The following is a 72,089-nucleotide window of genomic DNA, read 5'->3' on the forward strand; positions in this document are numbered from 1 at the left end:
CCTTACAAAATTCAGCAAACAGGTCAGAATACCAAATCAGGGTGCAATCGAGAGTTGCACCAAACAAAAGGAATCACGACAGTAATAGTGTCGAGTAAACAATGCATGGTTACAATAAAACATGTCAGATGAGCGAAGATCAAAACAAAAAAAAAAATCAGCGACTGTCATGTTCGCTGCTGCCTCGCCTAGCGAGGGCTTAGCGAACGCTCGCTGCAGGTTCGCTCGGTGATGTGCTAGCGAACGACTGCGGGTTTTGAGTTTAATGGCAGTACGATTTCAGCAGGCTCCAAACCCTATGGCATCCACTACAGAGATTACATGGTTAAACATTCAAGATATCCATGCATACATAAATCCACATGCAAAACCTCAAATATATTTATGAATTCAATTATAATATCACATGTAAGTTGGGAGCATAAAGCGGTAATGGTAGTGCAAACCTGTTTGCAATTGAATTGCAACGTTGAATTGGCAGATCACTCTTAGGGTTGGTGCCGGTTTCAGCTGGGCGGAGGTAACCTTTGTGCAGATGAGTTTCCTTCAGGGTTTCCTTTAGGGTTGCTCTGAATTCCCTGGGTTAGCCTCCAGGGTTTGCTGTCTATGCTAGGGTTTCTGTCTGTCTCCTCTCCGTCTTCCTCCTCTTTTTCTGAATGAGGTCTTGGTATTTATAATGATTTTTTGTGACCTAATGGGCTCAGAATGAAGCCCAGAATTTCTGGTGTTCACAAGCTTCGCTAGGCGAGTGGTGTAGCGAAGGGTTCGCTAGGCGAAGGATTTGCTCGCCTAGCGAGCATGCCAGTTTGAGCCATTTTATGGATTTGGCCACCTGTGAGTTGAGTCTTTGTTCTTTTAAGATCAGTACCTTGAACAATGAGTTGGAGTGCCTTGAAGAATATCTTGGAAGATTAACGGGCAAATTTTGGGGTATGACAGTTGCCCCTGTTCAATATTCTTGAACCGAGAGAGTTAAAATGGTATGTACGCCATTCGTGGTCTGGAGGTGGAAGATTATTGAACACTAGAATGCCCCAAAAATTTGCACTTGTTAATCAAAAGTTAGTCTTGATGGAGATGGGCTTAAAGATGCCATCCAGGAAGTTTGATGATGAGAGCTTCAGATTGCATCGTACGTCAGACCAATTTGAAGACATGGGTGCCACACCGGGTCGTACGCTAGACCGTATAGTGAGTCATCCATTAGGCTGTCGACTTCACTGGGGATAAAGGATCAGAATGGATCATACGCTAGATCATATCTGAGTTGCAGAATGAGCCGTACGTTAGGCTGTGTCTGACGAAATAAGACTCGGAATGGATCGTACGCTAGACCGTATCCGGGTTGCAGAATGAGCCGTACGTTAGGCTGTATCTGACGAAGTAAGGATCAGAATGGATCGTACGCTAGGTCGTATCTGAGTTGCAGAATGAGCCGTACGTTAGGCTGTATCTGAAGAAGAAAGTAGTCGTACGCTAGACTACACCTCGGAATGTACCGTACGCTAGGTAGTATCTGAGGAATTGAAGATCCAAATGGGTCGTACGCTAGACCGTATTGGAGTTGCAGAATGAGCCGTACGTTAGGCTGTATCTGAAGAAGAAAGTAGTCGTACGCTAGACTACACCCCGGAATATACCGTACGCTAGGTAGTATCTGAGGATTGAAGATCAGAATGGATCGTACGTTAGATCGTATCTGAGTTGCAGAATGAGTCGTACCTTAGGCTGTATCTGAAAAAGAAAGTAGTCGTACGCTAGACTACACCCCGGAATGTACCGTACGCTAGGTAGTATCTGAGGATTTGAAGATCCAAATGGGTCGTACGCTAGACCGTATTGGAGTTGCAGAATGAGCCGTACGTTAGGCTGTATCTGAAGAAAGTAGTCGTACGTTAGACTACACCTCGGAATGTACCGTACGCTAGGTAGTATCTGAGGAATGAAGATCCAAATGGGTCGTACGTTAGACCGTATTGGAGTAGTTGAAGAAATCATATGTTGGGCTGAATCAGAATAAACCGTACGTTAGGCTATATCTGATAGTATTTGTATACGCTGTATTTGCAGTAAATGTCTGGGATGGGCTTAAAGATGCCATCATTAGGAGAATGTCAGGATGCTTGCCAGAATGAATGTTTATATGGAATATATCTGAAAGATGTATCTGGATCTTGAATGTGATTGATAAAGGTGTCTTCCTGAATGGACCTTTTATTTTGACTATATCAGGAGGATAATTAACCTGAAAAGAAAAGTTAGCTTCATGCCATGTCATGATGCATGAGATGTTTTATACTTTTGAAAATAAATGCGAATGTTGTATGCATGCGTATGCCGTGAAATGATGTAATGAATGAATTATGCGTCCGAGAAGTTCTGCCAGGGGAAAATGAATCCCGAGATTCCGGTCGGAGACATTTGTGTTGATGACCCTTTCTCAGCTGGGGGTATTTGATTTCTGTCTGATGGTAGAAATATTCAACAGAAGCCTGGCTGGGGATGGAAGAGATGACCAGTCTGTCTAGTACTGCCAATTTCTTCTGGGGAATAACTGGCTTTGCTGGGGAATAGAATTAGCAACGGATTCATTGGAAAGCATGGTTAGACCTTCTCCTCGATCCCGAAGTCTTTTAGTAATCGTTATTTCTATTTTATGCATGTATTTTTGGTAAACATCGATCATATTCAAATGCATATATTAATTCAAATTAAATCAATGGACGTTTACGCAAACAAAACAGAGAAAGTAAAACAAAAGCATCTTTTTGGAAATAAAATTGTATTGATTCTGAAAGAGGGCCTATAAACAGGAAATTTGGATACAAGGAGACAGAAATCCTAGTAAGAGGAAATTGTCGAGAAAACAAAGAAAAAGCTATGAAGAAAAAAAGTCCTATTGATTTTAATTCTGCCACTGTCATTATGTCTTCAAGCATCTCATCTCCTGCTGTCGGATAGAAGTGATTGGCTTGTTCAGTCCCTTTGGCTTGGGTGAAGCTGACTGAGAACGGGACATAGTCATACGCTTTAATCCCTAATTTTTGCCTGGACCGCCTTTTCAGGTTTTCAGTCCACCAGGATACCCTTTTTTGCCCAAGCCGCCTTTTCAGGTTTTCGACTTGCCGGGTGTACATTTTTTTATATGTTTATCCCTAATTTTTGCCCGAACCCTTTTGGTTCGCCGGGATGCCCTTACTTTTTCCTAGATACGTTGACCTAGCGGGTCTCTTTTATGCGTAGTATTTTTTAACTATGTCCGCGTTCACGGGATGCGGGAAGTCTTCGCCATCCATTGTAGTGAGCATCATGGCTCCACCAGAGAATACCTTCTTAACTACAAATGGCCCTTCGTATGTGGGAGTCCATTTGCCTCTGGGATCACCTTGTGGTAGAATGATACGCTTTATCACCAAGTCGCCAACTTGATACACCTGTCTTTTGACCTTTTTGTTAAATGCCTGGGTCATGCGCTTCTGATATATCTGCCCATGACAAACAACCGCGAGTCTTTTCTCATCAATCAAATTTATCTGATCGAGTCGAGTCTGAATCCATTCATCCTCGTCTAAACCTGCCTCTTTCATGATTCTTAGAGAGGGAATCTGAACTTCCACTGGTAAGACGACTTCCATTCCGTAGACCAAAGAGAAAGGAGTTGCTCCTGTCGAAGTGCGCACTGAAGTGCGATAACCATGAAGAGCAAACGGTAACATCTCATGCCATTCTTTGTATGTTACTGTCATCTTTTGTATAATCTTCTTAATATTCTTATTAGCAGCTTCTACGGCGCCATTCATCTTTGGCCGGTACGGAGAAGAGTTATGGTGTTTTATCTTGAACTGCGTGCAGAGTTCAGTAATCATCTTGTTGTTCAAATTAGTGCCATTGTCAGTGATAACTCTTTCGGGGATGCCATATCGACAAATAAGATTATTCTTGATGAATCGTGCCACCACATTCTTGGTGACAGAAGCAAATGAGGCTGCCTCTACCCACTTTGTAAAGTAATCAATAGCAACAAGGATGAAACGATGTCCATTAGAAGCAATAGGTTTAATTTCTCCAATCATATCAATGCCCCACATGGCAAAGGGCCAAGGTGCTGTCAACACGTTCAATGGAGCAGGAGGCACATGTACTTTATCCGCATAGATCTGGCACTTGTGACAAGTTCTGGATGATGGTGGCAATCAGCTTCCATGGTAGACCAATAATACCCTGATCTCAGAATCTTCTTGGCCATCGTATGTCCACTAGAGTGAGTCCCAAAGATACCGTCGTGCATGTCTTCCATGATCTTTTCTGCTTCTTTTTTGTCCACACAGCGCAGCAAAGTCGAATCATGATTACGTTTGTATAGTACTCCATTACTCAAAAAGAATTTAGCGGAGAACCTCCTCAGAAATTTTCTGTCATTGATGGATGCCCCTTCAGGGTATTCCTGAGTTTCTAAATATCTCTTTACTTCGTGGGACCAAGGTTTCTCTTCTACTTCGTCAGCGTTAAGTTCATAACAGTATGCTGGTTCATCTAATCGTTCAATGGTGATCATGGGAGCTTCATTGTCCCATCTGACTCTGAACATAGATGACATGGTAGCCAATGCGTCTGCCAACTGATTCTCTTCTCGTGGAATATGTTCGAATGTAATCTTTTCAAAGTATGGGATTAACGTCAACACCCGTTCTCGATAAGGGATGAGATTCAGATGTTTAGTGTCCCATTCTCCTTTGATCTGACTGATTACTAAGGCTGAGTCTCCGTACACACTCAAAAACTTGATTCTCAGGTCCATGGCAGCCCTGAGTCCCAAAATACATGCTTCATACTCAGCCATATTGTTGGTACAATCAAAACATAGTCTAGCAGTGAAAGGCGTATGGCAACCCTCGGGGGAAATGATTACAACACCAACACCATTGCCCAATGCATTAGAAGATCCATCAAAAACCATAGTCCATCGGGATCCCAGTTCGGGTCCTTCGTCCGGTCCAGGTTCTTCATAATCAGTAACAAACATGACATCCTCATCTGGGAACTCAAAATTCATAGATCGGTAATCATCAACTGCTTGATGAGCCAGATGATCGGCTAACACGCTTCCTTTGATTGCTTTCTGAGTAATGTATTGGATATCATACTCTGTTAAAATCATCTGCCATCTTGCTATTCTTCCGGAGAGGGCAGGTTTCTCGAATACATATTTGATAGGATCCATCTTAGAAATCAATAAAGTGGTATGATTCAACATATACTGTCTTAGTCGGCGAGCAGCCCAAGGCATGCTCTTTGCACAACAAGTTTTCTCGAGCAATGAGTATCTTGTTTCACAGTCGGTAAACTTTTTGCTAAGGTAGTATATGGCATGCTCTTTTCGACCAGACTCGTCATGTTGCCCCAATACACACCCCATCGAATTTTCCAACACGGTCAAATACATGATTAGAGGTCTTCCTTCAACTGGTGGCATTAGAATTGGAGGTTCTTGGAGACACTTCTTGATTTTGTCGAAAGCTTCTTGACATTCATCATTCCATATCATCTCTTGATTTTTCCTCAGTAATTTGAAGATGGGCTTGCAAGTAGCAGTCAAATGGGAGATAAACCGGGCAATGTAATTCAAACGTCCCAAGAAACCTCTGACTTCTTTATCCGTACGGGGAACTGGCATTTCTCGAATAGCTCTCACCTTGGCCGGGTCCACCTCAATTTCTTTACTACTGACAACAAAGCCCAAGAGTTTACCGGATCTTACTCCTAAGGTGCATTTGTTCGGGTTCAATCTCAACTTGTATTTCTTCAACCTCTCAAACAGTTTGTATAAATGATCGAGATGTTCTTCTTCAGTATGAGATCTGGCTATCATGTCATCCACATATACCTCTATTTCATGATGGATCATGTCATGGAACAAAACCACCATAGCACGCTGGTATGTTGCCCCTGCATTCTTTAAACCGAATGGCATTACTTTGTAACAGAAAGTGCCCCATTGCGTCATAAACGTAGTTTTCTCCATGTCTTCAGGCGCCATCTTGATCTGGTTATAACCCGAGAATCCATCCATGAAGGAGAATACCTTATGTTGAGCGGTGTTATCTACCAGAACATCAATGTGCGGAAGTGGAAAGTCGTCTTTGGGACTCGCTTTATTCAAATCTCTGTAATCTACACACATTCGCACCTTACCATCCTTCTTCGGCACCGGCACCACATTAGCAACCCATTGAGGATAAGAAGTAACAGCTAGAAAACCGACATTGAACTGTTTCATAACTTCGGCTTTGATTTTCTCGGACATTTCAGGACGCATGCGACGAACCTTTTGCTTAACAGGGTGACAATCCTCCTTCATCGGCAAACGATGTACTACTATATCAGTATCCAGTCCTGGCATGTCTTCATAAGACCAAGCAAAAATCTCAATATAGTCATGTAACATCTGAATCAATCTTTCCTTGATACTGTCTCCCAAGCCTGCTCCTATTTTGACTTTTTTCTTGTCTACTTCAGTACCCAGATTTACAATTTCGATTGATTCCTCATGCGGCTGTATAGTCTTTTCTTCTTCCAGTACCAGTCTGGCAAGCTCTTCAGGTACTTCATAATCTTCCTCACTTCCATCCTCGGCTTGGTAGATCGGATTTTCAAAGTCATAATTGTCGCATCCGCGAAAAACAACCGGCGGGCTAAAACAAAACAACACAGAGCCGCCACCGTGCGTTATTTATCCCAAAAGAGGGAAAGGAAACGCTCGAAGTAAACCTGGAAAAGACATGGTCTCGCGACCAAAGAGAGATGGGATCGGGAGTCGGTTATGCGAAGGGAAGGTATTAGCACCCCTACGCATCCGTCGTACTCGACGGGATCCACGCTCAGAAAGATAGAAGAAAGGTTGCTAAACACTGCCCAAAAGAATGCACATACACACTAGAATAAAACACAGATGGAAGAAGAGGGGAAAGGGCTCGCTAGGATATCGCATCCTATGCCTACGTATCTCATCTGGAATGAGAATCAGAGCTTCCGTAGTTCGGCTCACGCACGCCAAACAAAACACACACAGGAAACCGACTGCCAATCGCTGGGCTTATGTCAGACTCCACACAAACAGGCAAACATGGAAACCGAACGCCAATCGCTGGACTTACATCAGATTCCGAACCAACAAACACACACTGGAAACCAACTGCCAATCGCTGGACTTATGTCGGACTCCAAACAACAAACACCACCAAAGGAAACCGACTGTCAATCGCTGGACTTACGTCGGACTCCAAACAAACAGGCAAACATGGAAACCGAACGCCAATCGCTGGACTTACATCAGATTCCGAACCAACAAACACACATTGGAAACCAACTGCCAATCGCTGGACTTATGTCGGACTCCAAACAACAAACACCACTAAAGGAAACCGACTGCCAATCGCTGGACTTACGTCGGACTCCAAACACACACAAAGGGGTAACAGGACGCTGAGTCGTCAAGAAGCAACAACAAAGGTTGAACAAACAAGCTAACAGGGAGTCTGGTACTCGAGCCTGCTAGTTGTCAAGCAAACACACACCAAAAAAAGAAAAAGGGTGCCCGGAGAGACCTCGCACGGTCTCCTGCCTACGTACCTCATCTGGTATGAGGATCAGGGCGACGTAGTTCCCCTTAACAGGGAAAGAAATTCTAACTTAACCAGAGACTAGGAAATGACCAACTAGAAGGGAGACTAACTCGAGCCTAATAGTTATCATGCAAATTCACCATGGTCCTAGGTTAAGGTTTCTAGCTAACTTGCACAGGGAGCAAGCTAAACCTAAACAGCATAAGCAAAGCACAAGAGCAAGCATACACACAAATAGCACACACTATATACAAACAAAGTGGGCTCACACAGGGTTAGGCTTTAGTCAAGGGGTCATGTCAACCTCGACAAACAAGCCACTGTATCAGGGTGAAGTTAGCTCTTAACCCTAACATTGAGAGTTAGGGTGAAGCAGATGAAATAGGAAGTGAGGGGTGTGCCTCACAGCTCTTATCCCTGGCCTGGGAGAGCTTTGAATAATAGAAGGTGTGGGAGTTCAGAAAGTTGGAACTCTTCTCCACAAAGATTAGACTCTATAGATCTTGGGTTAAGATCCACAAGGCATCAACATGTAATGTGAGCCAAGGGATGACACACTGAATAGCAGGAGATGGACTACACATCTCTTGTGTCTGCCAATTGCCTTATCAAAGGACTTGTCCTGCTTAGCACAAAAATAAACACACAAAGACATTGCCTCTTAAGGAGGACTTCAGACAGGTGCCTGGCCACATAACAGGCCAGGTCTTCCAGACTACATGGAGAAGAGAGGTTATACCTAATTGGTTAAGCAACCAAGCACAAGCAAGTTCAAATTGAACTTAAGCAACTAATGTACCTGAAAACAATCTAACTCAGTCAGTATACAACTCAAAAAGTCAAACAGACAATCCAATAGTCAACAGTTAACTGTACATAGTCAAACACACAAAACAACAAGGTGCAAGGCACAAGCTCAACTCAAATGAGCTAAAAGAAACCTACAAAACAAGTCAAGGTTAGTCAACATTCAACAATCAACCAACTTTAAGCAATGTGAATCAATCTCCTCAAGGCCATATGCTCTTTATCCTGAAAACAAAGCTCAAACATAAGCACCAACCACTAGGACAAGGCCTAGGTTCAAAGAGGGAGAAATAATTCAAAACAGAACATGAAAATTGTCAAGAATCAAGCTCAATCAATTAAGAACAATATCCAAGTGGTCCCATGTCAATAGCATCAACCAATTTCATTTCACAAAGCAATCATGGCAAATCATGCAATTTGAAAGCTCATTGAAGCAACAGAATGAACAAATGCATATTAATTCCAAAATGGCTCAATAAATCTCAAGAAAACTCATGGCTAAACAGCACACATCACATGATCATCCTACCAAAATTCAAGGCATTTGGACAAGTTTAAGCATGGAAATCAAATCCATCAATTCAAGGTAAGCAAAACAAGCTCAAATAAGGCATCAAATAGTGCATCAAGTTCACACAAGCCTAAAACAGAATTGACAAATGATAAATGTCCCAAACCAAAGCCACAATAAACTTCAAAGTGTCTAGAATCAATGTACAAAATTACAAGTTCATAGGATAAACATCCAGCATTTCACAAATCATTGAAGTTCATGACTATCAAAAAGTGCACAAATGATCAACCAGCAAAGAAAATCCCAAACAAATCAAAAATGCATCCAACAATTCTACAAAACTTCATGCTCAATCCTAACATCCAGAAGAAGCATCATGCAAAAAATCACATCAATTGGCATTTATTTGGCATGGCAAAGAAAATCAACAATTTGAGCAAGAAATGGTGTGACACACATTGTCACACCTTCATTAACCAGATCATATCTCAACAACCATAAATGAGAAAAATCCAAAATCAACACCAAAAGGTCCCTAAGGATGTCTAGTTTAAGCATGCAAAGTTTCAAGATCATTGGATTAAATCTCATCATTTCACAATCAAAATGGAAACCAAGGTACAAGATAGCACATGTATACACATTCCCTAAGCAAAATTAAAATCCATGCATGCACAATTTCTGGAAAAATCATCATAAAATAGTAGACATCATGAGGAACAACATGCAAAAAATCTCATCTCATTTGGACAATTATTCATGGACTTATGAATTTTTGAAATGGATGAAAAATAAAAAAACATGTGAACAAGCATATAGAACATGGATGAAATAAATGAATCAAAATGCAAAGGCCTGGTTTGGAAATGCTCTCGCCAAGTATCAAAGTGCGTAGGGATTCAAACTAGCGTGCGCTTAAGTGAAACTCTGCGTTTCACTTAAGTCTACATGCCAGCGCAAACCAATTGGGACCAATCAACACGCCACGCTGGCTCCATGCAACCAATACATGAGCGAAAACACTAAAATACATGCAGAAAGCGCGCTACAAGATCAAACCAAGTCCTGGAAATAGAAGTCCTAGGGTTCTTCATGCGTTCATCATAATTTCCAGGCTCAAGAACAAATTGTCACAGAAATCAAAAATGAATACATCATCATGTTCATCTTTCCAAGCACATCAACAATCCATGATCAATTAAGCCTAATTCTCACTAACATGCCTGGATCGAGCAAGATAAGTTTCACACATCAATCTTAAATTCAACCTAACTCACTCATTTCTTGATGAAATTCAATGAAACAAAGCTCAAACTACTCAGGGAGGAACGATCTACAACATGCACATCACAATTTTATGAATTAGAACATTCGAAAACTGACCTTCAATGATGTACAGAAGTGGAATCGGTTGTTTCAAGTCCTGAAATGCAGAAACAGTTGCTCCTCAGCTATTGAATGAATGAATGGATGAAGAATTGGATGCTAATCTCGCACGATTTGTCCAGAAGAGCAAACTGCCATGGATGAGCTTATGCTTCAACAGTCCTTCAACTTGCACGAAATCTCTGGAATCTTGCTTCCAAAATGCTCTTCACTGCTTGTGGATGATGATTTGATCAAGAGCAATGCAATGCCTTTGAGGAAAATTGGAGAAAAGTGAGAGAAAAAGTTTGAAGAGTTTTGAGAACTAGATCTAGATCTGAGCCAAATGAAATATTAATCCTGTTTTCTGTTATGATTATGTTTATATATGGTTTCCTAATGATGTTGCTAATCACAATTAAGCAAATGCAAGTGAACTAAGTAAAAACCAAGTGTTATGCCAAATTGTGCAATTCACCTCTATGCATGGAATGGAGTGCTACAGTGCACGAAATTCACTTGAAATCCACATGAAATGTTGCTTTGGAGCCAAATGCAAGTGGAAAAATGTATGGACAATGCAATATTTTTGAATTTGACTTTTCCCTCCAAAATTCAAATGGAAAGTCAAATATTTTTGTAATGGAAATGCATGATATGTGATGCATGAATTGGATAGTACATGTCAAAACAAGAATGTTGCAAAAAGAACCATCTCATTTGGACTTATGGTTCAAAAGTTATGCACTTGTGAAGTTCAAATTTACTTGGCAAAGATTGATCCATAACTTGCCAACCACACATGGGAAATTCATGTTCTTGGACTTTTTGGAAAGGTGAGAGCAAGATCTTCAACTTTCACGTTGGACAAAATTCCATTTGAAGCTTGCTTGATGATGTAAAATTGAGGAGAAGACCTTTCCATTTTTGGCAATTCCAAATTACAGGTCACTTACTACTTTTGGAAACTTTTCATCTGACCTCAAATTCTTCATTGTTGATGTTTGCCATGTCAAATGAGACTTATATGGACATGAATGAGGCCTTTCTAACCATCTCCCACCTTCAAATCCATGATTGAATTGACAGTTGACTTCTGTTGACTTTCTAGGGTTTTAGATGAATTGCATCTTGACTGATGAGTTTTGAACCTTCAATGCTTGATCAAACCGCTTCAAAATGATCCCCAGGTCACATGAACTCATCTCCTTGCAAAAAGCCCTGATAGACATAATTCAACTGATTAGGGTTGACCAGAGGTCAAAACCCTAATCCCAAGGAATCTGATCAGGCACCATGAACCTTGATGATGATGATGTATCACTTCAACCAAGATAATGATCAATCTCCTTGAGGAACCAAGAAACCCTAATTGAAGCACAAACCCTCAGATGATTAGTGATCAATTCATGAAACCCTCAGGCTTGAATCCTTTAACCTCTTTATCTTCTGAACAAGACTTAGGAGGATGACTTGCTTATTTCCACATGACATGCAAAGATGCAATGACTAATGTCCTAAAAGATGAAATGCAATATGCTAAGCTAGTCCCAAGAGAGGAGGGCAAATTTTGAGGTGTTACGGCTGCCCCTATTCAATCCACTGTGAACCTGTCGATATGAATAGCCTCGGCTTTCAGATGATCAGGGTGAAGAGTGATTGAATACCAAGAACAGACGAACAATTTGCACTCTGATGGGAAATAATTAACAATGCCTGTCAGAATCGGCAAGGAAGCAATCTTGAAAGAAGAATCCGTCTGGCACGGAGAAAATCGGCCTGAATACCGAAACAGAAATATTGGTTTGGATACCAAAATAAATGGTAACACAGGGATAACCATGGCCTGAACGCCGCTCATCAGTCTGAATACTGAACAACATGGTATGAGAGTATTGATATCGGTCTGAACACCGGGAGATTGGCCTGAATGCCCAACAACTGGCCTGAACACCACTTCGGTCTGGACACCACTTCGGTCCGGATACCGGAAAATTGGCCTGAATGCCACAAGCTGCATCGATCTGAACTTCGGAAGCTTCTTCGATCTGAACATCGGAACTTCTTCGATCTGAAAATCGGAACTTCTTCGATCTGAAAATCGGAAACTGGTCTGAATACCCACCTCGGTCTGAACACCGGAAAACTGGCCTGAATGCCACAAGTGCTTCAACCTGATTGTTGGAAACTTCTTCGATCTGAAAATCAGAAACCGGCCTGAGTGCCACAAGTTCTTCAACCTGATTGTTGGAAACTTCTTCGATCTGAAAATCGGAAACTGGTCTGAATACCCATCTCGGCCTGAACACCGGAAAACTGGCCTGAATGCTACAAGTGCTTCAACCTGATTGTCGGAAACTTCTTCGATCTGAAAATTGGAAACCGGCCTGAGTGCCACAAGTTCTTCAACCTGATTGTTGGAAACTTCTTCGATCTGAAAATCGGAAACTGGCCTGAGTGCCACAAGTTCTTCAACCTGATTGTTGGAAACTTCTTCGATCTGAAAATCGGAAACTGGTCTGAATACCCATCTCGGCCTGAATACCCGAAAACTGGCCTGACTGCCACACCTCGGTCTGATCACCGGAAAACTGGCCTGAGTGCCACACCTCGGTCTGAACACCGGAAAACTCTTCATGCCTATCAGTATCGGCACCAAAGGAATAGTGATACATGAGACGGCACGCGTGCCAACGACCCATGCTGGGGATAACAAGCCACGAATCGGCTATTCTCTATTCAACCCTAGCCAACGAACACTTTGCGTTTAGCTGGGGATTATTCTTTCTCTTTTCTTTACTTTTCGGACCCCGAAACTTCCTGGATTATCATTCCATCTCCGCCCGACAGAAGTCTTTCCTCCAATATCGCACTACTGGGGAATACTGTTGATTCAAAATCACGATGCCAAACTCCTCGGAGTAACATCTTCACCTTCTGGCGAAACCACCTCTCAAACAATAACCACGGCTTGAGACTAGCTTATGCTTGCAATGCTGATGCATGATGATTTTTAGCGTAATGCTCCATAATTATGGAAATGCTACGCGATTAGCTATGCAATATGCTATGATCTCCTAAATGATGCATGCATAAAAAGTATCCCCCTCAAGGGACTCTCCTGGGGAGCTCGAGACACTCTGCTGAGGAACTCGTCAACACCCCGATCTCCACCCTGCTGGGGAATAACACTGCTGCTGGGAAATAGGCCACCCTCACTAGGGATAACCTCCTCGGTACCCGATCCGCTTGGGGATCTCGCTGGGGAAAGAACCACCAACGCACTCTGTGGGGAAACCAACAATCTCTGACTTGCTGGAAAATAGGCCACCCTCATCGGGAATAACCTCCTCCGCGCCCGGTCCGCTTAGGGACTTCGCTGGGGAAAGAACCACCAACGCACTCTGTGGGGAAACCAACAATCTCTGACTTGCTGGAAAATAGGCCACCCTCATCGGGAATAACCTCCTCCGCGCCCGGTCCGCTTGGGGACTTCGCTGGGGAAAGAACCACCAACGCACTCTGTGGGGAAACCAACAATCTCTGACTTGCTGGGGATATAACAATCCCGACTCTGCTAGGGAAGACACAGACCTTGAATCTGCTGGGGAGTTAGTCATCCCGACTCTGCTTGGGGAAATCGGGAAATCCGGTACTGAACACCTGTCGACTCGTCGAACCATGGTATTCACCATCCCAATCCAATGTCAACTTTCCAATTTTGAGAACTCCCAGACTCGTCTGGACTTTTCTGATTCATCACCTTGTATTCCCGACTCCTCCGTACTCGACGGAGATCGAACTCCTTGGATTCATACAGACTTTCCAATCTCAGACTTTGAAGAGTCTTCTTGATTAATATCCAGGATCTTCGTACTTCCCTCGTCGTTTTTTCACCATTTCTCCATCCATTCGTCCCTGATCGGACTCCTCGGGGATCTTTCGTCAAAAGCTTCCACATCACAACCTGCAAGTGAGTGAAAGATATCTAACAGCGCCTGCAAAAGAAATCGTTAGATAAAAACGTGCCTCAGGCGTGTCAAGATTTCAACACTTGGGTCACTCAACCTTCCGAATAAGATTTCAAGCTTTTAATCTTATAAGCATGCATTGGAAGGGACCTGTATGTCTTAAAATGCAAAGATTCCTTATCAAAATAAACGGATGTTTTTGCAATCAAAGCGGTAATGAAAACAAAAACAAAATTATTTGACTGAATATGCATTTTATTGATTGAAAAAAATGTGGCTCATGAATGAGCAATACAAAGGAAGCAATTCCTGAAAAGAGGTAATTGCGCACAAAAGGAAAAATCTATCCTAATGGCAATGTGAAACCGTGATCTCATCGAGTTCCAACTCGGTTACACCCCATATGTCCTCAAACTCTCCGTGCTTTCCGCCTTCTGAACAAGACGCTTCCGACTGATCCCTACCGGGGATTATCCATGTCATATCCAAATTACAAACGATCATGCCAGACGCAGTTGTTCGTTTCAATCCCTCTTTTGCCTGGACCGCCCTTTCGGGTTTTCAGTCCACCGGGATACCCTTTTTTGCCCAAGCCGCCTTTTCAGGTTTTCGACTTGCCGGGTGTACAGTTTTTTCTTTTTTTATCCCTAATTTTTGCCTGAACCTTTTTTCATTTTTTTTCGGTTCGCCGGGATGCCCATTTTTGCCTGGACTATTTTATTCTTCTCGTCTAGCGGGTCTCTTATACGAAGTATTTTTTAACTGCGTCTGCATTCACAGGGGATGGAAAATCTTCGCCATCCATGGTCGTCAACAACAAGGCTCCACCAGAGAAAACCTTCTTGACCACGAATGGACCTTCATAATTGGGTGTCCATTTGCCCCTTCGATCGTTTTGAGGAGGAAGGATCCTTTTCAGCACCATATCACCCATGTGATACACACGAGGTCGTACCTTTCGGTCAAAAGCACGCTTCATCCGCTGCTGGTATAACTGCCCATGACAGATGGCCGCCAGCCTCTTTTCCTCAATCAGGCTCAACTCTTCGTACCGGGTCCTTACCCATTCAGCCTCTTGCAATTTTACGTCCATCAGGACTCTCAAAGAGGGAACTTGAACCTCAACCGGTAGCACCGCTTCCATTCCATATACGAGCGAGAAAGGCGTTGCCCCAGTAGATGTACGCACCGAAGTTCGATACCCATGCAATGCGAACGGCAACATCTCATGCCAATCTTTATAGGTCACAACCATTTTCTGCACAATCTTCTTTATATTCTTATTGGCTGCCTCAACCGCCCCATTCATCTTCGGACGATAAGGAGAAGAATTGTGATGCTCAATCTGGAATTCCCGGCACAGTTCTGCCATCATCTTGTTATTCAAATTAGAACCATTATCAGTAATGATTCTCTCGGGAACCCCATATCTGCAAATGATGTCTCTCTTCAGAAATCTGGCAACGACCTGCTTCGTTACGTTCGTATAAGAGGCTGCTTCCACCCACTTGGTGAAGTAATCAATAGCCACTAATATAAACCGGTGCCCATTAGAAGCTGTAGGCTCAATCTTCCCGATCATATCAATGCCCCACATAGCGAACGACCACGGAGATGACACCAAACTCAACGGATTTGGAGGCACGTGCACCTTGTCAGCATAAATCTGGCATTTATGACACTTCCGCACGAAATTGAAACATTGGGCCTCCATTGTCATCCAGTAATAACCTGCCCTTAGCAGCTTCTTCACCATTGCATTCCCACTGGCATGGGTACCAAACGACCCCTCATGAACCTCTTTCATCAATTGGCTTGCTTCTTTATCATCAACACATCTGAGCAAAACCCAATTGAAATTTCTCTTGTACAAAACCCCATCCTTATTCAAGTAGAACACCATAGCCAACCTCCGCAGAGTCTTTCGGTCCCTTTTGGATGCTCCCTCAGGATACTCTTGGGTTTCCAGATAGCGCTTGATATCGAAATACCACGGCTTCTCATCATCAGGCGCTGTGTCCACAGCAAACACATAAGCCGGTCTATCCAGACGTCCCACCTCAACACTGGGGAACTGATTCCACCACTGCACCTTAATCAAGGCAGCCAGAGTAGCCAAAGCATCTGCCAAATGATTCTCCTCTCTAGGCACATGATGCAATACCACCTTGGTGAAAAACGTCAACAATCTCCTCGTATAATCCCGGTATGGAACTAAATGAGACTGATGCGTATACCATTTTCCGTTAACCTGATTCACAACCAAAGCCGAATCTCCATATACAACAAGGTTCTTGATCCTCAAATCAATCGCCTCTTCAATCCCCAAGATACAAGCTTCGTATTCAGCCACGTTGTTGGTGCACTCAAATGTTAGCCGGGCAGCAAAAGGAATATGGTATCCTTTCGGCGTAACCAAAACAGCACCAACACCGCTACCATTCACGTTAACGGCCCCATCAAACATCAGAATCCATTCGGATTCAGGGTCAGGCCCCTCCTCCGGGATCGGTTCCTCACAATCTTTCGATTTGAGAAACATGATGTCCTCATCAGGGAATTCAAACTTCATCGATTGATAATCCTCAATAGGTTGCTGGGCGAGATAATCAGACAATACACTCCCCTTGGTTGCTTTCTGAGAGGTATACTGTATATCATATTCAGTCAAAATCATTTGCCATCTCGCAACCCGTCCGGTCAATGCTGGCTTCTCAAAAATGTACTTGATTGGATCCATCTTGGAAATCAATAAAGTGGTATGAACCAACATATACTGCCTCAGTCGGCGAGCAGCCCAGACCAAAGCACAACAAGTTTTCTCGAGCAGTGAATATCTTGTTTCACAGTCGGTAAACTTTTTGCTAAGGTAGTATATGGCATGCTCTTTTCGACCAGACTCGTCATGCTGCCCCAATACACACCCCATAGACCCCTCGAGGACCGTCAAGTACAGGATTAACGGTCGTCCCTCCATAGGAGGCATCAGAATCGGAGGCTCCTGCAAATACTCTTTTATTTTTTCAAATGCCGCTTGGCAATCATTATTCCACCTGACCGTTTGATCTTTTCTCAATAATTTGAATATAGGTTCACACGTGGCCGTTAGATGAGATATGAACCGTGAAATGTAGTTCAATCTACCTAAGAAACCACGAACCTCCTTCTCCGTTCTCGGTTCAGGAATTTCTCTTATTGCTTTTACTTTAGCAGGATCAACCTCGATTCCTTTTTCACTCACAATGAACCCCAGCAATTTACCGGACCGCACTCCGAAAGTGCATTTATTCGGATTCAACCTCAGTCTGAACTGTCTCAGCCGGTCGAACAACTTGGCCAGATCTACCAAATGCCCCTCTTCTGTCTGGGACTTTGCTATCATGTCATCAACATGGCATTCAATTTCATGATGAATCATATCATGAAACAAAGTCACCATGGCCCTCTGGTAAGTAGCACCGGCGTTCTTGAGACCAAATGGCATCACCTTATAGCAAAAAGTGCCCCACGGTGTGATGAACGTTGTTTTCTCCATATCATCTGGCGACATTTTGATTTGATTATAGCCAGAAAAGCCATCCATGAAGGAAAACACCGAGAACTGAGCCGTATTATCTACCAACACATCAATGTGGGGTAATGGGAAATCATCATTCGGGCTAGCTCTATTCAAATCCCGGTAGTCCACACACATTCTTACCTTTCCATCCTTCTTCGGTACGGGCACAATGTTTGCGACCCAAGGTGGATAATTAGTGACAGCAAGGAAACCAGCATCCCACTGCTTCTGCACTTCCTCTTTAATTTTCATGGCCATCTCGGGTCGAGTTCTGCGCAACTTCTGCTTCACTGGAGGAAAATCTGCTCGCAACGGTAGCTTGTGCACAACGATATCAGTATCCAACCCTGGCATATCTTGATAAGACCAGGCAAAGATATCAACATACTCCTTCAACAATGCTACCATTCTGCTCTTAACACTTTCCTCCAAAGCGGCCCCGATTTTCACTTCCTTTCTGACCTCTTCGGTACCCAGATTCACTATTTCAACTTGCTCCTCATGCGGCTGAATCACCTTCTCCTCTTGTTTCAACAACCTGGCTAATTCCTCCGGCAGTTCACAATCTTCTTCGCCTTCTTCTTCGGCATGATAGATCGGATTGTCGAAGCCATACCGAGGTGTAACCGAATTGTTATCAATGAGATCCGGAGAATTATCTTTTTTGAAGTCGGAACGAGACAAATCAAAAAGAGAAAAAAATGAAACAAACATTGCCATTTTTATTTGTTTTAAACTGCAAAAATGAATGAAAAACAGGGAACACCGCTTTTAATTGAAAAACATCCATTTATTAATGATGTAAAATGTTGCAAAATGAAACACATGAGGTGGCCCTTACAATGGACCATTACGTTTCGGGCAAAACGTATGGCTTTCATGCAAACAGATTTGAAAAACAGAAATATTACTCTTCAGGATGAGTGACAGTGATGATCTTTTCAGCCTTCCAGTTCCCTGGTACGCACTATTTTATCCACGACTCCAGCTCGTGGTCACTGTCAATCTCTTCACCCACTGTATAGGCGTGACCTGGATCCAGCACTCCGACACTGACAAATGTGAACGGTGGACGACGTCCTCTGCTTTGTCTAGACGACTCCTGATCCGGCTGATAGCCAACCCCGAACATATCCGCCTTCACCATAATGTCTATGATCTTTCCCCAGCCCTGGATCCCTCCATTTCTCACCACTTCCACGGCCTGTTTGTAAGAAGAAATGGACGGCTTTTTCTCTTTCCCAGCAATAATGGCTTTCTCCACCTTGACGGTTTCAACTGCCTGACATGGTGTTTCAAATTTTTCACCATCCATTTCCACCTCCATCATTCTCTGAGCCGTTTCCCTCATCATTACACACCCGTTTGTGGCGACAGCCGCACAACAATTATCACAACCAGGGAAATCTCCATTCTTCATCAGAGGTCTCTGAACCACAGACATTGGAGCTTTTAACTGATCCCCATTCATCAGCCCAATCGTCCTCCTATCCTCAGCAATTGCACTCATCCCCATCTGCCCATGCGCGGGCATGTGATTAGCATTAACATTTAGAGATTATGCAAAATTAATGGCCTTGGAATCCACCAGGTCCTGGACAATATGCTTAAAAGCTTTACAATTCTCCACATTGTGTCCAGGGGCACCAGAGTGAAATTCACATTTGGCATTCTCATCATAACCGGCAGGCCTCTGATCAGGTTTCAACGGAGTCAACATCCTTGGCCGCACCAATCCAAAATCCTTCAACCTCTTCAACAGAAGAGCATACGTCATGGGTGGCCTATCAAATTGACGGTCAACCCCCTTTCCTCTCACTTGGTACCCAGCTTTCTGTATTCTCTGTTGAGGTGGCTGATGTTGCTGTTGTACCGATTGATTACCAGCAGGCATTGTTACCGCAGCAGTGTACTCATGGCTAAACAGCACACATCACATGATCATCCTACCAAAATTCAAGGCATTTGGACAAGTTTAAGCATGACAATCAAATCCATCAACTCAAGGTAAGCAAAACAAGCTCAAATAAGGCATCAAATGGTGCATCAAGTTCACACAAGCCTAAAACAGAATTGACAAATGATAAATGTCCCAAACCAAAGCCACAATAAACTTCAAAGTGTCTAGAATCAATGTACAAAACTACAAGTTCATAGGATAAACATCCAGCATTTCACAAATCATTGAAGTTCATGACTATCAAAAAGTGCACAAATGATCAACCAGCAAAGAAAATCCCAAACAAATCAGAAATGCATCCAACAATTCTACAAAAATTCATGCTCAATCCTAACATCCAGAAGAAGCATCATGCAAAAAATCACATCAATTGGCATTTATTTAGCATGGCAAAGAAAATCAACAAGTTGAGCAAGAAATGGTGTGACACACATTGTCACACCTTCATTAACCAGATCATATCTCAACAAACAGAAATGAGAAAAATCCAAAATCAACACCAAAAGGTCCCTAAGGATGTCTAGTTTAAGCATGCAAAGTTTCAAGATCATTGGATTAAATCTCATCATTTCACAATCAAAATGGCAACCAAGGTACAAGATAGCACATGTATACACATTCCCTAAGCAAAATTAAAATCCATGCATGCACAATTTTTGGAAAAATCATCATAAAATAGTAGACATCATGAGGAACAACATGCAAAAACTCTCATCTCATTTGGACAATTATTCATGGACTTATGAATTTTTGAAATGGATGAAAAATAAAAAAACATGTGAACAAGCATATAGAACATGGATGAAATAAATGAATCAAAATGCAAAGGCCTGGTTTGGAAATGCTCTCGCCAAGGATCGAAGTGCGTAGGGATTCAAACTAGCGCGCGCTTAAGTGAAACTCTGCGTTTCACTTAAGTCTACATGGCAGCGCAAACCAATTGGGACCAATCAACATGCCACGCTGGCTCCATGCAACCAATACATGAGCGAAAACACTAAAATACATGCAGAAAGCGCGCTACAAGATCAAACCAAGTCCTGGAAATAGAAGTCCTAGGGTTCTTCATGCGTTCATCATAATTTCCAGGCTCAAGAGCAAATTGTCACAGAAATCAAAAATGAATACATCATCATGTTCATCTTTCCAAGCACATCAACAATCCATGATCAATTAAGCCTAATTCTCACTAACATGCCTGGATCGAGCAAGATAAGTTTCACACATCAATCTTAAATTCAACCTAACTCACTCATTTCTTGATGAAATTCAATGAAACAAAGCTCAAACTACTCAGGGAGGAACGATCTACAACATGCACATCACAATTTTATGAATTAGAACATTCGAAAACTGACCTTCAATGATGTACAGAAGTGGAATCGGTTGTTTCAAGTCCTGAAATGCAGAAACAGTTGCTCCTCAGCTATTGAATGAATGAATGGATGAAGAATTGGATGCTAATCTTGCACGATTTTTCCAGAAGAGCAAACTGCCATGGATGAGCTTATGCTTCAACAGTCCTTCAACTTGCACGAAATCTCTGGAATCTTGCTTCCAAAATGCTCTTCACTGCTTGTGGATGATGATTTGATCAAGAACAATGCAATGCCTTTGAGGAAAATTGGAGAAAAGTGAGAGAAAAAGTTTGAAGAGTTTTGAGAACTAGATCTAGATCTGAGCCAAATGAAATGTTAATCCTGTTTTCTGTTATGATTATGTTTATATATGGTTTCCTAATGATGTTGCTAATCACAATTAAGCAAATGCAAGTGAACTAAGTAAAAACCAAGTGTTATGCCAAATTGTGCAATTCACCTCTATGCATGGAATGGAGTGCTACAGTGCACGAAATTCACTTGAAATCCACATGAAATGTTGCTTTGGAGCCAAATACAAGTGGAAAAATGTATGGACAATGCAATATTTTTGAATTTGACTTTTCCCTCCAAAATTCAAATGGAAAGTCAAATATTTTTGTAATGGAAATGCATGATATGTGATGCATGAATTGGATAGTACATGTCAAAACAAGAATGTTGCAAAAAGAACCATCTCATTTGGACTTATGGTTCAAAAGTTATGCACTTGTGAAGTTCAAATTTGCTTGGCAAAGATTGATCCATAACTTGCCAACCACACATGGGAAATTCATGTTCTTGGACTTTTTGGAAAGGTGAGAGCAAGATATTCAACTTTCATGTTGGACAAAATTCCATTTGAAGCTTTCTTGATGATGTAAAATTGAGGAGAAGACCTTTTCATTTTTGGCAATTCCAAATTACAGGTCACTTACTACTTTTGGAAACTTTTCATCTGACCTCAAATTCTTCATTGTTGATGTTTGACATGTCAAATGAGACTTATATGGACATGAATGAGGCCTTTCTAACCATCTCCCACCTTCAAATCCATGATTGAATTGACAGTTGACTTCTGTTGACTTTCTAGGGTTTCAGATGAATTGCATCTTGACTGATGAGTTTTGAACCTTCAATGCTTGATCAAACCACTTCAAAATGATCCCCAGGTCACATGAATTCATCTCCTTGCAAAAAGCCCTGATAGACATAATTCAATTGATTAGGGTTGACCAGAGGTCAAAACCCTAATCCCAAGGAATCTGATCAGGCACCATGAACCTTGATGATGATGATGTATCACTTCAACCAAGATAATGATCAATCTCCTTGAGGAACCAAGAAACCCTAATTGAAGCACAAACCCTCAGATGATTAGTGATCAATTCATGAAACCCTCAGGCTTGTGGTGTAGCGAAGGGTTCGCTAGGCGAAGGATTTGCTCGCCTAGCGAGCATGCCAGTTTGAGCCATTTTCTGGATTTGGCCACCTGTGAGCCGGGTCTTTGTTCTTTTAAGATCAGTGCCTTGAACAATGAGTTGGAGTGCCTTGAAGAATATCTTGAAAGATTAACGGGCAAATTTTGGGGTATGACACTTACGATATTCTATAATTCACTTAAGGGCACCGTACCTTACGGTATTCCTTAGTTACTCTATCTCTCATCAATCCGTCCTTTGTGTGTGACCCTGTAGGTTTTCGTGACGTTGGCAATTATATTAAATCACGCATTTAACATAATAAACAGTGAGCGGTATCTAGCAACACATCACTGCTACCCAAGACACGAAAATGTCATGTGATCTGACAAAACCTTCTGTGATAATACTTATGTGTATAATTACCCTTTTGCCCTTATGTCTATATTGAACACAAGGCATAGACCGTGTCATCCTTGTCCAGTTCAATATTGGGCCCATAGACATTTATCCTGTTATAAAGGATGGGCAAATTCCATCTAGGTCACTCATGTCCCTCAGCATGCTTCGTGGAGTACCCATCAACTGTCTTTATGGTTATCCAGTTACAGACAACGTTTGATCAGCAAAAAAGCACTCGACTCTACATCTAGGGTCCATAGTGGTTTCAGGTCGAAGAGTGGCATACACCATTATCACCATGAGAATAACTTATGACACTTTGCATAACTTTCTATATAGTGTTCTCATAGCGGGTCAATCCGGTATAAATATTACTCCTAATATTCATACCTATGTTTAAGACTTGATAACTCTTTATCCATGATCCATGAGATGTGATAATCAGTCTACAAACATAATAGTCTTAATGCTTTAATGTTATCCCACTTCACACTAAAGCTCGACTACGGATACTTTAAGAATAATGTCCTTATGTTTAATGTGATCTCATGATTAAGTCATACTTGATACATTAAACAGACTAGCTATTCTAGGGATTTTATTAAACAAACGTAATAAAGAAAAAGCCTTTTATTATTAATAAATAATTCGATACAAGTACCAAAAGTATTGGCCTCTAGGGCTTACATCAACAGTAGGTTGGTGTTTGTGAAAATATGTGCAAAATATTGGGGGGATGAGAAGAGAATAGATTATATTTACAAATTTTGTTGTTTGAATGGATGAACCCATTGCATACGTACCATCACAAAGGTATGATCAAAACCTCGTAGTTCGGGGTAAAAATCTCAAAGATTGGTGAATTGATTTGACCAAAAGGCTTAAGATTTTTTGTTATCAAAGGGAGAAAACTTGTTTATGCTTTCCAAGCTTTAACACTCATCAAGACTAGTATCGGATAATGTAGGTTTCGCCTACGCGAGGTGCATGTTCTGTATTAGTAAGGTGCGATGGGATAATTGTAATATCCAACTGTTAAAACAATGGGTCAAACTTAACTAAACAAATTATAATAAGATTATATATGTTTAGAAGCAAGAGTTGGGAATGATCCATATGATGGATTGGAATAAGGAGTTATTCACCCAACTGAAATTTTCGAGAGTTGTATGAGATACAATTGGAAGGAGTTCCTACCTAAATAACCTAGTTTTGTGTAATCCGCCTACGCGGACTTAGAACGAAGTGAAATATGGATCTCGACCCACTAGAAAATCTTCCAACGGGATTTTCTGAATCAAATGATGAGGGTCATTTGTTTTGAGTAAAATAGTGGGAGCATATTTAATTAAAGGCCTAATTAAATATGTCAATGATACTTATATTTTCATTAATTCTTATGTAGATTACCATGACAACAAATACCTCTAACAACATCTTGCGATCGATCCTTGACAAAGAAAAATTGTCTGGGACAAATTTTCTGGATTGGCACCGAAACCTGAGGATTGTCCTCAAACATGATAAAAAGTTGTATGTCTTAGAGACACATGTTCCTGAAGAGGAACCTCCTAGTTATGCACCTAAGGCAGAAAGAGATGCTTATAAGAAGCATGTCGATGATGCCAATGAGACTGCTTGTCTCATGCTAGCTACCATGAACTCAGAATTGCAAAAGCAACATGAGAACATGTCAGCGTTCGATATGATCGAACACCTGCAGATGCTCTATCAAGAGCAAGCAAGGCATGAGAGGTTTGGGGTTTCAAAAGCCCTTTTTCAAAGCAAGTTAGCTGAGGGAGCCCCTGTAGGTCCCCATGTGCTCAAAATGATTGGGTATGTGGAAAACCTTGAGAGATTGGGTTTTCCCCTCGAAAAGGAACTTGCGACTGATTCGATCTTGCAATCGTTGCCAGATAGATTCAGTCAATTTGTCCTAAATTTCAATATGATTGATATGGACAAATCTCTTCCTGAACTGCTCGCCATGTTAAGAACTGCTGAGCAGAATCTGAAGTCAAAAGGGAAGTCCATTCTGATGATCGGAAATGGAAAGAGACAGAACAAAAGGCCCACTAAGCAAGGTGATAAAGGGAAAGGCAAGGAAGTTGCCAAACCCAAACCCACCGTTGCTACTTTAAATCCTAGTGGAGGCATAGCAAAAGCATGCACCTGCTTCCATTGCGGTAAGACCGGACACTGGAAGAGAAACTGCCCAAAGTACCTGGAAGATAAGAAGAATGGAGTAGAGACTTCAACTTCAGGTACTTTTGTTATTGAAATTAATTTATCCACTTCTGCATCATGGGTATTAGATACTGGATGCGGTTCTCACATTTGTACAAATGTGCACGGACTAAAAAGGAGTAGAAAATTGACAAAAGGTGAAGTCGACCTACGAGTTGGCAATAGAGCAAAGGTTGTTGCTTTAGCCGTAGGAACTTATGTATTGACTTTACCTAGTGGTTTAATAATTCAGTTAGAGAACTGTTATTATGTACCTGCAATTAGCAGGAATATTATTCCCGTTTCTTGTTTGGACAAGTTTGGTTTTTCATTCATAATAAAGAACAATTGTTGTTCAATTTATTTGAATGATATATTCTATGCTACTGCACAAATGAACAATGGACTATATGTCCTTGATCTTGAAATGCCTATTTATAACATTAATACTAAAAGGATGAAAACTAATGAGTTAAATCCAACTTACCTTTGGCATTGTCGATTAGGCCACATAAATGAGAAGCGCATTTCCAAACTCCATAAAGATGGACTCTTGGACTCTTTTGATTATGAATCATATGAGACATGCAAATCTTGTTTAATTGGAAAGATGACAAAGTCTCCATTCATAGGTAAAGGTGAACGAGCTAATGATCTTTTGGCCCTCATACATACTGATGTATGTGGACCACTGAACATACCAGCCAGAGGAGGTTTTCAGTACTTCATCACATTCACTGATGATTTCAGTAGATATGGTTATGTGTATTTAATGAAACACAAATCAGAGTCCTTTGAAAAGTTCAAGGAATTCAAGAATGAAGTACAAAACGAACTAGGTAAGAATATTAAAACTCTTCGATCAGATCGAGGTGGTGAGTATTTAAGCCTAGAGTTTGATGACCATCTGAAAGAGTGTGGGATCCTATCCCAACTTACTCCTCCTGGAACACCCCAATGGAATGGTGTATCTGAGAGAAGAAATCGAACCCTGTTGGACATGGTCCGATCCATGATGAGTCACGCCGATCTTCCAAACTCCTTTTGGGGACATGCACTGTTGACAGCAGCTTACACACTTAACCGTGTTCCATCCAAAAGGTTGAAAAGACACCATATGAGATATGGAGTGGTAAGAAACCACATATGTCTTACATGAAGATTTGGGGTTGCGAAGTTTATGTGAAACGACAAATTTCAACTAAGCTTGAGCCCAAATCTGACAAATGCTTATTTGTGGGGTATCCTAAAGAAACAAGAGGGTATTACTTCTACAATCCTTCAGAGGGCAAAGTGTTTGTCGCTCGAACTGGAAAGAGAAATAAAGTGTCAAATACAATTGGTCAAAAGTGAATCAAATCATCATCAACCAATGCTAAACAGAAGAGAAATGAATGTTACAAGTCAACAAGTCAAACATATTTTTTTGGTAATTTTTGAATTAAAAAATAAATGCAAAATAAAATAAACAAAACATGGTCAAACCTCAAATTTAATTCAAATCAACTTAAACAAGTCCAATTAAATTCTCATAGGTCTAACATGGTCAAAGAAACTTTGAAAAAAATTTCCAACAAATTTTGAAATCAGAAACTATTTAAAAACAATAAAAAGTAACACAATATGAATTAAAATCTCAAATCAATTAAGAAATTGATGAGACTATTTTTTATTGACTTATCATGATCCGTATGTGTTAAGAAAATATTTTTGGATTTTTCAGATATCAAAAAGTATTTTAAAATGAATTAAAACTATTAAAAACCAAATAATTCACAAAAAAAATTAAATGAAGTCACAAAAATAATTAAAAATCAAAATATGAAACTAGATTTTTCAAGAATTTTTTTGGCATTGGTCTCATATTTTTGTGACTTCAAATAAAATACTTATGAATTTTTGAAAATAAAAGGAATTAAATGAAATTAAAACAAAAATAAGAAAATCAGGAAAAACCAGCGCCCTCAGATGGTTTCATTAATTGACGTGGCAATAATCATGTGGCTCAGAGGCGCGAATACATGATGTGCCTTGGTCAAGCGCGCTACACTTTGATTTAAAATAAGTCAAAACAATGAAAGGCCAAGATTAGAACTTTTCATCATGATCCAAAGATTTTGAGGCTCCCACGTGGGGATGGTGGTGGAAACCACCATCTTCTCCGGTGATCTAACCAGATCCAGCGACCACGCGCAGGGAAATGAAGTTTAATAAAATGAAAACTGAGGATATCAAAATGAAGCCGAGGTCATGTACATCACCCCTGTAACCATGGATCCTCCTCAAAGTTCCTATTTAGAGAGAAACATGAGCTTGAAGATCATGGTACATGAGCTGAAATGGCACGATTTGTAAAATTAAGACCACCACTGACCGGCCTCAAGCACGAGGACTTCAGAAAACAGCACAAACCAAAGGAATTCACATCATATTGCAAGATCTAGATCAAGAAAGTTTGGTGTTATACCTCTGAAATGGAGCTTCAAATAGCACGCATTGTCCACGCTCTTGATCCAATCTTGCTCTGGAAGTGTGATGGTGATGCAAGGTTAAGGAATTAAGCTTTGAAGATCAACTAATGATGTTGAAATTCAAGCTTGAAATTGAAATAGAAAACTGAAAATTCCTTTAGTGAGGGTTTGGTTTTCAATTCAGCAGCAATTCAGATCTCCACTTGGTTACCATTTGAATGAGAATGCACTTCTATTTATAGCTGAAATGTGATGCAAGGCAATGCTTGGCTCGTGTGCATGAAGTTTGAATCTTCCTTGCATGGTCCTGTACAGGCGCATGTAAGGCCCAAGAATGAATGAAAATCCATGATGAGATCAAATGGAAGTGAATTGGACGTGCAATTGGCTTGGCATTTGCTTGCACATGAAGTTATAATGTGAATTGTAAAAATGAATATAAACATAAAGCTCTTCGAAACTCACTCATGGAAAGTCCAAAAAATTAATGTGAGTAATGGTTGGAAAGCCCTTGAAATAAGGAACAAAAATCATGTTGGGAAAAAATTCATTTGGAGTTTGGAAATTTATGAAAACTGGCTGTGAAGGTTTGGGTACAAAACATGTCTAGGTTCCCTTTAAATTTTTTTACCAAAAGCAAGCATCTTCAAGCCCTTATGTTTGAATGATACAAGCCTCAAATGGAAACAACTCCAACATAACAGTTGTAGATATTTTCAAGGTGATTAATTTAGACTCAAATTTTGCATCATTTGGATTTTTCATGAGAAAGGTATGGGCACTTGAAGTTGGACATTTTTCAAATTCAATGACTTAGGTCCATAGTGACCTCAAATATTTTGTATTATCACTTGTGTTTCTTTTAGGATTATGAAATTTTGTCCAACATAAAATTTTAAGTAGACATATTAATATTTCCAATTCATTTGGTCTCACCTCAAAATCATAAAAAATAAGGAATTTAGGTCCTTGGGAAGTTGACCCAAAATTAGGGTTTCAGTCAAAATGACCTATAATGTTTTGAAATGAATGATGACCTTCCAAGTTTCAAATGGATTTTTTATGAACATGAAAGTTGTTCATATGGTTCTTAAGCAAATGTTTTCTCTTGGGGTCATCTTCATTTGACAAACACATCACAAGTTGTATCTCAGTGATCCTCAGCTTGGTCAGATGATTTGACTGGTCAACTTTTCAAGGCCAAACTTCAAATCTTGATGAGTGAATGATTGAGGATACTCACATATGATCATATATGCATAAAATAATGAATGAAAGAACTTCCCTTGATTGAATTTGATCATAGGTTGAGGTTGCTTCATGAGCAAGGCATAGTCAAAGCACAGTTGGATTAGGGTTTCCTTGGGAAACAATCCTCAAGCCCTTTGGGTTATCTTGATCAAATTGACAAATTGAGATAATTGGGAGACATATATGATGATTAGGAGCTTTTTGGACCATTGTCATGTTTTTTTTCATCTTCATCTAGCCACTTCATTGAGCTTAGGAGCCTCCTAGGAGCATGGGAGCACATGATCACTTGAGCTTCAAAACAAAAAGAGTCAGTGACATATTTTTGTGCTTTTGGTTAGTAAACAAATAAGAAAAGCAATAATATACAATACAAGCATGCTTGGTGGTCTCAAACCACTCACACAAATCCCAACCCTAGGATTAAGGAGCCAAACATGCTATGATCCTTGAAGCAATGCATTGAGCAATGATATGATGCCATGAGGGATCTTCGGGTCAAAATTAGGGTCTTACACAGATCAAGGCTTTGTCTTTATCGGACGAAAGATGGTTGAATTCACTTCGGAAGTGGGGATCAAACTCCTAACGTCCATGTCTTACTATGCTCAGGCAAATGGACAAGTCGAGCGGCCAGCAAAATAATAATCAATTTAATTAAAAAGCGTGTGAGTCAAAATCCTAAGAATTGGCACAAGACACTAGACCAAGATTTATGGGCTTGTCGGACTTCTCCCAAGGAAGTGAAAATGCAACTCCTTTTCGACTAACGTTTGGGCCTGATGCAGTTTTGCCTGCTGAAATTTACTTCTAGTCGGCAAAAATTCAAAGGCAGAATGAAATACCTTCTGAGATATGATGTTAGATGAGTTGGTCAACTTATACGAAGAAAGAATGACTGCACTAGACATGCTCATAAGGTAAAAGGAAAAGGGTGGCCAATGCCTACAACAAGAAGGTAAAACCTAAGATCTTTTTGGTCGGTGACTTGGTTTGGGAAGTCAATTTTCCTATGGACAAAAGGGATAGAGTTCTAGTAAAGTAGTCAACTAACTAGGAAGCTCTTTTTCAAATCACTCGGGTGTTTTCAAACAATGCCTATGAGATCAAAGAAACTAACTCAGGACATTGAACTCTGAGGATAAATGGGAATTACCTGAAAGGGTGCAAATCTATGTCGCAGGATATTCGAATAATAGAATAATTAATTTAACATAAATGAAGAGCAGTTCCCACATGTTTGATGCCAACATGAGCTTCTCGATCAATGAGGTCTTTTGTGGAAGCCAACACTTAACCCTCTAGTTCTTTATCCTTCTTCCTTAGATTTTCGACCTGTTTTGTCAACTGCGAAATATCTACTTCACATATGGAAATTGGTCCATTGTAGGATGATAACTTGTCTTGATCTTTTTGGACCTTTTCTTCTAAGGAATCCACTTTATGTTGTGATGCTACATTGAGGACCTACTCTTTGGTCGACCTGTCAACCTTTTGTCGAAGAAGATCAACATATTGGTGTTTTCTTGCAATGGATTGACATATTCGATCAAATAGGGGCTCGAAGTCCAACATCAAGAGGACTACAGACTCAAGTAATTTTTTACCAGTGAATTTCTTCAACAACTTACTGATGTGAGGCTTTGTCAAATGGTCTTGCTCAAGGACTTGGAATAAATCAACCCTAAGAGCATAAGCTTTCAATTGTTCGACCAGCAAATGGGCATAGTCCTCGTTGAGATTGCTTTTAGCAGCTGAAAAAGTTGAGGAGCGACTAGCAGCACTCATGCCTCGACTCTTGACCAACCTTCTCAAAGCCTTAGCAAGGGTTTGTTCTTTGATAACCATTATCTCTTCTAGACTGGGGAAGGTGTTGGAGGAGTAATCTTTAATTGGTGGATAAGTAATAGTTGTAACACCAAAGGACTTTGTTACACTAGGTTGTAATTCAGCGCTAAGGGCATCTGCAACTTTGCTTGTTCCCTCCTTCGATTTAGTTCTTGCATTCTCAAGGTGTTTATCCTCTTTTGAGGGAGTATCCTCAGATTCCTTAGATAAGGAATTTGTTTTCTCTCTATTTAAAGCAATTGGACCTCAAGTCGAGTCATCAACATCATCATATTTGTCAGAGTCTTCATCCTCTTCAGGAAGTGGCACATGACTGGTCACTGGTGTTGGGCTGGTAATTTGGTCACCATATTTTCTCAAATCTTCATCTTTATTGTCCTTATTGGATTCAGGATCATGGTCTCTAGTGATGGCCAGATGTACAAAGTGAGAGCTAGTGTTGGAAGGCGTCGAACAATCGATGCTAGAAAAAGAAGGTGCTTTGGGATCCTTGTCAAGGAGTGGACCCCATACAAAAGGAAATAAGAAAAACAGTCAGTCGACATAGCTAAACTTAGCATAAAAATCTTAAGAATACTAATATACCATGACTCGAGAAAAGTAATCGCCGAAAGATTTCTTCTCTGACGCAACATTACTTATTGGTGTAGGAAAGGCATTGGGTCGAACTTCAATGTTATTTCCTCCAATATGGACAACAGTCTCATCTTGAGTCTTTGGTTGAGAGGTGGTGTCGGAACCAAATGGGTAAGCTTTCTTGAGCTTCTTCTTTTTCTTCTTCTTAGTCGGTCGAGGCTTAGAGGCGATAGCAAAAGCTGGTTTGAGCTAAGGGACTTCCATTTGGGTAGGCTTCAACGATAACTTAAAGTCATCATCCTCCTTCATCTTTTGAGATTCCCGCCAAAAAGGGAAATAAGCTAAAACGAATAGAGAATCAGAACTAAAAGAGAAACATATAGTCGAAGTTTCAAACTTGAGGCTTCTTCGATAATGAAGTAGACACGCCCTTCTTGCTTTTCTTCGACGGAGGATGAGAGGCGGTTGCAATAGTTGCATTGTTTTGACCCTAAAAAAAGGAAGTACTTGTCACATAAAATGTGTAAGCTTTTACCATTGAAGTAAAAAATAGGATGTGCAAACCTGTCTGGCCACTTCCTCTTTGATAGGGACTTCTTTCTTTTGCTTCGCTCAAGCATAAGTCCTTCTTGTGTTAAAAATAGGAGTTAGGTTTGAATTTATAAAAACCAAACTGTCGAGCCACAAGGTTGGGTTAATACCCAACAAAACCTACTTGACTTTTCTTGGATGAAATCCTTGCCGACAATGGTCCATATGACGAGTGAAATAGTAACGCTTTGTAAACACATGATGAGTGAAAAGGTAACGCTTTGTGAACATCGTGTAGTATCTAATGAAGCTCTCTGGTGTCGAAAGTCCTTTGTCAGTAGGAGTAAGCAAGGTCAGTCGACTTCCTTAAATATACTAGTCCTTGGACTCTCCAGCAACGTGATTGGGTTTGTTAGCCACCAAAGATTGCTCAAAAGTGGTATTAAACCAGAGTTGGAGGATCCAGAAGAGACCCAATAGTAGAAGTATGCTTTCGGGATTATTGGTTGGGCTAAACGTCTTCATGGAACTGGATGTCAGACTTAAAGCTTCATAAAGTGAAGCGAAAAATAATTGTCTTAAGTGGACGTTCCTCCAAGAATTTAGTCTATTGGCAAGAGTGACAAAAGATTTTGCCACTTGCAGATAACTTGAACAGAAAATGAAGTGTGACAACCATAGAGATAAGAAGGCAACATGCTCTTCTTCGGAAACTTTCGTGGTAGCCTCGTCGAAATGGTCAGCAATGAAGTTGGTAAAACTGACACGTTTCAAGTTGAACCCAATAATGTCGTCAATTTCGACAAATGGATCGAACACTCCGCCTGCTGGTTGAATAAGAATGGTGGCAGTTATATCAAATAATATTGGCGTAAGCATGCCACAACGCAATTGGAAGGTGTTCATCAAACCCTCCCAAAATTGAAGTGCAGCTAGCAACATGTTCTGGTTATATGCGGGGTCTACCCTAGATAACTGGATCAGGTTAAAAAGACTTTGATCCTTCCAAATTTGTCCTTTCTTGGACTCTATCTTATTTAGCCAACTAAGGTAGTTTGATTGGTCGATGTAAGGAGCATAAAGAAAAACGTGAGTAGACATATAAGTAAAGTCTAAAGGTTGATCCATGGCTCCTACAGATTTTGTTTGATGGTAACAAGGAAAAAACTAACAAATTTTTTCCACGTTCGTATTCATATCAGGAAAAGGGCCAAAGAAATCACGTGTAATATCAGAATGGTGAAAGGGATTAATATCTGTGATTTCCAAATGAGTTATTTTTCCACCTGAATAGGAGGTTTAGGAACGTACAGTTGATTCCCAGTAAGAGTAGGCTTAGTAATGGATGTTGCAAAGGGAATCTCTTAGTTTAAAGTTGATCTGGATGCCATTTGAGTGAGTAAAGTTTGAGCTTTTGCAGAGGAAAACTTGAAAACTTCGTTGAAGATGAAGAAATTTGGAAGAAAATAGAAAAAGAGAAGAAGAAGACTATTTATAGTTTTGGAGGAAAAACTGTCTGGTTTCTTTATTTTTCCTTAAAAGAAAAAATAAAATCAAACTTTTTGACAAGTGTCCCACTAAAAGTGAGAAAGTGGAAAGTTGGATTTTGTGTGTGATTCACATTCTTCCTAGGAACTCAGAGCCATGATGGCTCTTCTGAACCTGCATGTCTCGAAGAGACGTTATAGGAAGTAGCCATGATGACAGTGACATCAACGTACAACTTTGAATAGTGGTGGAATTTCAAAAACACCACCTATCTCTAAAAAATGAATAAAAAATGGTATTTTTAGGGCAATTTGTTAGCCAAGAAATTTCAAAAGAGGAAATTCGACAAAGGAATCAGTTGGAATTTCTGCATACACAAGGAAAAGTTAAAATGTCTTTCGACCAAAGACTTTGGAGGAAGAAACAACAATATTCGACATTGAAGAATCTGGTTTGGTACTTAGAGAAATTTTCAAGAGATTTGGTCACTCATTAATTTGATGAGTCGATGGAGTTCGACTAAATGCATATTCAAATTTCAAATCGAAATAATTGTCTTTTGGTCTTATCCAAAACGCAAAGGACACATGGAGATCAATCAAAGAATAGTCAAGCATGCAGAGATGACGTGTCGAGCGGAAATACATTTGAACGTTGGAAGATCGTTAGTTTTATAGCATTATAAACAAGAATTCCAGTGTTAGGAGTCAGGGGTGGAAAAATCATTGTAAACTTCAATGTACATTCAAAGTACCCATACACAAGCGAGAAACGAGTTTTCTGAAGAAATGTAATTGTCTACCATTTTTTCACTTATGCAAATAAAGTTCTTTTCCATTTAATTTACTTTTTCTTGTTTTATTTACTATTAAAGTCACTAATTTCGACCCAGTTGAACTCAATTGTTGCATTCACTTTTAAAACTTAATTATCCTTCTAAAACAACCCGACAACATTAATGGACACTCTCTTTTCCCAGAATTTACTAGTTTGCTCCTTCAAGTAATAAATTTAAAATTAAGTGATTGTTTACCAAAAATATCGGTGAATACCTGCATGCCGTGGTTTATGGTCACGCACGTAGAAGAACATAAACCAACAAGACTGAAATAGCTAAATAACATCAACGAACCAAGTAGCAAAGAGTTGTGGCAACTTCAGTATCTTTCTGTCATGGTTTATCCTTTTCAAACAATCACGCTCCTATAAGAAGAAAACATAAGCATCATTATAGATTTAATTAGTTGACAACATATTTATTGCAAAAGAAAAGAATTTTACCTCTCCATGCCAAACATGCCTAACAATATGGACTGCATAATGATGAAGTAAAGAGGTGTCAAATGCCCCTCCTGTGTAACTCTCTAATGAGGCATAGGGATCGACAACGACTTCCTCCTGGACTTCAGGGGCTTCAGGAGCTTCACGTTCTACTGCATTATATGCATGAGATGCCTGAGAGAGTCGGCTACGAGAATCAGACGGATGAGAACCTCGGGGTTGCGAAATAGATGCAGCATCAAACAAGTTATCAGTCAGTCGTGGCCTCGTGATCCTCGTTGCATCCCTCTCATGTTGCACCGACGCGGTTTAGGATACACGCCCGAATTTAATCTGACCAGTGTTGTCTTCAGTAATTGCATACACGTTATAAACAGAGACATATATAAACAATATGTCCAAAGAAATTCACAAATTTCATAAAATAAATTGTACGTCTCTTTAATTTGGTCTAAGAAAAATGAGTAAAAAAAGTGCATCAGAAAATCATAAACTTTTCAAGGTGGTGTGGAACAACATTTCACTTATATATTTAAAAGTGAATATCATTTCTGAAATTCACTCTAAACAATTTTTTTTTATTACCAAATGTGTGTTTTATTACTCAATCATACTGTTCATCTAGTACTGTTATCGTACGTCTGCATTTTTAATCCAAGTGCACCTAATTGTTAAAATACACAATTAGATTATACAATTTAAATGCACTGGAAAATATAAAAACAACATAACAATTTAACAATCTTTATTTCAAATAACACAACAAAATAACATTCATACAGTGGCAGTGACTATGTATAAATTATAAATTAAACGGAACTATAGCTATTATAGAGTCATAGAAGTAAGCACCATTGTCTAAACTACGTTAACAAAAATCGATCATGTTCATTGTATTTTACCTTCATTTCTTTAATCTTCTATATTGATTGTTGTTTGTTCTAACATTATCTTTATGCTGCTTTGTTTGAGTTTGTCATCCTTTGCACAAGTACTCAAAGGCGATACAAGTAAATGTAGTAATGGACTATGGTAAGGCAAGTAAAAAATCATGCAACTAACTAGTTTGACAATTTTTCAACTGAGCATATAATTAACAGATAATTTATGATGATCTTAAAATGGTCTGCTTGACTTTGAAATAAATTTAAGTGTTGGATGGAAATATGAATAAAGTGGCCAATAAACTTTTTGATGCAACTTGCAAAATAACATTTTGCTTTTTGAAAAAGTTAGTAGTTAGTGTTGTCCTATAAAGTAGGGAAGCTAATTGCAGGTCCATTAGGATTATATCAGCCATGCATTCTTCACTCCACAGCCACAGGTAAAATCACAAAACACTGTGATGCTTAATTTGGACTAATTAATCACTCTTGAATCTCACTTTGTACCATAATATTATTATTATATCTTAATAACATGATTAGTAATTAGACTAAAGGAATATCCTCTATGAGATTTGCTTGGAAAACAAGATCTCATGCATTCTCAATGATTCATTGACAAAGAAAGTAGGAAAATGACTTTTTTTACTTGCAATAAAGGAACAGGACTTGAAGTACAAGTCCATATCAAATTATGCTTTCTCAAATAATAATTTGCTTTGAGTAATACCACTCACATGCATGCTTTGCAAGAATTCAAATTTCAAAGTTTTTGTATTAAGTTGAAATTCCATTATAATCTTCATTTGAAATCAATTATTCTTACACATTATAACAATCCAAAAATTAACATTAGGGACTTACTAGCATTGAGGCTTTCTCCTTCCCTGAGGTTTTATTTATTACATAGAAATAAATTTGTAACTTCCTTCTAGTTGATATGCCGAGAATTAACCAAAACTCTAATGTAAGATGTTATAGAGTGTTTTTTTCGGATCGACTCAAGTCCAATATTACGTTTTTCGGACTATATAAATCTCATATCATGACAATCAAGCAAGGTATGCGTCATTCTCAGCCTCTAACTCACCTCAATCGTTATACTGACTTGGACGTTAAATTGCATGCATGCACTTACACTCCCAAATGATTCACCAACATTTGCGAAACCTTTCTTCTCTCAATGAACCGTTATTTTGAGATTCTTGCATAATCATTGAGCTCGTTCAGAAAATAAGATTTTCACATAGACCTTGGGAAAAATCATAGAAACTCTAAGCACTTTTGAGTTTAATAATTCACTACAATAATCCTTTATGCATGTGAATAATGTTGCATTTGGAAAACCATGTTATGTGGATAAGAAGACTCATGAACAAAACCCTGGTGAAGATTTTCGTCTTCCATTTTAACCTCATAGGAGTTAACACCATGAAGAGGCATGAAGACTTGTTCATGAGCTGGATTGAAAACCATAGCATTTTGATGATCATTCCTCCAAAGAAAATTTGTTGTAGTACTAGAACTTGATTGCTGCTGTTGATGGTGCGCGAGTAGCATGGAACTCTGCGGCGAAGTGGACCTATCATTAGTGTCTTCTGAAGAACAAGATCCAATTTTTTCTGTGAGATTCACTGTTGTTATGTCATGAATGCTAGCCCTTCTCTTGTCTTTCCCTCCTGAAAGTTGTCTTATGAAATACTTTTGAGCATGGCTTGCCACTTGAGTCGGAGTCCTAGTGACGACGAAATTGCGCGAAATATTTCTCCAATCACCTTTGCCATATTTCTTTAGACCTAGTAGAAATAATCTGCAGGAAAATTCACAAGTTTCAAATCCAAAACAAAACTCATCTTACTTAACCAAAAAGATAGAACTTATGCGCGACTCAAAATATAAGATGTTATCAGAACCTATTTTAAAATGACATTTGAGGATTTTGGTCTAACTCGACCCTATAAAAATAATAGCTTGTATCATAACCTATTATAACTCAAGATGGTACACGAGTATTTTTATGTAACGCAACCTTAGAAAATCGGTTTGTATCACAACCTATACCATAGTAAGACGGTATCAGATAAATTTGATGTAACTCTACTCTGCAAAACCAACTCGTAACTCAACTGGTTCGAACTAATGATTAAACAAGTTAAAGAACCGGAGTTCAAACTCTAACGAAATCGAAAATACTAATATTTATGTATACAAAAAAGGCAAAAATTTACTTGTGTTCTTCTTCAGTCCATGGCACACCTTTCTTCCTTTCATGCTCAGGAGCTCTAACTAAAGAAGATCTCTTTCCATTTCCTTTGGAAGCATCATAACCAGAACTATTCACCCAATCTAAGGTAAAAGGTGAAGTAGGAGTACTATATCCAGGAACTGGTATCAAACCAGCTTCTATATTACAAACATCATCTTCCAATTCCTTGTACTGTCTCATAACATCACCAGCTGTTTTCCCCGGTATCATTTCCGCAACTTTGTGCCACCGATCCGGAGTATCCTTATCGTAAACTGCAAGAGCATTTTCGAATAGTTTGTTCTCTTCATGAGTCCATTTTGTGGTTCTGTTTTCTTCCATACACCAATTGGAGTTTGTAGTGTATGATGTAGGAGTAAGGAGTTCCATTTCCCACTTCATCTAATCAAATTTTCACAAGAAACAGAGGAAAACAGAGAAAAACAGAGCAAAACAGAGTAAAACAGAGTAAGATAAAGCAGAGAAGAAAAAATGATAGCAAATTTTGACAAGAATAGTATGAAGGATAAATCAATCACAAGAATATTTTGAAAGGAATCAGAATACACTTTTTTATGAGTGAGAAAACTCTTAAATCTTGAAGAATCTAGAGAAAAACCACTTGATAAAAAAATGAGAGAAAATTCTCCATATTTAGAACCACTTGTAAGATCTCAAACCAATGAACAACACTTTAGATACTAAAATTGAATTAAGAAAAATAGAAATAACCCAGAAAATAAAAAGCAATAAACTTTGCTTATAATTTTAAGACACAAAAAAAAGAGACTTTTTTAGTAAGAAAAAGGATTTTTCTTTTCTGCAACTTAAGAGCATAACCCAATTGGGAAAGCAGTTAGAAGCAAAGAGAAGAAAGAAAGGGATAAGGAAAACACAATGAATGTGAAACACCAATTAAGAAGGAACAGAGAGAGAGTCAATAATTTATGTAGCAGAAAACTTGTACATAAAAATAAAATAAAAAACTCTTATTTTAAAAATAATATAAAAAATGCATAAGTAATAATTCTAACATAAATTGATATGGTTAAGTTAGAATGTCATCATTAAAGTTTAAATTCTTATATTCATATTAGCATTTTGTTTTATGTTAAAACTCTAAAGTAATTTTTACTATGTAATTTTATATATAAAAATTTATTAAAAAATTAATAAATCTAAACAGATAATCCATATATATTGATTTTTTAATAAATTTAAAAAATAAAAAAAAATTATATTAAGGGTAAAGATAATATTAGTTTTAGAGGTGAAAAAATGGTCGATTTTATAGGAATAAAAAAAATGATTTTTCCTTTTATCTAAGTAAATAAATAAAAAGAGAAAAAAAATGCCAACTCATCGAAACCCTAAAAAAAGGTTAAGATCTTCAAATAGAAAAGAGCCAATAATATGCAAGTAATTAGTTTAGAAGAAATGAATTATGATAGGTATAAAAAAAATGAAAGTGATGAAGCTGGTGAGGTATGATTGGATATGATGTATTTGTGGGCACTCCTTACAATATAAAAAAATGTTTCTTCTTTATTATAGTATATAATAGACAGTCTCGGTTTTATGCATTTTTATTATAAATATATAAATAAAATACTTGGTTATGTGACATGCAATGGTTTATTTATTAATTTGATAGTTTATATTCTATATAAAAAAATTCTCTCATTTTTTGGTTGTTGTTGTCAAAAAGAAAGAAACGAGGATTGGCAGCTCATCATGAATGATGGAAGCTCACCTGCTACGCACTATTAGATTCACCTAAGAGTGTGTGTGTTCATTTCTTATAGCATCCAAGTATGTTGAGCCAAAGGTTTAATTTCTTTTTCTTAAGTTAATAGAAAATATTAAAAGCTAATTATTTTCTGCTAATGTTAGTTAGACATGCTATTGTAAGTCTCTAGAAGTTGAATAGGTGACACTTGTTTGGAAATTGGATTCTAGGAAGAGAATCAAGAGTCTTTAAAAATGATATTCGTTATTTTATAAGATTTGTACCTATGAATAAAATTAAATTCTAAAATATATAGATTGTTTATCGTTTAAATTCATATATCAACGTTTTATTTTACAAACTGATTTTATAAGGATGCGTGAGACATGAGAATATATATCAGGAAGATCATAAATCCTATATTATTTAAATACAAAGTTAGTTTAAACTCAAAATAAAAAAAGACCATCGATAACACCCTTATGTTTGAGTATTACTAAAATCAAGTTTTTTTTATCAATATTCATGTAAAAATCAACATTGAAAAAAATCAAGTCAACTCAAATATAGTTTAAAATTCGATTAGATAGTTAATTTGAACTATATGAATATATATATATATATATATATATATATATATATATATATATATATATATATATATATATATATATATATATATATATATATATATATATATATATATATATATATATATATATATATATATATTATATATATATATATATATATATATATATATATATATTTCAATTCATTCTTTAAGAATTGACTTGATTTTTTTTACATTGGATAAAGAAAAAGAAAAAGAAAAATCTAAAAAATAAAGTCTCACTAGCTTCGATTAGTATTAGAGTGATGATATCAACAGGAGGATCTGCAAAAAGACCGGTACACCACATCATTACTAACTACATATTTTATTAGATAGTCCGCATAAACATTTCCCTTTTTAAGAGTATAAAATATTTAAAATTGTCGTTCCCTAGAAAGGAACTCTTTAATGATGTGAATAATCGCGACATAGTGATGACAAGCATTAACAGGCTCTGAGATAAGCTTGATAGAAAAGTTGGAGTCAGAATAACACATCAGGTCTTTCATGCCAAGTTCCTAAGTCATACACAAACCATGATATATCGTCATCAACTCAGCATGGATGATATTAGAATAACCAATATTATCCGCAAAACCATGAACCCAAGCACCATCGGTATTTCAAATCAATCCACCAAAACCCGAGACGTCGGGATTACCGAGACTACTTCCATTAACATTCAAAATCATATTACCACCTTTGTGTGCATTCCACGTGATCGTTCTTGTTGGATGAGATATATTAGAGGGAGAAAACATTTTGCTAACAGATTAGCATAATTCACTGTGATGAGTTTCAAAGTATAGAAAGAGACCACTTTATTCGCAAGACACAATTCATTCCTAGCGCGCCACAACCACCAGCAAGTTTCCAAAAATATAGAGTCACCATTGATGTCATGTCTAATCCAATCATATAAACTATTGATGACTTCTTGGCAAATGTATCGATAATGTCGAAGTAATACTTAAAAGATCGTCTCCACAAGGATTGTAATTTAACAAACTAATAACGTGCAAAAATTAAGTAATTACTTGGGGGGTTTCGTTAAAAAAATGGTTCTAAAATGAGAATTTGGAAAGAAGAAATTCAAGAATGTGAAGGAGATTAAGACTTTATTACCGAATCCCCTTATTTTTACATGTTGATGCTCTGAGTATCTCTTGAGTTTCAATCATATTATTATCTCACTGTGAATTAACATAACCACTACACCCAATTCCTTGGTGTGCAGCTCTCTAATTTATACGATAATTCCCTAATTCCTTAGGCCAAATCAAGGTTAAACTAGGCGTTATAAGCGCGTTAATTCATTAGCAACAACTTCTAAATTCCTATTTCTAGTTCATTACAAAGTTGAATAAATTTCCTAGTTCAGATTATTAGACTAACGGTCAGAAATCCCTAATTATCTAGGGTGTCTTAAACATTTTAAACTGAGTCACTTCCTTTTCCTTTTAGGGTATCTTTTTGGGAACTGGATAAGATAGTTTGACGTAATCGGGTAGGTATGTGTTTGGATCCGTTAAGATCTGTTTCTTGGTTCTTCTAAAAGGTGAATTTTTATCAATGAATTGGTTAATGGTGTACCCTTTTTCCTCATGCTCACTTTTTTCTCCCTTAGAAGTTTTCTCCAACTCCTTCTTAACTACCACTTATTTTCCCTCCATTTACTCAACTTCAGTTGATCCTTTTTTCTCTTTAGGATTGATAGGTTTGGAAGGCACCACTATATTTCTCAACTCAATGGCCTTGCATGTTTCATTTTTAGTGTTGTCTACGATGTTACCTATAAATCCTCTATTTGAATTGGCTTTATCTACCATTTGACGAGACAATTGACCGACTTGCATCTCTAAATTTTTTATGGATGCTTCGGTGTTCTTGTTCATCAGGATCTGATTATATGCCGTCTCTTGTTGATATTTGTCATTTTTCTTGAGTCGGATTTACCTTTGTGAAGCTCTCTTGTGTGGAATTTATGGAACTTTGCAATGCTTCTTTAAGAGGCGAGGGCTTGGGATGAGGTGCTTAAGGAGCTTGTTGAACACCTTGATTAGCATTCAAAATCTGATTATTACTCCAGTTAAAGTTTGGATGATCTTTCTAACTTGGTTTATAGGTGTTGGAATAAGGATTATTCTTCTGAAAATTAGCATACTGAACCTCCATACTCTCAACATCAATAATGCAATTACCATTGGCGTGTTCTCCTCCGTATAAATCACAATGAAGCATATGAATATGACTCACATTATCTTTATCTAATTGGGTTGCGACTAACCATTTGGTAAGTACTTTTATCTGAGCGGATAATGTTGTGGTCGAATCAACTAAATGAATACCTTTTTATTTCATTATGCACTCACATGAACTTTACTCGTTCTGACACATATTCTCAATCAATGTTTTAACTCTTCGTCAATCTTTAATCTCAATGTACCTCCAGCTGAGGCATCAAGAAGCATTCTCGTTTGTGTTCTCAACACATCGATAAAGTGTATAACCTGCTTTATTGAACTTGTAATTCTGACACTTTCGGAGTACTAACTTGAACCTTTCACATGCATCAGATAGTGACTCTGCCTCTTCTTGAGCAAAACTAGTAATTGCAGATTTTCTTTCCACAAATTGAGCGTTAGAATAGGACCTCTCGAGAAACTTTTCTTCAAGCTCTTTCCAAGTCTGGATAGTGCCATTTAGGATGCACTGCAACCTATCATTTGCCCGACATATCAAGGAAAAACCAAACAAATGTAATTTTACTTGATCGTCGATAATGTCACCATTCGACTTACACATCGAGCAAGTATCGTAAAATTTAGCTAGATGCTCCCAAGGATCTCTGATTACTTTTGAATCGACTGCTTTTCCTTCAAACCTATCAGTACATAATTTTTGATGTCAAAGGTTACTGGATCAGCCAGTTGAAATCCTAAACAAATATGGTCGGAATCAGTCTTTCTGCAATAGTCCCCCAATGTTTGACGTGGTGGAGCGGCCATCTCTACTATTTATTCCTTTACCTATTTGATCGCTTAAAGTGCTTATCTTTTCGCTTTATAAAGTGCACGTGTTGTTCTTTCAATTTCGGGGTTGATCGGTATCTGCGTCGAGTCGGTACCTCGCATAAACAAACAAGAAATACCTTAGTAGCACCGCACCAAATAAATAAAACAAAAGGAGAAACAAAGTTAAAAATAAAAGAGAAATTGCAAAAAAAAAACTAAAACTAAAAATTAAAATAAATAAAAAATGTTGCACTAAATTGCTTGGTTGAAATCAATAATCCTCAGCAATGACACCAAAAACTTGATTACTTCTGAGAAAGTGTACTGATAATGTCAAAGTAATAATTAAAAGATCGTATCCATGAGGATTTTAGTTTAACAAGCTAATTACAGTGTGAAATTAAGTAATTACTTAGGGGGGTTCGTTAGAAAAATGGTTCTAAAACGAGAATTTGGAAAGTTGAAATTCAAGATTGCGAAGGAGATTAGGACTTTATTATCGACCCCCTTAGTATTAAGTGTTGATGTTATGTGTACCTGTTGAGTTTCAATCATATTATCATCTCACTGCAAATTAACATAACCAGTGCACCTAATTCCTTGGTGTGCAGCTCTCTAATTTATACAGTAATTCCCTAATTCCTTATGTCAGATCAAGGTTAAATTGGGCGTTTTAAGTGCGTTAATTCAATAGCAACAACTTCTAAATTCCTATTCCTAGTTCATTACAAAGTTGAATAAATTTCCGAGTTCATATAATTAGACTAACGTCAGAAATCCCTAATTATATAGATCGATTTGTACGTTCGTAAGCAAAAAAAAAGCATTAAACACGAGAACAATTTAAATAAGACAATAATATTAAAAGTACTAAAAAAACTCAAACATACATATGATCCAACAGAGTAAAAAACAAGGTTCATCTCAAAAAGCTCTAATCTAGAGAAACTTAGCTACTCATTGATAGATTAACAAATATCATGAGTGGAGAAGTATTCATCAACAAAATCTATGGAAAAATTGATCTCCAATGACTCAAATGTGCTCCAAAATCGCTTATTGAATTACCCTAGCCGCCACTTTCTCTCTCTGATTTGGAATCCCTAAAAAATTAGCCAAATAACCCTTTAAAAAGCAAAAAGTGTGTCAGCTAAAAAACCACCATTGCGTATGTGATGGTCAGTATCGTGTCGTAATGCAATCCTCGTCGCGTCGTGATATGATGCATTGCGGACGCGAGAAATCCAGTGGCAAATCACGTTTTTCTTCCATTTTCTTCACAAATTTCATTAAATGTTTATTTCTTCTTTGTCTTGGATTTTTGCTTATTTCTTCACACTTTGGCTTTTCTTTTAGTCAATATTCTTTTGAATTCATACGAATTTCCTCATAAAAATTGTGAAATGACAATTGTCATTAATTATCCCCTTGGAAGAATATTGGGCCTAAGAAGCCAATAGATTTCCATAAGCGAGTAGCATATTCACAATCTCTCAATCATTGTAAAGTTGTCTAGGCATCCTGATTGCATCTAGGATAGAGATTCGTCTAGAGCATACCACGATGTCACAATATTGATCTCATAGGAAGGGACTTATATAAAGTCGTCCAATTGAAGAATCTAACTTTCTTAGGAGCATGAATATGCAACATCCACTTCTAAGAGTTGTTGTCTATTGTATTCTAAACAAATTCAAGTCTTTTGAGCCATATATAACCATCTTGAGCATTATAGATATCATCTAAATTGGATTTACAAGTTAACCGATTAGGAACCAGAGAGTTCCAACAAATGGGAAGTGTTTTTAGGTAGTCACAAACAACTTGAGGAATATTAGTATATAATAAATTGAAGTTCCAATTTCCTTCCAAGTAAACATTATTCACTCACATTTCCAGATCATGGATATCCATATAGATAACCTGCTTCACTAATTACCCTACCCCCGACCTATTGGAAACCAGAAAGAGGAGTTCCCATCCCCCAATCTAAATTTAAATCCATCTTTAAGAGATGCGAGAGCTTTCATAATTGCACTCCAAGTAATTGATCCCGATTTCTTTTTCACATTAAGGAACATTTCTTCAGTTATGTACTTATATTTCAAAACTTGGACCCATAGGGAATCACAATCTCGACGGAGATCCACACCAGCTTACCCAACATAGAGGTATTGGCCTCTCTTGATATCCGGATCCCAAGACCACCCTGTTTTTCGGCTTAGTGATTTTTTCCCAACCTACGAGATGCAAACCAGCATTTGGTATACCTTTCCATAAAATATTCCTAATCATCATATCAATAAAATCACAAGTTTCCTAAGGTAGCCAACCCACTTGCATATAATAATTTAGGATGGAGTTCATAACAGACCTAACAAGAGTCAAACGACCATCCTTGTCTAACAATTTATGTTTCCAAGATGATAAACTCTCATTGATTTTCTCCTCTAGGAACTCAAAGTCCTTGTGTTGAAGACGACCATGTACCATAGGGAAACCCAAGTACTTCTCTAGAGTAAGAGTTTTCTTGGTGCATGTTTGGAGACAATTAAATCCATTTTACTCCTCTTAGTGGTAGCGAAGAAGAGCACCTTTGATTTAGAAACATTCAATTTAATGCTAGAAAACATGGAAAAACAATTTAAGATATCAGAAATGATCCCCAACCGGGAGTTAGAAACCTTTGTAAAAAGAATAACATCATCAGCAAAAAATAAATGTGATAAATGGGGTCCATTACGAGACATCCTGGTAGGTTACCAATGGCCTTCATTTAATGCCCTGATGATTTTCTATGACAATAATTCCATGCAAATAATGTAGATATGGGGTGAAATGGGCCACCTTTCCATAATCCTCTAGTTGGAACAAAATTTGGTAGTTGTCTCCCATTCCTGAGAATAGACATAGAGGAGCTAGTTACACAATGTATGATCAAATTTATAGTAATGGGAAGAAACATGTTTCGCTTCAAACAAAATTCCAAGAAATATCAATTAACTTGATCATAGGCCTTTTAAAGATCTATTTTGAACACCATGCCAACTTTTTTATTTTTAGATTTGCACATAGAATGAATTGCTTCTTTGAGGATAATGGCATTAATGGCATTATCAGTTGTCCCTTTACCAGGAAAAAACTACTCTGGAAGGATTCAACTATTTTATTTAGATAAGGACTCAATCTGTTAACCATAATCTTTGTAATAAGCTTGTAAATAATGTTGCACAAACTATTGGGCCTGAATTCCTTAAAACTTTAGGGGCTGACTACCTTAGGAATTAATGCGATAAAAGTCTCTGAAAGAGATGAGTGAAAGCTACTTATCAAAAAAGAATCTGATATAAGTTGGACAACGTCATCTCCAACTATATGCCAAAACTATTTAAAGAAAATACCCTGGAATGCATCAGGGCCAGACGTCTCGAAAGGGTGCATTTGATTCAAAGCATAAATAACTTCTTCCCTAGTCACCTGTTTAGTCAAAGAGTGTTGGGCTTCTTCGGTAAGGCTCTGGGCTATAGTTAAGTCACACATGCTAGCAATGAGTATATAAGATGTACGGTAGAAAATACCTTTAAAAAATTTAGTGCTTCTTCCCTGAGAATAGTACCATCATTCTGCCAAATACCATTAGGAAGATAAAAGGCATGAACTTTATTTCTCTTCCTCCTAATTGTCGTCTTGGTATGATAAGATTTGGTGTTATGATCTCCCAATTTAATGCAATCATCTGTAGCCTTTTGATACTAATGAATCTCCTCTTGTACAAGGATATCATATACTTCTATTGAAACTCCTGTTGAAGATAAACTAGTATTTCCAAATCTATTATCTCTAAAGAGAGTTAGATACCTTTGAGTCTCTTCTCAATGTTATTCTTTTATTCACTGATAATGCCAAAAGTTTCTTATTAAAAAGGATAGAATCGTGTTGCACATTTTAGAGGCAAGATACAATTCCATATGGGAATTTCCCATAAGCAGTCTAGACTATATTGGAGTCTTCCATGTGAGTGATTCATGCTTCCTCAAACCTAAAAGGGTGCGGCTCACGAACTTGAAGAGGAAGGCCACACTTAAGGAGAATTGGGTTGTGATCGGTATGAAATTTACACAACACCTTAAAATATGCATCAGGGAAAGCCATGCGCCAAAAGTAACGTCTATCATAGCCATATCCAACTTGTGATAGACCATTCGATTACTAGTGCAAGTCCTATTCCAAGTGAATTTCCCACCATTCATGTCTACTTCAACTAAATTACATTTATCATTGACATTAAATAAAGAATTTGTCCTAAAATGATTAAAATTACCTCCTTTTTATTCACTTGGATGAATGATCTCGTTAAAGTCTCTAATCAACATCCAAAGACCATCCACAATGCTCCTCTGGTCAATGAGGTGGGGACACAAGTCCAGACAAGAAGTGTACACAGGACTAGCATAAATTTTAGTTACATGCTAAGAGGAAGTTCACAATGTTATCTTTATAGTGATTATATCCATAAAGATACCATGCACAACAATTACTACCGTTCTGCTTTAAACCCAAATACCTCTGAACTGACCACGTGCTTCCACGTAGTGAACACTCGCATATCTAGCTCTATCCCAGGAGGATTGGATCTTATGAAAACCAATATGTGTTTCCATAATGATTAAAAACATTAAAGAGTGTTTTATAATCAAATCCATCATGTGTATTTTAACCTTTTTATTAGAGATTCCCCGAATATTCCAAGAAAGCACAATGACTTCTATGAAACTTAACATAACTAGTCAAATTAATGGAGGTGACAAAACAAGTCTTATACACAAGATAATTTACGTAGTTGGCTCCCATTTGATGGGAGTCTTAAGAACAACTTCCTCTTCATGAGTAACACCCTCATCCATAGTGCATTGGTTATTTTATCTTCCTGAATTAATGTTTGTTCAAAATATGGTATGTTAAATCGTATGATGGTCTCCAAACCCAAATTTACTATGGGAATGATGGAGGTGTACTTAGCAGTGTTAGGCACACCATTTAGTGTTGGATAAGAATGAAAAGTTGGCCCAGTTTTGTGCATAGCCCCACTAATAGCATGCTATGGTTCCGGAAGGGTAGACATGGCCTTGGCGCATGGGTCCCCTCTACGTGATGGCTGACACGCATATCGTGTGGATCCACTCTTATCAAATCATCGTTTCTTGGAAACCGCATCAAGTTGATTAGGTCCAGCAGTTTTACTATCAACACTTATTCTTTTTAAGGAAACATCAATCCCCTTGATTTTAGAACTCCTCAAATCTCAATGCACATTATTGGATAAAGTTTTCCCTGGACCAAAACTGACTTTTTTGTTGCATTTTTTCCTCTGCACCACCAGCCAATCACCATGAACTACATTTATTTCTTCAAATTCTTTTGCTAAAATTTCGGTGCTATCATCGCCCACTTCCTGATGTAGTTTTGTTAGTCTTTTCTCATGGACACCATCATTTTCTGGTGGACCTCTTGGTTGTGCCACTGTAAGAATGACATGTTGTGTCATATTATTTGGTGTTTTCTTACAATCACATACATGATGTCCATAACATGCACAATTGGATCAAATGAGGTGAACAACTTCATATTGAATGTTGTACTGCAAGGTCTGATTAATCTCCATGCAAATTCTCACAAACCTTCCCCTATCTACATTTAGGGTATTATTATCTACCTTAACATGAGTACCCATAATAGATGTCAACCCAAGAAGGACACTTTCATCATAATACTATAAGTTAAGCCTAGAAATCGAATCCAAACCAAAGTCTTCTCCACTTTTTGTGAGAGGGGATTCAAAGTCTAGAGTCTATTGAGCCACTGACAAATAATGGTCAAACAACATCCACGAGCCTTCTCATACAATTTCCTCCTTATTTGTGAGTAATTCACACTTGACCATAGAGAAATCATTGTCAACGTCCATGATCTCTAAACCTCTGATAAGTTTCCACATCATCTTCAACATATCCTTCATCAAATGATAGTTAATGTTCTTCCCAGCGAGCTTAATGACTAGCGCCTCCTTCCAAGGGTTGCACGATTCCTGAAAAGGTTTATCATTCATCGTGACCTTTTGGTAGCAATTGGTTTCCTCCTTCAAGAGAGACTTTCATAAGTGTTTTTTCAATTAACTCTACTCTCTTCTTCACAGTAGTGACTCTTTGACCTTCATTGAGAATATTCTAGAACGACGGTTTATGAGGCTTAGAAGGACCTCAATCTGATAGGTTGACCGGTGGCGGTGGCGGTGGCGTGGAAGCGGTGAAAATAAAAGGTTACATGTAAAAATTTCTACACTATTTAAAATTTGTTACTATTAATGTTAAAATAATATTATTTTAGAATTGAATTTACATATTAAAATATTATTTTAAATTAATTTTCAAATTTTTTTATATTTTTTAATTTAATATGTTAAAAAACATTCACATTAAGTGATACATTCAGTTGATTCAAAATAAGTTTTAAATTTTCACATTATGTTTGAGCTACAAGTTTATGAGATTAGAAGTATTATATCATAAATTTTTTGTTCAAATAATCAAGTTTTTGAAAAACAAATTCCCTAATAACCAAGTTTTCCCACTATTTCCCAAACTACCTATGTTTCAAACAAAAAAAATTACAAAGCAGAGCACATGTAAGATGAATTGGCTCCTGCATTTCAAAATTAAGAGGTGTCGCCAATTGAATTGGCAACTGGATATGGTCTAGCCAAGTCAATTGGCGTTTGTGTTCAATGCTTAAGCGGAGGCTCCAATTCATCTGGCGCATGTGTAATTTTTTTATAAATACAAATAATAAATTATATAAAAAAATGAAAAAAAATATTAATATTTAATTTAAATATGATTACATATGATAATATTTTTAACACTAACAACGATGATCGACTTGGTCATACATGCCACCGGTTCCACACTCCTTAGATACCCTTTCTCGTTTCGATCTATGTTGATTCACCGTAGGTATTAAATATGAGATCCCGTGAACATCACCATCGCCAGTTTTCTAATAAGTTCTTGCATTTCTAAATAGTCTTGTGTATGCATTGATGCGATATCGTAAATGAGTTTGTGACCCATGTCGGTGTAGTAGAGTTATGTTGATGGGGTTATTGGTGAGCGACATGGTCGATTGAATGGTGACATTGGTGTGAATGGTCACCATTCAATCAACCAGGTCGTTCACCAATAAACCCATCAACACAACCTAACTACATCGACATGGAGCATGAACTCAGTTACAACAACGCGTCGATGCATACACAAGACTACTTAGAAATGCAAGAACTATTAGAGAATCTGGTGAGGGTGATGTTCCTGAGACCTCATATCAAACACTTGGGCGAAATCAACATAGATCGGTACGAAAAATGGTATCTAGGGGATGTGGAACCAGTGACATGTATAATCAAGTGGTTCGTTGTCTTTAGTGTAAAAATATTATCATACGTAATCATATTTAAATTAAATATAAATATTTTTTATTCATTTTTTATATAATTTATTATTTTAATTTAAAAAATTTACACTGAAGCACCAAATGAATTGTCATCTCCTCTTAAGCATTAAACACACGCGTCAATTGGATTGGCTAGATCATATGCCTCCGCCAATTTGATTGACTAGACCAAATCACAAATTCAATTGGTGACACGTTTTAATTTTTAAATGCAGATGTCAATTCATCTAGCAAGTGCTCTCGTTGCAAATGTTTTTATTTGAAATATGAATACTTTAAAAAATAGTAGAAAAACTTAGTTATTAGATTTTTTTTTTTGAAAAACTTTATTATTTGAATAAAAAATCCTATATCACTACACCATTTAAATTAAGAAAATTTTCATATCAAATTTATTTATTTTTACACTCCTAAACTTTTAGACTCATCCCGTACCATCAAATTAATGACTTAAACTAAATTCATTTAATGTTTTATATTATTTTACATCTTTTAATTATTTAAATAATTCAATTATATTTTTTAATATTTATGCAATCCATAAAAAGTTTAAACTATGTCTCATTGACTTCACTATATACCCCCAAATATTTATATACTTACTCTATACTAATATATAAAAAAAACATCAATTTTTTTTTTTAAATCATAAGCAAGAAATATTAATTTTATTTCATTCAAATATTTTATTTTAAAAATTTTATCTTTTCTAACATAAAATTAATTATAAATTATATTTAATTTAATTTCTCTTTCATTTTTTTCATAAACAACCATCAATCAAAATTACTTTTACTTATTTCTGTAAAACATATTTTAAAAAAACATAAAATTTTAACTCAAATTTTTTACTTATGAATTGATATGAATGGGGTACAAATTTGTCACTAAGACTAAATAATTTAAATATATTTAAAAAATAGCATATATTTAAAAATTTTAAATTTAAAAATATATCAAAAATATTAAATAACACAATACATTATACAAATAAATTATGTTCTGAATCGGCCAATGACCTAATTGACTAGACCCAATCCATCTCAAACACATTCAACTTGGCCCAATAAAAACAACTCACATGTCATATCTCTTATCTCCAATTTTACTTTATTCATATTGAATCTTAAACTGACTTGGGCTTGGAGTGCTAAACATGCATGTCCACCTCACGTCGCCATAAAAGAGACCAGAACCATTGTTCGAGATCAACAGTTATCCACATGTCATTATTATTGGTTCCTTTGTGAAGCTAGAACATCCATTTATGGTTCCCAAACGAAACAACGATGTCGTCTGTGGGAATCGACTTTCAATTTCTACAATTTCCACGAAAATAATGTTGCTTTGCAAAGACTATTGAACAAGTTCATAAATTTCAGATATGGATTCTTACGGTTCAGATTCAGTTCTTCGATTTACCAATTTGTGGCCTTAATATTTCATTGAATCAAGGATGAATCAAGTCCCAGTTTCTCCATCTTCGACGACTCCTCGGTCGCTTCTCAGTCATTTTTCATTTTCACTGATCGCGGCCCCTCTAGATCTTAGAATTAAGGAACATTATGAGGCAAAAACCAAGACCCATCACAATCGACTTAGCTAACCACCATTTTTGACCCCATTCTTTGAAAGTCAAATCTTCGGGGTCTGATAGTCCATGCATCAAAAATACCTCTTGTGAGGTCCGATAGTCCAACGAGAAGCTGTCCAATTCAATTGTGTCACTCCTGCGAAGTAGAATTTGATTCCAGCAACGATATACTGATGAACTACTCCGTCACTACTATCTTGGGGTAAAAAATCAGAAAGAATAGGACTTTGGACCCGAAGACAGCTAACATGACAAAGGAAAAAGGGGTTTGTCGACCATGCAATCAGAAAGAAGGCCCCGGGGATCTATTTTAGAAGGGAATGTATAAATTGAAACCACAGGTTCCCAACTTGTATAGTTGCCTTGAAGATAAGAATAAACAGAAAGGGAAACCTTAATTCCTCTAAGGTCGGAAAAGCCGACTAACCAACGGAAGCTGGCAGACAAATGCAATACATGGTAACTCGGAGATACGCTTTTAAGAAAAGGAGTCTCATATCGGATCCCTAAGTAAGTCTATCCACATCGGAGCCCCGGAAATAGGCAGACGCCAACCTAAAAAAATGCTTTGTAGCGCGAAGTGCATTCAACCCGTAGCTTTAGAGAAAACATCATCCAAAAACCCTGGATGCCATCCGGCCACTCCGAGGTCACCGCCGAGGGTATCCACCCCAACGATTATTTATTTACTTGGAACGAATTTAATTCATTATCAACAATATATATATATATATATATATATATATATATATATATATATATATATATATATATATATATATATATATATATATATATATATATATATATATCACATCAAAGAATATCAACAATGTTTAATTCTTCATCAACAATATTTAATTCTTTACACGAATAAGCAACAAATTCCACATCAAAGAATATCATTATACACCTATCACATCAAATATTCATGTTTTCTTCATCAAATCATTATGTAGCATATGAACATCAACAATCCAATTTTTAATCACATATTTTCATGAATTTCACATTAATAATACGAAATCAACATCAACAATACAAGATTCGAGTTTACCATTAACATAATCATGAAGGTTTTGCACAAATCTCACATAATTCAATCAAAAAATCATATCAGAGAAAAAGGGAAAATGACATCCCCAGTATCCCTAAGCTTAAACACACTCATCATGAAATAATCCCTCATTACCCTGATTAAGCTGAAACTCTTGAGCTTATTGGTGATGGAAGTTCCAAACCTTGAGAATCTCTCTTCTAGGGTTGCCCTAACTCTTCTACTTTTTCTCTACTGACATGTTCTCAAAACTTCCCTCACCCTTATATAGAAAAATATATTTTATTTTATTTACTTATTCTTACTAATTTCCATTATTTTAATAAATCTCATTATTTATCCCATAATTTCTAAATAATCACAACCCTTTCTATTTTCTATAATTATTATATTTTATATTAATGAAACTCTTATCATATTTAGTTAATATTCTAAAACAATAACACAGTAAATCACAAAGCACAAAAAATCCAAATAAAATTCTAATAAAATTATACTAAAGTTCTAATAAAATTTATGGGGTGTTACAACTCTCCCCCACTTAAATAAGTTTCGTCCTCGAAAATTTACCTGAGAAAAACAACTATAGGTAAGACTCATTCATCTGACTCTCTAGCTCCCAAGTCACGCTTCCATCTATGGATTCTCCCCACACAACTTTCACCAAATGAATTTATTTACCCCTTAAGTGCTTTACCTCTCGATCTAAAATCCACACGGCGATATCTCATAAGTCAGGTTATCTCTTATTTACACGTCATCTGACTGAATCACATGAGACGGGTCTGGGACATACTTACGAAGTTGAGATACATGAAAGACGCTATAAAGGTTTGAGAGAGATGGTGGTAATGCAACTTGATAGGCAACTTTGCCGACTCTTTTAATAATCTGTATGGCCCAATAAAATGAGGGGTAATTTTTTTAGACTTTAATGTCCAACCAACCCCAGTCACTAGAGTGACTCTCAAGAACACATGGTCTCCTTCTTGAAATTTTAGGGATTTTATGCGCTTATCATGATAACTCTTCTGTCTACTCTGCGATACCTTCACCTTTTCGTGAATCATCTTAATCTTCTCGATAGTCTATTGGACTATTTCAGGTCTGAGTATAACTCTTTCACTAGATTCGAACCAACATAAGGGCTTTCTACACCTTCTTCTATACAAGGATTGAAAAGGTTCCATTCTGATACTATAATAGAAATTGTTGTTATAAGTAAACTCAATCAACAATAAATAATTATCCCAACTATCTCTCTGCTCTAGGACATAAGCCTTCAACAGATCTTCTAAGACTTAATAAGTCTTTTCGTCTGAATGTCTGTCTCCGGATGGTAAGCAGAACTCAAATTTAGCTTGGTTCCCATGTCTACTCGCAAGCTTTCCCAAAACCTTGACGTACATCTTGGATCTTGATTTGAGATGATGCTATAGGGAATTCCATGAAATCTAACTATCACACTAATGTAGATCTCAGCTAGCTTCTACAATGGGTAAGTGGTCTTTATCGGAATGAAATCAGCTGACTTAGTCAACCTATCCACTATGACCTATATTGATTCACTTCCTTTAGAGGTCTTAGGCAAACCCACTATGAAATCCATGGAAATACTATCACATTTCCACTCAGGAATACTCAAAGGTTGCATCAATCCATATGACTTCTGATGTTTGATCTTTGACTTCTGACAGATCAAACAAGAGTACACAAATTCTGCAACGATCTTCTTCATGTATGGCCACCAAAACATCCTCTTAAGATCTTGATACATCTTTGTGGCTCCTGGATGAATATTAAAACTACTCATGTGACCTTTTTCTAGAATTATCTTCTTAAGAGCCAAAAAATCTGACACACAAACTATTTCCCAAAACTTCATGATCCCATTCTCTTCTTCCTTGGTTAATCATTGTTGATTGATCATCAGTATCAAATCCAACTTCTGACCCTCTTTGATTTTTGTCGATACATCGCTAGTTAACTTTAACATACCTAGCTTCACACTTCCTAACGTGACTTTATACACCAAGCTTATATCTCTGAACTCCTCAATCAATTCCATCTCTTTAACCATTAGTGTCTACATATGCAAGGACTTCCTACTCAACGCATCTGATACCACTTAACTTTTCATGGATGATAATTCAACTCAAAGTCATCATCTTTCAAAAATTCTAGCCACCTTCTCTACCTCATATTCAACTCCTTTTGATTAAATAGATACTTCAGACTCTTATGATCACTGAAAACTTTGAATCTCGACCCATAAAGATAATTCCTCCAAACTTCAAGCACGAAAACCACTACTGCTAACTCTAAATCATGGGTAGGATAGTTCCTCTAATGAATCTTTAGTTATATAGAAGCATAGGCTACAACTTGACCATTTTGCATAATCACACCGCCCAAGCCCATTTGGGATGCATCACAATATACCACAAAAGATTCACTCTCATCTAGAAAAATTAAGATTGGCACCGACGTCAACTTCTTCTTGAGCTCCTGAAAACTTTTTTCACAGTTGAAATCCCAAAGGTAAGTTTGTCTCTTCCGGGTTAACTAGGTCAAAGGCAATTCCAACTTCGAAAATCCTTCGATGAACCTCTTATAATAACCAGTCAAACCTAATAAACTTTTGATCTCAATAATTAACTTAGGTGTTTCCCACTATAATATCCTGTTTACATAGATGGACCCACTGGTATACCACCACTTGAGATCACATGCCCAAGTAAACTTGCCTCTCTTAGTAAAAACTCACACTTGGATAGCTTGGCATACAACTTTATGTCCTGCAAGGTCTGGAACACAACTCTCATGTGTCTTGTATGTTCTTCGTCTGACTGAGAGTATACCAAAATATCATCTCTAAACACCATGATAAAGTGATCCAAGTAAGGGTTAAAAATCCTATCCATATAATCCCCGAATACTCTTGGTGAATTAGACATGCCGAAGGGAATAATCTAATACTCATAATGACCATAGCGAGTTCTGAATGCAGTCTTAGGTATATCATTCATCTTCACCATAATCTGATGGTCACCCAGCCTTAGATAAATCTTACTAAACTCACGAGCTCCTACCAATTGATCCATGATATCATCAATTCGTGGAAGAGGATGTCAATTATTAATAGTGACCTTATTCATTTGCTAATAATCCACACACAATATCATGCTCTCGTCCTTCTTCTTAACCAACAATGTTGGTGCTCCCTACATCGATAGACTAGGACAGACAAACTTCTTCTCTAACAGATCTTATAGTTGCTTCTTCAACTCGCTCAACTCTGATGCAGACATTCTATACGGTTACAGGGATATAGGTATAGTACCATGTACTAAATCTATTGTGAATTTGACTTTACGACCATGAGGAAATTCACCAATATCATTAGGGAAAACATCAGGGAACTCGCATGCAAGAGGAAGATTAACAATTGTAGCTTCGATCTCTACTTTCAGGTAAGTTAACATCATGAGCACTTGAGTGTCTTGTTTCAAGGATATATTTACTTGGTTGGAGGACATAAACCTTAAATCTTTACTCTTCTCTGACTCAGGAAACAACACGGTCTTATCAAAACAACTTATGTGAACATGGTTGAACTCTAACGAATTTATTCCAAGAATAACATCTAGTTGACTTAGGAGTAAAAAAATTAATTCAACTCTAAAATCTTTACCATAAATGGATATGTGACAATTAAGTCAAACTAACAAAGTGGTTATAGAACCATTGGCTGAAGTATCAATGACCATATCATCTCTCATAGGATACATTACCAAGTTTAACTTGATTACACAATCATGTGATATGAATGAATGTGTTGCACCCGTATCAATGATAGTAACTAAAGAAATACCATTATGAAGCATGTACCTCAAATCAAAATATCCGATCTTGAGACTTCAGCACTACTAAGAGCAAAGACTTTCCCATTGGCATGAGCATTCTGATCAATACCTAGTTCTCTCTTTGGTTTCTGACAATGGGTGTTAATGTGACCCTGCTCTCCATAATTGAAATAGGTAGGAGCGATATTCTTGCACTCAGGAACATGATGACCTAGCTTACCACACCTTTCACATCTCGGAGGAAATGGAGCACCTCCCCTACTATTTCCATTCCCAATTGTATCTTTTTGATTTCATTTGGCACTTAGGTTTACATATAGCTTGACACGATTTTGGATGGAAAACTTCTTCTCATTCACATTGTTATAGTGAGTAGATCTTGCTCTATGTCTTCATCATAAATCTTGCACTTGTTAATCAGCACTAAGAAGCAGCTAATTTCCTGATATCCTATAAATTGCTTGATCTCTGGACACAAACCACTTTCAAACTTCACACACTTGGAACCTTCAGCACCTACACCATTATAGTGAGGACAATACCTGGATAGCTTCTCGAACATGGCTGCATAGTTAGCCACATACATGTTACCCTGCTTCAGCTCCAAGAATTCAATCTCCATATGGTTGCAAACATCAGCTGGAAAATACTTGTCCAAAAACTCATTCTTAAAATTACTCGAAGTAATAGCAATTCCAACAACTTCCAATCTTTGGCGGGTATTCTCCCACCAATTCTTAACTTCTTCATACAACATATGAGGTCCAAACAACACTTTCTGAGTATCGGTACACGCCATGACTATGGAAATCTTCTCAATTTCCAGAATCTAAGTTTGAGCACCTTCAGGATCATACCTTCCCTTGTACATAGGTGCGTCATTCTTCTGGAATTTTCCCAGTCCATGAAACTTATCAGCTCCTCCATTCCAATTCTGATTAGCTTGCAAAGCTTCATTGGCTTGAGCCATCACATGAGGAGTTGCCTCGAGAGCATCAGCAATTGCACGATCATTCCTGCCAGCCATTGTTTCTTGCATAACCATCCATAAACAAATTACCTAATTGCAACACTAAATAAAATGGTGGTTACAGGGAAAAACAACAATGATAGGGTCAACACCCATGTCGTGCGCGAGGGTACTATAATTTTTTAATAGCTAAGACCGAATGGACCAACATGCTCTAATACCAACTGTATAACACCCTAAACCCCAAATATGATTTTAAAAAAATTGTGGAAAATATGAAGACAAAACAAGGGTGTCACATTGACAAAACATTCAACCTTCATTCCAAAGGTGGAATTTTAATTCAAAATTATAGCATAAGTAATTAGTTCAAAACAACTAAGAAGACATAGAAAAAGTATTCACATCCGGATGTTGCAATATCATATTAAAATCAAAATGAATACTAAAAAGTCGATAAGAGGTACGAAGAACATAACGCATAAACAAACTACTAAAGAGGCCAACTATGTCATCCTCCGTAAAACAACAACTATCACCCCTCAGTCTCAAATTGGGGATTATCTAGATAAAATTACAAATTAAGAAACATAGAGACAAGAAAGGGGTGAGAATACATTCCATAAATTAAATAGTGTATAAAGAACAAGGATATTTTATAACAAGCACATTCAACCAACACATTTGTACGATATACAATTTCATCATGCAATGCTTACTTCTTCTACTCCCATGCATGTGGTACCAATCCTAACACTGGAATGAAGTCTTAAACACTAGATCGAAGTCCTAAACACTGTGCCAAAATCATGGATATTAGAGTCCTAAACACTAGATCGAAGTCCTAAACACTGGGCCGAAATCATTCCAGTGGTACCAATCCTAACACTAGAATGAAGTCCTAAGCTAATCTCTAGTATACATTTTGCATGATCAAACAAATGCAGTTATTCTCCATCCAAACCTCCTACTCACATTATCAACACTGCCGGTAAAGGCTAACACTGGTCCTTTTGAACCTAAAACATATCATCCATTGGGTCTTTGAACCTAAACGTAATTCACATCAAACACTTCCTATTAGGGCTAAACAATGGTTTGCCTTGAACCTAAAACCATCAACTTTTAATATGGCCTAACTACGAGGCGATTATCAACTAAATCAACAATAATTAATCATAATAATGTTATCAATAGTTAATCACTTAAAAAATTAAATTAAATCAAGGGATCATAAACTCTACAAAACATTAACCAAAACATCATAATCGGTCACCAACAGAGTTGGCGGTCTGACCATCTCGACCATGATAGTCGTCGCCCTCAGGTTGTGTTGCCTATCATCGCTCTGGGGAATTTGTGCTCGTCTTGAGGCGTTTAGTGTTCGACCTTCATGTGTGTGATGCTCATCATCACTGACAGTATGCCATCTTCGTCCCCGATGCAATGATTGTTGGACTGTCACCCATGTGATGTCTGTCACCGCTGCAGAATGCGATTTATGCATTTTTCTCCATGGAAACAAATCTAGGTTTCCAAACTTTTATAATTTCAGGCTAGATAAAGTTCAGAATTTGATTTACACGAATAAGCAACAGATTTTACATCAAAGAATATCAATCTCACATATCACACAATTATTCATGTTTTCTTCATTAAATCATTACATAACATATGAACATCAACAATCCAATTTCCAATAACAAATTTGCACGAATTTCACATCAATAATATGAAATCAACATCAATAATACAAGATCAGAATTCACCATTCACATAATCAAGGAGGTTTGCATAAACCTCACATAATTCAAATAAAACGTCATAACAGAGAAAAGGAGAAAAGAACATCCCTACTATCCCTAAGCTTAAACATCCATTAAGAATATAATTTTCCCTTTTTCCTCGATTAAGCCAAAACTCTTGAGCTTATTGGTGATGGAAAATCCTAACATTGAGAATCTCTCTTCTATTGTCGCCTCAACTCTTCTCCTTTTTCTCTACTGACACGTTCTCAAAAAATTTCCTTCACCCTTATATGGGAAAATATGTTTTATTTTATTTACTTATTCTTACTAATTACCTTTGTTTTAATAAATCTCATTATTTAGCCCATAATTTCCAAATAATCACAAGCCTTCCTATTTTTTTTAATTACTGTTTTATTTTATTAAGATTCTAAGCAATAACACAATAAATCATAATGCACACCAAAAATCCAAATAAAATTCTAATAAAATTCTACTAAAATTCTAATAATTTTTTTGGGGTGTTACAATATCTTCCAGTTCATTACAATCGTTTGCAAATGTGTCTTCCATGGAGCAAATAAAAGAGTCTCTCAAGCCCATGACAAACACCTCGTCATAACCAACAAACTTTGATGGACCGGCCTAAACTTTACACTAAACGAAACTCTGCAAGATAATAGAGAAATTACTGGAGTTACAAACTAGTTGTGAACAACGATAATGATAAACCAAAGGCTGGCACAAAGATCTAAAGCTAATAATGCTTAAAATTTTAAGGTAAGATATTTCATTAAATGTCAAAAAATTATTACACTCAAGGCACAAAGGTCTGGGAAACATTGTAGGGAATAAAAATACAAACAAAGTAAAAATAAAGTCGAGGCATTGAAAGTTGAGGCACTAAAACCATCTCCTTGAGTCACCCCGAAAACAGACTTAAAAGGATCCAACACTTCAACATAAATCACAGTGTTATGACAAAGCTTTCTCGCCTTCTCCACAACTTGTTCTCAAACTCCAAGCACATCCTACACAGTCTGCCCAAGAGCATCATGAAGCACCTGCCTCAGGCCGACCACCTAATCTTTGAGAGCCTTCAAGGCTTGTATGTCTTTCAGGTACTTTTTCACCTACAGAGCCTTCTCCTTAACAGAAGTAAAAGCAAACATATATTTCTCCTCTACATCTTTCAAGGCATCTTTCAGCTCGGCCACATGAGCCGCCAAGAAAGAGGGAGAGTCATGTATTATCGGTGCCTCTTGCAAAGAGTTAGCAGTCTTAACTGTCTCCCATAACGCAATAAGCTCATTCTTAAGGTTGAAACACTTCAACTCCATAGCTTCGGCCTTCCCTTTCCAAGTATCCCTTTCCTTGAAGGGACTACCCATGGCCAAGATATCACCCTGTCTAGCAGAAATGAGAGAAAAGATAGAAGTAACTTTGAACATGTTATGAGCAAGCTTAGAAGCCATTTCTATTTTATCCCCTTCATGAAGATTCTGGAAAAAGGATATATTTGATGTCGAGACAACAACAACAACGTCCTCAAGATTGCATGGAAGTCGATATGAGAAAATATATGGTACCCATATAAATGGATTCACCTCCCCTAAAGCATCATCCTCAAATACACTAGTCCATTTTGGAGAAGTTTCATCCCATAGAGATTGTTGTCCCTCATCCCGAGCCCTGTTGGTAGAATTCGAAGGCGAAGTTGGTTCCTCAACTGATAGTGTGAATGCATGAACAGGAAACCTTTTTGAAATTGTTTCCAAATACTTTTATTGCATGAACATGAAACCTTTTCTAAATTGTTTCCAAATACTTTTATGCTTCCTACTACTAAGATACACATAGAGAGTACAAGGATATCGTTCAATATACATAAACGCTAAAGTATCCTAGTTTTGACATCATACAAAACACTCATAACGGAACTGAATGGAAGATGCACTCACTGAAGGAAAATTGTGATCCAAAACGCATCAAAAATAAAAAATTTCCTTTAATATTCCTTACGAATGGGCTTGATAAGTGATAGAAACCGTTACCTCTTGTGACGATTGAAACCTTTGATGCAGATCTAAGGAGTGATCACGAGCGTTGAATGGTAATAACGCCTCTACTCAGTCCACACAAATGAATTCCTTTAGTCTCAGTGCTAGCTGCTATGGATGAAGGCTTTGACTGAGTGAAAGTGAGTGAGTGAGAGAGAGAGAGAAACTAAATTTCATCTAGTGAAATGCTTCTGCACATGGATTCTATTTATAGAACCACTTGTGTGGGCTGCAAGCTAAAAAGCCCACTTAAGTGTGTGTGGCCCATGTCTTATGGTATACCAAAAATCACTTAAGCGCATGGTACCTTACCATATTTCATATTCTACTTAAGTGCATCTTACCTTAAGATGTTCTACAATTCACTTAAGTGCGTCGTACCTTACGATGTTCCTTATTTACTCTATCTCTCATCAATCCATCCTTTTGTTTGTGACCTTGTAGGTTTTCACGATATTGGCAATTATATTAAATCACGTATTTAACATAATAAACAGTGAGTGGTATCTAGCAACATATCACTACTACCCAAGACACGAAAATGTCATGTGATCTGAAAAATCCCTTTTTGTGATAATACTTGTGTGTACAATTACCCTTTTGACCTTATGTCTATATTGAACACAAGGCACAGACTGTGTCATCCTTGTCTAGTTCAATTTTGGGCCCTTAGACATTTATCCTATTATGCAGGATTGGAAAATTCCATCTATGTCACTCATGTCCCTCAGCATGCTTCGTGGAGTACCCATCAACTGACTTTATGGTCATCCAGTTACGGGAAATATTTGATCAACAATAAAGCACTCGACTCTACATCTAGGGTCCATAGTGGTTTCAGGTTGAAGGGTGGTATACACCACTATCACTATGAGAATAACTTATGACACTTTGCATAACATTTTATGTAGTATTCTCATAGCGGGTCAATCCAGTATAAATATTACTCCTAATATTCATACATATGTTTAAGACTTGATAATTTCTTATCCATGATCCAGAGATGTCATCATCAGTCTATATACATAATAGTCTTAATGCTTTAATGTTATCCTACTTCACAATAAAGCTCGACTACGAATACTTTAAGAATAATGTCCTTATGTTTAATGGGATCTCATGATTAAATCACACTTGATACATTAAACGGGATAGCTATTCTAGGGACTTTATTAAATAAACATATTAAATAAAAAGCCTTTTATTATTAATAAATATTTCGATACAAGTACCAAAAGTATTGACGACTAGGGCTTACACCAACAATCTCCCACTAGCACTATAGCCAATCAGGCATACCCCTAATACCCATAGATCTAGTATGGCCATCATGCTTCTGCCGAGCAAGAGACTTTGTCAATGGGTCAGTAATATTGTCAAGTGTAGGTACTCTGCATATTTTCACATATCCTCTATCTATTATCTCTTGAATGAGGTGATAACGCCTAAGTATGTGTTTGGATCGTTGGTGAGATCTAGGATCCTTAGCTTGTGCGATAGCACCATTGTTATCACAATAGAGATCAATGGGATCCACAATCCTATGAACTATGCCAAGTTCACTAATGAACTTTTTAATCCAAACATATTCCTTTGCTGCACTTGAGGTAGAAATATACTCGGCCTCGGTTGTAGAATCAACAATTGTTTCTTACTTTGAACTTTTCCAACTCACACTGCCATCGTTTAAGTAGAACACATAACCAAATTGTGATCTAAAGTCATCCTTATCTGTCTGGAAGGTAGCATCGGTGTATCCAATTACAATAAGCTCTTCCTGACCTCCATATATCAAGAATGAGTCCTTATTCCTTCTAAAATACTTAAGGATATTCTTGACAGCTACCCAATGAGCATCACCAGGATCACATTGGTACCTACTCGTTGCACTTAAAGCATACTAGACATTGGTCGAGTACACAACATGGCATACATGATAGATCCTATTGCAGATGCATATGGAATCTTATTCATGCGACCTCTTTCTTCCTTAGTTGGAGGAGATTGTGTTTTTGATAGACACGAGCCATTTTACATAAGTATGAATCCTTTCTTGGAATCATGCATATTAAAGTGTCTCAGCACTTTGTCTATGTATGTACTCTGACTTAGGTCAAGAAGTTTTTGTGATCTATCTCTATAGATCCTGATTCCTAATATATAGGTTGCTTCACCTAGGTCCTTCATAGAAAAGAATTTCCCCAATCAAGTATTTACTTGTTGCAGGGTAGGGACATCGTTTCCAATGAGTAATATGTCATCTACATATAATACCAGGAAGACGATCATGCTCCCACTTAGGCATGACAACGGGGCGGGTCGGGGGCGGTTTTTACTTCTCCCAAACCCAAACCCAAATCCCCAAACAATCCATGTTCCCTGCCACAAACCCAAATGGGGATGGAAAATCAAAACCCAAATCCGTTCCAAACGGGTTTGGGTTGGGTTCGGGTATCCCCGCCCCGCCACCGTTCATTTAGTGAAATCAATTTTTTAAATAGAAATATTTATTTTTTCCAAAATAAAATTACATTACAAATAATAAAATAAAATAATCTAAAAAAATTCCATTTATACATTTCAAATATTTTAAATAGTAAATTAAAATTAAAATATCAAAATATTGACCAACATATTTAATATTCTAAATTATCAAAAATAAATAATAATGTACATAATAAAATAAACGCGGTAGGTTCAGGATGGGTACTAGTGTCCGCATTACCTGAGCCATCCCCATATTTTATAATTGGGGAAAACCCAAACCTGAACCCAAACCCAATAAAAGTGGGTTTTCCCCGTCAACTTCGGGGCAGATTCGGGTGGGTACCCGCGGGTACGGGTTATGTTGCCATGCCTACTCCGACTAACCTTCTTGTAGATACAAGGCTCATATTCATTCTTGATGAATCCATACTATTTTACTGTTTCATCAAAACGAAGATTCCAGCTTCTGGAAGCTTGCTTCAATCCATAGATTGATCTCTGTAACTTGCATATCTTTTGGGCTTCTTCTTGTATGTCAAATCCTTCAGGTTGTGTCATGTACACACCCTTAAGAAGATTCCCATTAAGGAAAGCAATTTTGACATCCATATGCCATATTTCATAATCATGATGTGCAACGATAACAAGTAAAATTCGAACAGATTTAAGCATTGCAACTGGTGAAAAGTTTTCATCATAGTCAACCCTATGAATTTGTTTATATCCTTTTGCAACCAGCCTTGCCTTATAGGCGTGTACCTTACCATCCATGTCATACTTCTTTTTTAAGACCCACTTGCATCCTATAGGGTTAACTCCTACAGGAGGCTCTATCGAGGTCCAAACTTGGTTTTTGGACATGGAATCCATTTCAGATTTCATGGCTGCTAGCCACTTCTCAAACTCAGGACCAGTTATGGCCTCTTGGTAGGTCACATGCTCATCTTGATCTATGAGTAACACATCACCTTAATCAGTTATGAGATATCTATATCTCTTAGGTAGGTGATGTATCCTACTTGACCTACGTTGGTCTTATTTTACTTGAACACGTTGTTCTTCCACAACTACTTGTGTTTCCTGCTCTAATTTCTCAATAGGTGTATCAATGCTTTGTGATTCTTGAATTTCTTAAAGCTCTACTTGAAGGAGAATTGCGATCCAAAACGCAGCAGAAATTAAAATTTTCTCCTTTAGAGATCCTTACGAATGGTCATGATCAGTGATAGAATATTTACCTCTTGTTATGATTGAAACCTTTCGTGCAGATCTCTTGTGACGATCGAAACCTTTGATGCAGATCCACGGAGCGATCACGAACGTTGAACGATGACAACGTCTCTACTCAGTCCACACGAACGGATTCCTTCAATCTCAGTGCTAGCTGGTACGAATGAAGGCTTTGAGAGAGAGAGAGAGAGAGAGAGAGAGAGAGAGAGAGAGAGAGAGAGAAAACGAAAATAATGCAACCGCAAAATGAATGCTTCTGCACAAGGGTTCTATTTATAGAACCACTTGTGTGGGCTTCAAGCTAAAAAGCCCACTTAAGTGTATTTTGGCCCATATCTTATAATATGCCCAAAATCACTTAAGCTCATGGTACCTTACCATATTTCGTATTCTACTCAAGTACACCGTACCTTACGATGTTCTATAACTCACTTAAGGGCACCGTACCTTACGGTATTCCTTAGTTACTCTATCTCTCATCAATCAGTCCTTTGTGTGTGACCCTGTAGGTTTTCGTGGCGTTGGCAATTATATTAAATCATGTATTTAACATAATAAGCAGTGAGTGGTATCTAGCAACACATCACTGCTACCTAAGACACGAAAATGTCATGTGATTTGACAATTCCTTCTGTGATAATACTTATGTGTATAAATACCCTTTTTCCCTTATGTCTATATTGAACACAAGGCATAGACCGTGTCATCCTTGTCCAGTTCAATATTGGGCCCATAGACATTTATCCTGTTATGCCGGATGGGCAAATTCCATCTAGGTCACTCATGTCCCTCAGCATGCTTCGCGGAGTACCCATCAACTGTCTTTATGGTTATCCAGTTACGGACAACGTTGGATCAGCAATAAAGCACTCGACTCTACATCTAGGGTCCATAGTGGTTTCAGGTCGAAGAGTGGTATACACCATTATCACCATGAGAATAACTTATGACACTTTGCATAACTTTCTATATAGTATTCTCATAGCGGGTCAATCCGGTATAAATATTACTCCTAATATTCATACCTATGTTTAAGACTTGATAACTATTTATCCATGATCCATGAGATGTGATCATCAGTCTACAAACATAATAGTCTTAATGCTTTAATGTTATCCCACTTCACACTAAAGCTCGACTACGGATACTTTAAGAATAGTGTCCTTATGTTTAATGTGTTCTCATGATTAAGTCACACTTAATACATTAAACGGACTATCTATTCCAGAGACTTTATTAATCAACCATAATAAAGAAAATGCCTTTTATTATTAATAAATAATTCGATACAAGTACCAAAAAGTATTGGCCTCTAGGGCTTACACCAACACTACTTTCCTCCCACTGATTCCTTTGGAAATAAAATCCGTTTCTTGAAAAACTTCAGTTCGAGCGATAAACACTTTACCCTCATAAGGATTGTAGAAGTAATACCCTCTTGTTTCTTTAGGATACCCCACAAATAAGCATTTTTCAGATTTGGGCTCAAGCTTAGTTGAAATTTATCGTTTCACATAAACTTCGCAACCCTAAATCTTCATGTAAGACATATGTGGTTTCTTACCACTCCATATCTCATATGATGTCTTCTCAACATTTTTAGATGGAATACGATTAAGTGTGTAAGTGTTGTCAATAGTGCATATTCCCAAAAGGAGTTTGGAAGATTAACGTGACTCATCATGGATCAGACCATGTCTAACAAGGTTCTATTTCTTCTCTCAGATACACCATTCCATTGGAGTGTTCCAGGAGGAGTAGGTTGGGATAGAACCCCACACTTTTTCAGATGGTCATCAAACTCTAGGCTTAAATATTCACCACTTCGATCTGATCGAAGAGTTCTAATACTATTACATAATTGGTTTTATATTTCATTCTTGAATTCCTTGAACTTTTCAAAGGACTCTGATTTGTGTTTCATTAAATACACATAACCATATCTACTGAAATCATTAGTAAATGTGATGAAGTACTGAAAACCTCATCTGGCTGGTATGTTCAGTGGTCCATATACATCAGTATGTATGAGGGCCCATAGATCATTAGCTCATTCACATTTTCCTGTGAATGGATACTTTGTCATCTTTCCAATTAAACAAGATATGCATGTCTCATATGATTCATAATCAAAAGAGTCCAAGAGTCCATCTTTATGGAGTTTGAAAATGTGTTTCTCATTTATGTGGCCTAATCGACAATGCTAAAGGTAAGTTGGATTTAACCCATTAGGTTTCCTCCTTTTAGTATTAACATTATAAATAGTCATTTCAAGATCAAGCATGTATAGTCCATTGTTCATTTGTGCAGTAGCATAGAATACACCATTTAAATAAATGGAGTAATAATTGTTCTTTATTATGAATGAAAAACCAAATTTGTCCAAACAAGAAACTAAAACAATATTCCTGCTAATTGCAGGTACATAATAACAGTTCTTTAACTGAATTATTAAACCACTAGGTAAAGTCAATACATAAGTTCCTACGGCTAAAGCAACAACATTTGCTCCATTGCCAACTGGTAGGTCAACTTCACCTTTTACCAAATCTTTACTCCTTTTTATCCCCTGCACATTGATACAAATATGAGAACCACATCCAGTATCTAATACCCATGATGCAGAAGTAGATAGATTACTTTCAATAACAAAAATACCTGAAGTTGAAGTCTCTACTCCATTCTTCTTATCTTCCAGGTACTTTGGGCAGTTTCTCTTCCAGTGTTCGGTCTTATCGCAATGGAAGCAAATGTCATCCTTTGTTATATCTCCACTAGGCTTCAAAGCAGGAGCAGTGGGTTTGGGTTTGGGTTTGGGTTTGGCAACTTCCTTTCCTTTCCCTTTACCACCCTGCTTGGTGGACTTTTTGTTCTATTTCTTTCCATTTCCGATCACCATAATCGAGTTCCCTTTTGATTTCAGATTCTGCTCAACAATTCTTAACATGCCTAGCAGTTCAGGAAGAGTTTTGTCCATATCATTCATGTTGAAATTAAGGACAAATTGACTGAAGCTCTCTGGTAGCGATTGTAAGATCAAATCAGTCGCAAGTTCCTTTTCGAGGGGAAAATCCAACCTCTCAAGATTCTCCATATACCCAATCATCTTGAGCACATGGGGACCTACAAAGGCCTCCTCAACTAACTTTCTTTAAAAATGGACTTTTGAAACTTCAAACCTTTCATGCCTTGCCTGCTCTTGATAGAGCATCTTCAGGTGTTCGATCATATCAAACGCTGCCATGTTCTCATGTTGCTTTTGCAACTTCGAGTTCATGGTAGCTAGCATAAGGCAAGCAACTTCATTGGCATCATCGACATGCTTCTTATAAGCATCTCTTTCTGTCTTAGGTGCAGAACTAGGAGGTTCCTCTTCAGGAACATGTTTCTCTAAGACACATAGCCTTTTATCATGCTTGAGGATAATTCTCAGATTTCGGTGTCAATCCAGAAAATTTGTCCCAGACAACTTTTCCTTATCAAGGATTGATCGCAAAATGTTATTAGAGGTGTTTATTGTCATGATAATTTACATGAAAAATATGAAAATATAAGTATAATTAAAATAACATATTTAATTAGGCCTTTAATTAAACATGCTCCCACTATTTTACTCAAAACAAATGACCCTCACCATTTGATTCGGAAAATCCCGTTGGAAGATTTTCTAGTGGGTCGAGATCCACATTTCACTTTGTTTTAAGTCCGCGTAGGCGGATTACACAAAACTAGGTTATTTAGATAGGAACTCCTTCCAATTGTATCTAATACAACTCTCGAAAATTTTAGTTGGGTGAATAACTCCTTATTCCAATCCATCATATGGATCATTTCCAACTCTTGCTTCTAAACGTATATAATCTTATTATAATTTGTTTAATTAAGTTTGACCCATTTTTTTAGCAATTGGATATTACAATTATCTCATCGCACCTTACTAATATAAAACATGCACCTCGCATAGGCGAAACCCACATTATTCGATACTAGTCTTGATGAGTGCTAAAACTTGGAAAGCATAAACTTAATATTTAATTTGAGGGAATTTTCAATTATTTTGATATCACCGGCTTATTTATCATATAAATCATCTATCACATGCATCAACATACATTCACATGCATCAACATACATACAAAATGAAATAATTATGGCCCCTAGCACAGTTGTTCTCTCAAGCCAATGAGAGAACCTAAGCTAACCTAATAACGATCTAAGCTTCTCCAAGCAAGATCTTCAAGGTTGTCATCCTTTGATATTGTATTCTTCTCTTTCTTCATAACATTACATTACATAAAATAAAATCGTTTTACATATGAGGGAGTGAGATGAGGAAAGAAGTTACATTAACAGATTAAAAAAACACGACACGCAAGTCATATTTTAAAAAACCAAAAACAAAATAAAGGAAAACTAAGGACATAACTGACCACCACAAGACAATAATAATAAACACATTATTATTATTGATTTAAATTTTGTTAATCAAATAAACCAAATTAAACTTTGGCGATTGATCACACTAAACAGACTTAGCTAGGGGTTCCGCTGACCGTTCAGCGGACGAGGGTCAAGGGGGCAGTGCCCCAGTGCAAAATTTTAATGAACAATTCATTTGAAGCTGACGTCGTTTTTTGCATCAACACTTGATACTTTAAAGAATAACTCTTATGCAGTCATAACCCTAATCACATAACTCTTTGACAACACTAAAGGAAAATTGCGATCCAAAATGCAGTAGAAATAAAAATTTTCCTTTGGTGATCCTTACGAATGGGAATGATCAGTGATAGAAATGGTTATCTCTTGTGGCGATTGAAACCTTTGATGCAGATCTAAGGAGTGGTCACGAGCATTGAATGGTGACAACGCCTCTACTCAGTGCACACGAACGGATTCCTTAAGTCTTAGTGTTAGCTGCTACGAATGAAGGCTTTGAGTGTATGTATCTGTCTGTGTGTGCATGTGTGTGTGTGTGTGTTTTTGTGTGTGTGTGTGTATGTGTGTGTGTGTGTGTGTGTGTGTGTGTGTGTGTGTGAGAGAGAGAGAGAGAGAGAGAGAGAGAGAGAAATGAAATTTCATCTAGTGAAATGCTTCTTCACAAGGGTTCTATTTATAGAACCACTTGTGTGGGTTGCAAGCTAAAAAGCCCCTTTAAGTGTATGTGGCCCATATCTTATGATATATCAAAAATCACTTAAGTGTGTGGTACCTTATCATATTTCGTATTCTACTTAAGTGCATCGTACCTTACGATGTTCTACAATTCACTTAAGTGCACCGTACCTTACGATGTTCCTTATTTACTCTGTCTCTCATCAATCTGTCCTTTTGTGTGTGACCCTGTAGGTTTTCACGATATTTGAAATTAAATTAAATCATGTATTTAACATAATAAACAGTGAGCGGTATCTAGCAACACATCACTGCTACCCAAGACACGAAAATGTCATGTGATATGACAAATCCCTTTTTGTGATAATACTTGTGTGTACAATTACCTTTTTGCCCTTATGTCTATTTTGAACATAAGGCATAGACCGTGTCATTCTTGTCCAGTTCAATATTGGGCCCTTAGAAATTTATCCTATTACACAGGATGGGCAAATTCCATCTAGGTCACTCATGTCCCTCGGCATGCTTCGTGGAGTACCCATTAACTGTCTTTATGGTCATCCAATTAAAGATAATGTTTGATCAACAATAAAGCACTTGACTCTACATCTAGGGTTCATAGTGGTTTCAGGTCGAAGAGTGGTACACACCACTATCACCATGAGAATAACTTATGACACTTTGCATAATATTCTATGTACTATTCTTATAGCGAGTCAATCAAGTATAAATATTACTCCTAATATTCATACTTATGTTTAAGACTTGATAACTCCTTATCCATTATCCATGAGATGTGATCATCAGCCTATATACATAATAGTCTTAATGCTTTAATATTATCTCACTTTACAACAAAGCTCGACTATGGATACTTTAAGAATAATATCCTTATGTTTAATGGGATCTCATGATTAAGTAACACTTGATACATTAAACGGACTAGCTATTCCAGGGACTTTATTAAACAAACATAATAAAGAAAAATCCTTTTATTATTAATAAATAATTTGATACAAGTACCAAAAGTATTGGCCTTTAGGGCTTACACCAACACTCACATACTCCCTCTTTTTTATCCTGGCAAAACTTGAGACGACGCATTAGTAATGAATATATCCTCCTCTAAATATATGCATCCCTAAACTTCATCTTGCTTGCTTCTCCCCCTTTGACAACATCAAAAAGAGACGAAGCAATTCATGAGAAGTATCTTAAATCACACATAAACACACATAGGCGAATTACTAAGATAAGAGAATCAATACGCTAACACTCACATAGAGTGTTTTTCATATTGAATAAGTACGCCTA

The 72,089-nt window shown here is 37.5% G+C and overlaps 2 protein-coding genes across 2 annotated transcripts; both read right to left on the bottom strand.

Annotated features, from left to right (window-relative positions):
- Nucleotides 1-36,291: 36,291 nt before the first annotated feature.
- Nucleotides 36,292-38,698, bottom strand: LOC127118579 (transcription factor DIVARICATA). The gene is made up of 2 exons (XM_051048793.1): nucleotides 37,767-38,698; nucleotides 36,292-37,348 (listed from the first exon to the last, which is right to left on the bottom strand). Exons 1-2 carry the CDS (start codon nucleotides 38,183-38,185, stop codon nucleotides 36,853-36,855), a joined length of 915 nt encoding a protein of 304 aa, XP_050904750.1. The 5' UTR covers nucleotides 38,186-38,698; the 3' UTR covers nucleotides 36,292-36,852.
- Nucleotides 38,699-57,520: 18,822 nt separating this feature from the next.
- LOC127122334 (uncharacterized) lies at nucleotides 57,521-57,964 on the bottom strand. The gene has a single exon (XM_051052685.1). The coding sequence runs from the start codon at nucleotides 57,962-57,964 to the stop codon at nucleotides 57,521-57,523; it is 444 nt and encodes a 147-aa protein (XP_050908642.1).
- Nucleotides 57,965-72,089: the final 14,125 nt, after the last annotated feature.

The sequence above is a fragment of the Lathyrus oleraceus genome, chromosome 2 (genome assembly GCF_024323335.1).
Source record: "Lathyrus oleraceus cultivar Zhongwan6 chromosome 2, CAAS_Psat_ZW6_1.0, whole genome shotgun sequence".
NCBI lineage: Eukaryota > Viridiplantae > Streptophyta > Magnoliopsida > Fabales > Fabaceae > Lathyrus > Lathyrus oleraceus.

Bases quoted from the DNA above. Each gene is read 5' to 3' on its own strand.
- LOC127122334 (XM_051052685.1), bottom strand. From the start codon at position 57,964: ATGGCGTGTACCGATACTCAGAAAGTGTTGTTTGGACCTCATATGTTG.
- LOC127118579 (XM_051048793.1), bottom strand. From the start codon at position 38,185: ATGAAGTGGGAAATGGAACTCCTTACTCCTACATCATACACTACAAAC. The intron at 37,349-37,766 runs GTAAATTTTTGC...ATTTTCCTGCAG, and splicing joins TGGACTGAAGAAGAACACAA to ATTATTTCTACTAGGTCTAA.